At 43.1% G+C, this 60948-nt stretch overlaps 2 protein-coding genes and 1 long non-coding RNA gene across 5 annotated transcripts in view; all 3 read left to right on the top strand.

The window, feature by feature from the left end:
• The first annotated feature begins 452 nt into the window (after positions 1-452).
• Positions 453-22915, top strand: ube3b (ubiquitin protein ligase E3B). Of its 2 annotated transcripts, none has more exons than XM_060907807.1 (27): positions 453-645; positions 1145-1287; positions 1478-1645; positions 1813-1918; positions 2186-2245; positions 2342-2446; positions 2763-2859; positions 3028-3113; positions 3270-3352; positions 3523-3628; positions 4068-4188; positions 4487-4664; positions 5006-5172; positions 5356-5523; positions 5961-6132; positions 7596-7714; positions 7802-7916; positions 8362-8461; positions 10686-10805; positions 12506-12682; positions 13181-13429; positions 15806-15871; positions 15991-16049; positions 17729-17911; positions 18280-18391; positions 18982-19074; positions 21965-22915. In XM_060907807.1, the coding sequence occupies exons 3-27, from the start codon at positions 1485-1487 to the stop codon at positions 22154-22156; spliced, it is 3195 nt and encodes a 1064-aa protein (XP_060763790.1). In that variant the 5' UTR covers positions 453-645; positions 1145-1287; positions 1478-1484; the 3' UTR covers positions 22157-22915. The 2 variants fall into 2 exon arrangements, with proteins under 2 accessions (XP_060763790.1, XP_060763789.1); XM_060907806.1 differs by having other exon boundaries at positions 453-662.
• Positions 22916-43913: 20998 nt separating this feature from the next.
• Positions 43914-60948, top strand: part of LOC132872746 (BOLA class I histocompatibility antigen, alpha chain BL3-7-like) — a 223758-nt gene continuing 206723 nt past the window's right edge. For both annotated transcript variants that reach the window (XR_009651482.1, XM_060907796.1), the window contains exons 1-2: positions 43914-44066; positions 50574-50840. Coding sequence is in view for 1 of the 2 variants with exons in the window: in XM_060907796.1 (XP_060763779.1) it covers positions 44018-44066; positions 50574-50840 (316 nt within the window). In the remaining variant the exon portion in view is untranslated. The remainder of the gene's footprint in view (positions 44067-50573; positions 50841-60948) is intronic.
• Positions 58261-60948, top strand: part of LOC132872751 (uncharacterized) — a 5522-nt gene continuing 2834 nt past the window's right edge. Inside the window, exons 1-2 of the long non-coding RNA XR_009651483.1 lie at positions 58261-60596; positions 60691-60825. This is a non-coding gene — a long non-coding RNA (uncharacterized LOC132872751). The remainder of the gene's footprint in view (positions 60597-60690; positions 60826-60948) is intronic.

Genomic DNA, 60948 nt, shown 5'->3' with positions numbered 1-60948 from the left:
AACTCGGACCTTCTTGCTGTGAGGCGACAGCGCTAACCACTACACCACCGTGCCGCCTTCCTGAGAGTTCTTAAAGTTTATTCAAAGCCAAATATTTTTTTAAATAATAATAATACATTTAATTTACAATCATATTACTCTGTCCAATTACTTTTGGTCCTTATGAAAGGATGAGGAGTATATGAGAAGTGTTTGTGATCTTGAGTAATGTTTTGGTGACTGGCCCTCAGCTACTTTGAGGTGCTGTAATGGCTCCCACTGAAAAATGCTCGGACACCCAGGTGGTTTTTTAAAACTGTCGGTTTCTACCCGGAAGATTATGTCGGTTGCACCAGTGAACGATTGCAATTTTTTTCCCCCTAAACTTGCCGGCCTTTGCGCTATGATTGGTTAGCAGCCTCCCGCCTCCGGAATACGATTGGTTGATTGTCGATATTTGCCGGCGATCCAACAAGTTGACATTTTCAATGTCCAATCACCGCTCGCGTCCTGTTGCTGAGGCGGGATTTGTCGGAATACGGGTGGAGGGAAATAATGCTTGCTAGCAGCAGTTTTGTTGAGACTCTCTGTACTGTTTATATTTATTAAAACAAGACCCAGAGGCCCGAGCAGGACTTCTATCAGCTGTGTTGCGGCTCGGTTCAGGTTCGGCTGTTCAGTTGGTGCGTGTTTGATGCGTGACAACATGAAGTTTATCCGCTGTGTGTAGAACTGGAGTGCAGCAGCGAGGCTAATCAGGCTAGCAGCAGCGGCTAGCGGGTTTGTTGTTGTTTACAGTAAAAGTGGAGATGGTTTAGCGGTGTGGAGGAAAGTTTGCTGTTTATATCGATATTCACCAGAAGAATCCGTTGTTCAGCTGAAGCGTTCAGCCATGAAGCAGCCGTGCTGTTCTGAGACACAGTAAAGCTGCAGTTATTTAAAGGTCATTAAGTGCTGAAGTCTAAAGTGTTGCAGTGACCCTGCCAGATGTGTGACAGATGTTTCTTCACTCTTCTTGTGGGCTGCAGTGATGCTGAACCGCTGTTGTGACAGTGTCAGGGAATTCCTCAGCTCTGTGCTGCAGTGTGTTGATGAGTGGAGTGTGTGATGGTGTTTGGGAATGATTTGAAATGAGCAGTTTTGTCTTTATTTTGAACTCCCACAGGAATTCCAGCTGGACCTTCGGCGCAGGTGTGAGAAGCGGCTTGTGCGTGCGACATGCTGGGTTTGATAGAAGTGGACACGCGATAGCCTTCGTATGAGCTTTAAAAGAGAGACGAGACTGAAGACTGCGACAAGGAGGAAAAGGTAAGCGGCAGCTCATCCACCTCGTTTACACCGAACCGAAGCCCTGAGCCTCTGCTGATGGTCAGATCCATCCGAGAGCTCGTCTTCGAGAATGTTTAAAAATCATTTTTACACCACTTAAAAATGTCGCAGCGTTAACATCCTTCCACACTGTGGTGTCGTGTCTCTCGCTGACTTTGGCCCTGAGCAGGTGAAAGATGTTCAGCACGACGCAGACGTCCAAGTCTCAGTTCCTGGATAAAGCGCGTCTGGCGCGGGAGGAGAGGAAGGGGCAGAAGGAGAAAGAGCGAGCGGCTACGCAGATCCAGGCTCTGGTGCGCAGGTTTATCTGTCGCTGTAGACTGCAGAGAGAAATCAGGTGAGCTGCTCCACAGCACCAGCAAGCGTTCCCTGACGTTACTACACTGTGTGTGTGAAACGTCCTGCAGTGAACATGATGCTGTATGCACATACTGCCCTGTATATTCTTTACCTCGGCTGTAAAGTGTTGCATCATTTCCTGTTTTTAATCTGAATATTTCTCAGGAAAGAGGTGGATGAGTTCTTCACAGGAAGCACGAAGAGGAACGCACTGTCCGTCTTTAAAATCGCAAGAAAACTGTTATTCATATTCAACAAAGATGATAAAGTGGTACGTATCAGCGCAGGACTTTATAGATTAGAAACGTAAAGTCGGCGTCAGTTTAACGTTCCTGACTCCGCAGCACTGAAGGTTGAGCAGTTTGTTGTTGAGAACAGACACAGAAGCGTTGTTTGTTTATCTGGGAGAATCATTCCGTGCAGTTTAATTTTCCCACGTCACTGTGATGAGACTCGTCTCTGATCACGTCAGTCTCTGCACTTCTCCCTGCCGCTGTGTTGGTGATGAATGATGGTGAATCTTTTCTTCACTCCACAGAGGTTTGAGAAACTCTGTCGAATGATTCTGGGCAGCATGGACGCTGAAAACGAGCCGAAAGTAAGTAAAGGGAGAATAAAGAAGGCTCGGGGTTGTTCGACTCTTCCACACCTCAGGGTTGTGGTGGTGTTGTGACGGCGTCCTGTTGTTCTGTAGGTGTGGTACGTCTCTCTGGCGCTTTCTAAAGACCTGACCATCCCCTGGCTCAAACAGATCAAAGACGTGCTCTGGCTCTGCTGCGAGTTCCTCAAAAAGCTCAAGGTATTTATTCTGAAAGAACCGCCGCCGTGATCAGAGCGGCGTTTCACAGTGAAGCTTTATAAACGACGCTAATTATAACTCTAACGTATGATTCGTTGTGTGTGATATGGATGATGGTAAAGAATAAAGTATTAGTGGTCAATCGTCTATAGACTGGAGCGCACTTTAGATTAAAGCGGAAATATTCTGATCCTGTAGAAAGTTGACTGAAGTTCATAAAATGCAAATAAATTTGATGATCATTACAATACAAGAATGTTTATTTCACTCATTATAAAACGGTCAAAATTCTCTCACTCTCTCTTTCTCTCTGTAGCCGGACATCCTGCAGGATAATAAATTAGTGACTCTGTATCTGACGATGCTCATCACCTTCACCGACACGTCCACGTGGAAAATAGTGCGAGGGAAAGGTTAGTGCTGTGTGTGTGTTGTCGTGCACGTCACTAACTCGTGTAAACGTAGCTTGGTGCAGTGTGTGGGTTAAATGACTTCCTGAGCTTCAGTGTTATGAGTGTTGGATTAGGAAAGTAAAGTGTGTGTGTGTGTGTGTGTGTGTGTGTGTGTGTGTGTGTGTGAAGGTGAAACACTGAAGCCTGCATTAAACAGAATCTGTGAGAACATCATGGGTCACCTCAACCAGAAGGGCTTCTACTCCGTTCTGCAGGTGAAATCTGAGTCTAAATCTCTCTCTCTCTCTCTCACACACACACACACACACACACACACACACACACACACACACACACACACACACAGTGTCTTAATGTTTATCTTATCTAAGTTTTATTTCTTGTTGTCATTTTCTTGGACCCTGGTGTAGATTTTGTTGACCAATGGATTGGCGCGATCCAGACCCTCTCTCTCCAAAGGCACACTCACGGCCATCTTCACACTGTCACTCAGGTCGGTTACCATGGCGATCAGGTTTACTCCACCTCCAGTGATGTGCTGCCGTGATTTAACTTTTTGGAACAAAAAAGAAAAAAACCCTTGTGTTATGTTTGCTGCAGTCTCTCAGCTCTGTGTGTGTGTGTGTGTGTGTGTGTGTGTGTGTGTGTGTGTGTGTGTTACAGACCCGTCATAGCAGCACATTTCTCTGAGAACCTGCTGAGATCTTTCCTCCTCCACATCATGTCCGTCCCTGCCGTCATCTCCCACCTCAACACACTCACTCCAGATGTACGTGTACACACTCTCACTCCAGACGCGCACGCTCACTGCTTGGTGTAATCCTCATCACTGGCACGAACAACAGCAAGTTTAACTCGCACAGCACCTTTCACCAACCCAAGGACACTCTAGTAACGGCACGGCCAAAAGACAAAACAGAACGAGAAACGGATCAACCAAATGAAGACATAGATAAAAGAAACACAACAAAATCACATTAACATGAGCATAAAGACAGCAGACGAGTTCAAAACAAAGAAAAAGACAGAACAGTCAATGAGCAGGAGAGAGAGAGAGAGAGAGATAAGAAGAAACCTATTGATAAGGTTTAAAATAATCGTTATTGTTCTTAAGAATCATCTGACAGAGCTGCGTGTTTGTGTTAATAATGTTTCCAGTTTGAACATTTTCATAAACCTGGTGTGTGTGTGTGTGTGTGTGTGTGTAGTGCGTGGTTACTATACAGACCCATGATCTCATGAGGAAGTTTGTCCTGTTCCTGAGTCGAGAAGAGCAGTGTTTAGACATCTGTGTGTGTCTGGAGGGAAGTCATACACTCTGCTTACTGGGTAAGAAAAAAAAAACACTACAGGATCTAATCTGTTTTTCACTCCGCTGTCTGACCGACACGGTCTTTACACATCTCCCCCAAGCTTTAATGGAGAACTTCAGTCAAATTAGAATTATCAGCATGTGTATTAACATAGTGATGTTAACATTAACGATTTTACACATTCCGAATTCCAAAAAAGGGACCGCTGACGTCATTCCTGTTTTTAAGTTTGATTTTAATTGAGAGCGTTAGTGCCTGTATTAACCGTGTGTGTGTGTGTGTGTGTGTGTGTGTGTGTGTGTGTGTGTGTGTAGGTAACCTGATACAGCTGGGTTACCTGAACGTGAAGGTGTTGGAGCAGGAGGCCGCTCACTTCGTGAGAGATCTGACAGACATGTTGTCCTACTGCCAGAGATACGTCTCTCAGAAAAAGTCCAACCTCACACACTGGCACCCGGTGCTGGGCTGGTTCTCCCAAACTGTCGACTACGGGTATTACACACACCCACTCTCTCTCTCTCTCTCTCTCTCTCTCTCTCTCGCATTCCATTATTAACTGTCGTACTACAAAATCAAAACACTCCCCAGGACAGTCTGTCTGAACTCTAATAATACACTCTCAGCATGTTAAGATTAAGTCGTCACTTAATAGCCACTGTACTTCCGTTCCTTTAAACGTTTTTATACTAGTAACATTTACGCAATAATAACTGTGTGTACATTCATTGCCTAAAACGTGAGCACGTTAGGACGTTTATGCAACATTAAGGGAACAGCATTAGTACAGAGTTTTATTTGAAGCTATTTTTTGTTCTGTTGTTGAATAAACTCAGGCTGAACGAGTCGATGCCGCTGGTGACGAAGCAGCTGCAGTGTCTCTGGGGCGTTCCTGTGATCTGCACACTCTTCTGTGACGTCCTCAGCAAAAAACTGGAGGTGCAAGAGCCCACCCCTCCTCCTCCTCAACCAACCACGGCTCAGAACAACCTGCCCGTCAAAAGTGTGTACGAACTTCGGTTTTTATGCACAAATACCACTTCAAATATTGGGGTTTTACAGCCTGATGTTTGAGTTTCTACGTTACAGTGAACAGTTTCCCAGAGTTCAGACAGATAATGAACAGCTGATCTAATCAACTATCTCGATACATTTATATGAACGGTGAGTTTTCTCTTCTGTTCAGATCTGTTTAAGCGAGCTTTTCAGAAGTCAGCGTCAGTCCGGAACATTCTGAAGCCGGTCGGGGGGAAGAGAGTGGACTCAGCCGAGGTGCAGAAAGTGTGCAGCGTGTGTGTGCTGTATCAGACGGCCCTCACCACGCTCACACAGATCCGCCTGCAGATCCTCACAGGTCACCGCACACGTACACACGCGCGCGCACACACGCACACATATATTTAATTACTGTGGTCAGATCTCCTTCCTTATAAGCCAGAAAGAACATTTAACGCTTTACCCGCTGATTACTGAAAACCTTAAACTAGCTTCAAATGCAGACTTTATGCTTAGAGCCAGGAAATATGACCATACAACTCCTGTTTTATTTTCATTATACAGCGTTTATTCTAACGTATGCCTGTTAGCACATCGCACGTGTCGTGCGCACACACACACACACACACACACAGATTTATTTATCAATACAGAGTTTCAGACAGGAAATAATTTTCCAATGAAACTCTGATAGCTTTCACGTCATTTATATGTTTTTTTTTTGTTTTTTTTTTTCCCCAATTCCTTTTACATGTTTAATAGTGCTGTAGTATTATTATTGCGTGTGCTGTGCAGGCCTGACGTACCTGGACGAGCTGCTGCCGAAACTGTGGGCGTTTATCTGTGAGCTTGGACCTCAGGGAGGACTCAAACTCTTTCTCGAGTGTCTCAACAACGACACGGACGAGTCCAAACAGCTGCTCGCCATGCTCATGCTCTTCTGTGACTGCTCACGACACCTGATAACGTCAGTCTCTCTCTCTCTCTCTCACACACACACACACACACACACACACACACACACACACACACACACACACACACACAGTATTCCTCATCATTTGTTACTTTTCCAATGAGTTTTATTGTCTGCATTAGTAACACCAGGCCCGGCGCCAGGAACAGTTTACTAAGGGGGCAATTAGAAATCGCAAGGGGGCAAATATTTTTCATATAGTCTGTAGTAGTGATGGCGGTCTGACAACGTGTTTCAAACAATTAACTGCGCCAACCACAAAACCACGGCCCCGAAGGTTGCTTTAGTCCGGGAAAATCATGTGACATATTACCAGGGCAGTTGCGCTTTATCAGCCCCCGTGCCCACCTGTTAACCCTCCCCAACAATTTTCTCACAGACATGCGTTGCAACCGGAAAGATGCCAAACATAAAACAACGCACACAAACCTACAGGCAAGTCCTTTACATTTAAAATACATACAAATAGCTCCGCGGCATGAAAACAAAACGCCAATGCAAGTCTAAGGTACTTGGCTCGGTGGCCAAAATCATAATTTAAAAAAATCAACAGACCCCGCGGCTGCACCAGTAATAGCCTTCTTGACTCGCACCGAGTCAACGCTAACCACTTAATCCGCGATCCCAGTTTAGGCGTGTAGGGGACAAAACACTCTGAAGTGATGAATTTTCCCCCCCGCTGCATGGGGGGTGACGTCAACGACACATATTCTTATGCTATTTGCGCACAAAGCGGACCATATATGAACACATACACCAACATAAACGGAGATAAACTTAGCCTACAAAGAAAGAAAATGGATTCACAATATTGTGATTGAACTGGTTTAATTCGGAGGGGGAAAGACTACTCCCGTAAACTGACTGCATATTACAGGATATTGCAGAGACAGTGCACTTGTAAGTGTGCATGTAAAACCCCCGCCCGCCCGCACGACCCCTCCCCTTGTCCTTATCACAGGTCTGTGTGTGCGCGGCTGTGTCAGCATTTCACACATACACCCACAATAACTAGTCCCCAGTAGTTAGGATTGATACATGTGTCTAAAACAGGGTTAATATTAAATTCAGGCTATTTGAAATAATCCTACCTTAATACAGTTGAATTCTACGATTGCAACGTAAGAATCATAACAACCAATCAGATTTGTTCTACCGTGCCAGTTTTAGTAGTGATTTATGTGAAATGTATTTTTGTGCAATGCGCAACCACTTAATATTTCGTATTTGAAAATGCAAATTATTAATACGTCTATAATACATTATATTTTCATAAGAAAACAATTAAGTGATCTGAGTCTCCGTTGAGGGGGCGAGGCTGTAGCCACGAGGGGGCAACGCCCCCTTTCACCCCCCCATGGCGCCGGGCCTGAGTAACGTTAATGTATTTTTGCCAGTACACCCGTGTCTGGGCCTGATGTATGCGTGTGATTAATGTTGCGCCTGATGAACAGGATCCTGGATGATATTGAGGTTTATGAGGAGCAGATTTCCTTTAAGATGGAGGAGCTCATCACTATCTCTTCCTTCCTGAACACATTTGTGTATAAAATGATCTGGGATGGCATTCTGGGTGAGCTCCCATAATCCTCTTTGTTGTCCACAGTACAGGTGTGTGTGTGTGCGCAGGAGTGAATTTAGTGTATTGATGTGTTTGCAGAGAATGCGAAAGGAGAGAAGTTGGATCTGTTCCACAGTGTGCACGGCTGGCTGATGGTGCTGTATGAGCGAGACTGTCGCAGGAGATTCACGCCTGATGAACACTGGCTACGCAAGTGAGTCTCACTCGTGTGATCCAGCATCAGGTTTGAGAGACTCCGAATGGAAATTCTGGGAATGAAAGAAAAGTATCAAAACATCTCAAGATGTTATCATGCTTGGCAAAGAAAGAAATGAAGAAAACCAATTTTTGGTGTGTGTGTGTGCATGCGCTAAGATTTTTACGGCTCAGTCTCCAACATCAGACTACCATATTAGGTAATGCATCCAAACAGTGCTATATTTGTGGGATCTCTCCTTAATTCTGTACCCTCAGTTTGCAGGTTTGCACACAGCCCATGCGTGTTCAAGGCAGTTAAAGAAAATTTTCCTCACAACGATACTGTAATATTAAAGGAAGCAAAGGAAATTATATTCATTGTTGTTTGTAAGGGTTCTCCTTGTGTGTGTGTGTGTGTGTGTGTGTGTGTGTGTGTGTGTGTGTGTGTGTGCATGCATCAGGGACCTGAAGCCTAGTCTGCTGTTCCAGGAGCTGGACAAAGGCAAGAAGAGAACTCAGCTGCTGCTGCAGTACATCCCTCACGTCATTCCACACAAAAACGTCAGTCCCTCCTGAATCACACCTGCCAACTTCAGTACAGGAATTTACTTGTTCTTTATACAGCTGAAATAACGTGCTTCTGTCCTGTGCTTGTGCAGTACAGTGTTTGTTTATTAGTTTATTAGGGCCCGAGCCCTATAGGGCGAAGGCCCTATTGTTCTTGTAAGAGTTCACTATTATTATTCTTCCGTCTTCTTCTTCTTCTTTATTTTTCTCCGCTGTTGGGCCATTTTCGGGGCGCTTGCCATGGGCGAAAACGCACCAAATTTGGCACCAGTTCCGAGAATTGCCACCGCTACTCAGAACCAAAAGCCCAAACTTGGCCGGGGCTCAGGGCCTCTATAGCGCCCCCTAAGTCGTTGTGATTTTGGCCTCCCGCTTTAAGGTGCCTGGGTGCCGTGTAGTTTGTAGTAGTGGCATGCCATTTGGTACGCATATGTATCTCACTAAGCCGGACAAAAATGTAATGCCAATGCATTAGCCACGCCCAACAGGAAGTGAGGTAATTTCACTTTTGTGCGAAATGCATGGCCACGAAGACGGCGCAACTCCTCCTAGACCGTTCATAGGAATGTCACCAAAATTGATAGACATCATCTACAGACATGCCTGACAAAAGTTACTAAATACGTTTCACGTCGGGTAAACCGTTCAGAAGTTATACGTCAATCAATTTTCGATGCAAAATTTTACATGCTTAAAAATTCATAACAAATCTTCTGATTGCTCAAAACTGCTCATACTTCACACGCAAATCACTCATTGGGCTTCTGACATGTTACCCAATTTCTGTGATATTTCGCCACTGGGGGCGCTATTTTTGGGCAAAAAATCCAATCTTTCCTCAAATTTGGTCAAACTTCACGGCCACCCTCTTACTACCTCCCATGTCATGTATACCACATTTTGGGTATTTTCGTCCATGGGGGGCGCTGTTTTTGGCCGACGCAATTGCTCCAAAACGGGTTTTTGGTAAATAATTCCATAATGCTTTTCCTTCACCCCACTACCTTGTGATAGTACGTTGCTGTTGTAGACACTTATTTTTCCAACTCATAATCGCTCATGTACAGCATAGCGCCACCTACTGACATGGGAAAAACCAAAAAATTTATTCTTCAAAAATCTATATCTCATCTTCTATTTACTCAATTGTCATCAAACTTCATACGCTAACTCTTCATAGCTCACCTGACATATACGCCAAATTTTGTGCACTTTCGCCACTGGGGGCGCTATTTTTGGGCAAAAAATCCAATCTTTCCTCAAATTTGGTCAAACTTCACGGCCACCCTCTTTCTACCTCCCCTGTCATGTATACCACATTTTGGGAATTTTCGTCCATGGGGGGCGCTGTTTTTGGCCAACGCAATTGCTCCAAAACGGGTTTTTGGTAAATAATTCCATTATGCTTTTCCTTCACACCACTACCTTGTGATAGTACGTTGCTGTTGTAGACACTTACTTTTCCACCTCATAATCGCTCATGTACAGCATATCGCCACCTACTGACATGGGAAAAACCAAAAAATTTATTCTTCAAAAATCTATATCTCATCTTCTATTTACTCAATTGTCATCAAACTTCATGCGCAAACTCTTCATAGCTCACCTGACATATACGCCAAATTTTGTGCACTTTCGCCCCTGGGGGTGCTGGTTATGGCAAAAATGATATTGCAGCTTCTGATTTGTCAAACTTGGCAAGCAAACTCTTTACAAGGCCCTTGTTGGGGCGCTTGCCATGGTCGACAACGCACGAAATTTGGCTCCTTTTTCTTAGACTGCCACCGCTACTGAGAACCAGAAGCCCAGATCCAGGCGGGCCTCAGGGCCTCTATAGCGCCCCCTAACGTGTTGTGATTTTTGCCTCTCGCATTACGGTGCCTGCTTGGCATATAGTTTCTAGTTATTTTTATTATTATTAGGGCACGAGCACCGTTCAGTGCGGGACCCTATTGTTTTTGAAGGACTATTATTATTATTATTATTATTATTATTATTATTGGGCCCCGAGCACCGTCCAGTGCGCGACCCTATTGTTGCCATGTGTCCAATTCTGTGCTTTGTCGCCATTGTGGGAGTCATGTCTCTTGCCGAGGAAGCTGTGGAAGGTATTTCGCGGGGACGCATGCCCCCGCCCCCCTTGGCCGCTGGCGCGAGGGCCCGTCGAGGCCGCTTGCGGCTTTAATTTTAATTACACTGTCTCATTTTATCCAATCAGAGGGTTCTACTGTTCCGGAACATTGTGACGAAGGAAAAGGAGACACTGGGATTGGTCGAGACAAGCTCCGCCTCCCCACATGTGACACACATAACTATTCGACGCTCTCGCATGCTCGAGGTGCGTGTGTCCAATCCCAAGTCCGGTTACTTCGATAAAACATTTTTTGGTATTCAGGGCTCGACATTAACTTTTAGACCTCCTTGCTCTGGGGGTGAATTTCCACTTGTCCCCCAATATTATCACTTTCCCCCGATTTTGCGAGTACTACTTTTTTTTGGGGGGGGGGGGGTTTAGGAAAACCATAGAATAGTTGTGAATTGCAACATAAAATGAAGATCAGACATAGAGTTGAAGTTTGGTTATTGATAAAGTTTATTATTAAGTTTGGTGACTGGTTACTTTTTACTTCTAAAGGACAATAACAATTTTATCCAAAATAGTTTTTCCTGCCGTAGTAGATTTATTTCCATTTCACATGCATGCAGCTGTTGTAAAGTTCATTGTGTTTGTGTAGAACTCTCTCGGACTGTAGGTTCATTGCTCCATAATGTAGAAATCATAAAATAGAAATCTGTAACAAAGTGTGTATGAAGAAAGCAGTAGGGTGCCAGGACATTTGAACAGTATTGTGTTTTTGAAAATATTTATGTCGGATTTTTTTTTTTTTAGATCATCCATCTCTAGGTTTAAAAAAAAAAAGGTGTTGGTTGTGGTTGTTTTATGCAGACCTGGCAACCTGTAACTGAATCAGTGCAGCCAGTCTGTCATGATGCATCGCGGTTTTGTTTTGTTTTTTCTTTTTAAATAAATCTAGAGGTGGATGATCACTAAATACGCCACTATATAAATATTTTGCCCAGGACTGTGTTCCTCTGATAACAGAAACAAAGCTCCAGCTCTCTCTGCCCTTAATCTGTTCTGTTCTTTCAGGATTTATCGCGCATGTCGCTCCTTGTTGAGTTTTTATACCCGAGTTGTTTGAAACCAATCTGGGTTTTCTGGGTCGAATAAGGAAGTGGCTTCACCTGTCAGAAAATCAAACACCTTCATGAAGGAGTGAACTCGAATGCAAGCAGAAAAAAAATAAAATTAGATTCTTAAGCAAGCTAATACATTTTAAATACAATCGTGAATTTCTCTGGAGTTTTCAGGCTGAGCTCCTCTCCTCGTATTCTTTAACCGCTCATTTCCTCGTTGTTCTTGAAACATTTGCTTCTATTTGTTAACATTTTTCTTGATAGCGGGGAGACGGTAATGCCTTTTATCTGCTTTTCTGTTTGAACAAGCAAAAACAGCGCAAAAATGAACCATATTGAAGACAGATTAAGCTGCTTGCATGAAAGACGGTGTCTGTTTGACCCCAGCTGTAATTATCACGTGACGCGTGACGTCATGCACAAGGGGTCTATAAACAGTACGCATACCATACTACACCAGCGGGGGGGGATATAAAATAACCTGCAAAGCAGTAAATGAAACCAAGACTAAGAAAGGGACACTTTTTTAGGAACTGAAATAAAAGATCAAAAAGCCTCAATTTTGTGGTGCTAGTTGATGATATATGCTCATTCCATCTTGCCCAGTCGGACATGTCGGGGACCTATCCCACTTGCCCAAATGCATGTTTCACTTGCCCCGGGCAATCGGGCAGTGCTTAATGTCGAGCCCTGGTATTTGATAAATATTTAAGTGACTTTTTTTCAAGACAGGTTTTCTTTGTCCCACTGATTTACAGTGTTCAATATTACAGCTTCATATATTTCAATTTTGCTCCATCTGTATTACTCTCCCCCCACCCCCCCTCTCTCTCTCTGCAGGACGGTTATGACCAGTTGCGTAGGTTGCCTGTGAACTCCATTAAAGGAGTGATCCGTGTGAAGTTTGTGAACGATCTGGGGGTAGACGAGGCTGGGATTGATCAGGACGGAGTGTTTAAGGAGTTTCTGGAGGAGATCATTAAGAAGGTCTTCAACCCTGCGCTCAACCTGTTCAAGGTGTTTAACAATATTTCTGTCTTCATCTAACACGGCTCAGTAAAATCTTCAGCATTAGGACAACAACAGTTTAAGACTTAATTAGATATTTATGGTAAAAAAACAAACATGCGTTTCAGTGGACAGTAAAATCCAGCTACCTTCAGCTCACTGAAACACATCTTTTACACCAAAAAATTATTTCTTTTTAAATGAATGACCAAGCTGTTTTAGAGAATCTTCTTCTGGAATTATAGACTTCCTTTGGTTATATCCTGGTTCCACACCAAACCATTCATTTGTTTCTCCACAATAAAATACTTGGACAGTAAGTACATCTAGAGTTTGGACATGCATTCTTCTTCTACAATCTTTCTCAAATGTATCCCTTTATTTTTGGGTATAATTAGTTTCCCGTTGAAATACCTGGGCATCAAATGTGTGTGGGTTTTTTTTTTAAATGTTTTTAAATGATCAGCCAGGTCTGTAATCAGCTCTTTTTCCCTTTCTCCCACGCAGACGACCAGTGGGAATGAGCGGCTGTACCCCTCCCCCACGTCCAGCCTCCATGAGAACCACCTGCAGCTGTTTGAGTTTGTGGGTAAGATGCTGGGTAAGGCGCTGTACGAGGGCATCGTGGTGGACGTCCCCTTCGCCTCGTTCTTCCTGAGTCATGTGCTTGGACATCACCACAGCTCCTTCTACAGCTCCATCGACGAGCTGCCCTCCCTCGACTCGGAGTTCTACAAGAACCTCACCTCCATTAAGGTGCTCTGTACAGCTCCGTTTGTGTTCGGATTCTGTTCAGGCGGTCGGATAAAAATACTCAAAGGCAGTGATGATTTAGATACGATTAGGCCTGTCACGATATTTGATATACCGACTTATCGTACGATAAATGAAAATGAACTCAGTAATTTTTTTTTTTTTTTAAACTGCGATTTTGGCATTTACGCGCTGTACATCTACATAGGGAAGTCGCCAGAGTATTAGCTTGACCCATTGAATAAAACACTGCGCTGTTTTCTGTCATCTCACGCGGCTGTCTGTCAGAGGCGGGGCTTCCCAGCATGCAACAGTTACCCAACCAGGGGATCCACTGAATGGGGAAAAGACAACAACACGGTGCTCCGTTGTACAGACCATAAGCGTCGAATTGGGTATGGACAGTATGGGCGTGTCCCTACCAATATTTCTGATTGAAGGAAAAAAAAATCACGCTCCGTCTGCGGTACACAAATAGTTCCTGTAGGTTTCCACTGGGTGAAACCACACAAAATTCGCTCATGAATATTCGCTCTGGGGGCGTGGTCACAAAAACAGCAAGCAAGTTTGGCTACTATGTCAATTAGCAAGTGCGGCTGCTAGCTAGCAAACTGTCCTTGAGGAATGTAGCGCTAGATTAGCTCATAAAATGAATCAGTTAACAACAGTTCGTATTCAGTGTGTAAAAACGACAACATACGAATATGACTTTTCTAAGTTTGTGTGGCGTGTAAATAACAATCCCACTTGATACCGACAACAACCGGTGTTCATTAAGGTCACAAAGACATTATTAAATCATATCAGATTGTGCTAATATTGCACCGAGTCTTGCTTGTGAAGTGCCTGCAAACTTTAGCAGCGCACTAACCCTGAATCTGAAGCGCTTCAGTTCAGACCTGCAGAGCCCTGACCGAGTTCGGGTAACAGGACACATGTAAACAACAACCCGATGGTGATGTGGACATTGTTCGAGGCCCAGACACCTTTTAATCAAATCAAACATTTTCACGTAATAAGCAGAACAGCCACCGCTGCCTTGATCAGAAATGTTTGGTGACTCCGCCTCTCTTTTGAAAACGTCACATACCGAGTCACACATCCGCTGAACTGATTGGTTTTCAAGGCGGTTCATTTGAAAGCGGGAGACTAAAAACTTCTCTGTTGAACCCTGTCACTCCCTCCTCCCCCCGCTCTGGGCTCAAGAAGACAACAGAAGGGCAATAATATAACAGCCAATCAGAATTCAGATACGTTGTGTTGCCAAGTAAAATTGTAACCTTTCAACATGTCAAAGTTCTCGAGCCCTCGTGCTGTTTTACCGTTAGATCAATCACACATCAGCTTAAACTGGCATTCTAAACCAGTTAGAGATCCCACAGAAGAGAGCGACTCCCCCTGCAGCCTCATGGAACGCAGTGTTTAAGGCTCCGGATGGGTTTTACTTCCATTTATGAGGGAAAGGAACATACACCCTCCCGACAGTCAGTGCGGTATTCGCTTGTAAAACACATTTGCAAATTGGTAGAATGAGTTAATCATCACATGCAAGACTTGCAATTAATCAAATGGATTTCATATTATTATTATTATTATTATTATTATTATTATTATTATTATTATTCATGAATTACTACAGTTCTGAACTTCAAATGTTAAAAGTCTGGCCTTTGGAGAGATGATGGAGACTCTTTTGGTGGAACACAACGGAGCAAAATATTGTGACCCTCTAATGTTGACCTGAAGTTGGCGCCACTGGGGGTTGGCATTGGGTTTATGCCCCCACCAGTGTTAATACCAAACCTACGCCCTCGCCTACATGTTCTCATTCTAACTGTTGTTACTTTTATCCAAATGACAGCTGGCAATACGTTGTTACTTTGCACGTTTTGTTGATCTGGGTACTGATCTTTGAGAAACCGGATTGGCAGAATGTTGCCTGTGAAGAAAAGAATGTCTTTATTATCCTGTGCCAAGTTAATATTTACTTAAGTGCAATTTTTAAGAGCCATAGATTGGATTTTATTTATTGTTTTTGTTGAGTGGTTTTGTTTGTTTGTTTTATTTCTTTAGCTTATTTATATTTTTGACGTTCCGCTGTTGAATTGAATAAGTTGACTTAATTAAAAAGTTTACTGTTCTTTGAAAGGGTATATTTGCATGACCATTATTTTACTAGTGGCATAAAATTGTCTTGAAAAGACGTCAACAATAATATCGTTTATCGCAATAATTTCTGAGACAATATATCTTCCAACAAAATTTGTTATCGTGACAGATCTAGATACAATTGTAGAGTGAAAGTTTTCATTTAGATCATATGACCGATGTATAAATCTTATAAAGGCTTATTGTGTGTGTGGTTGATTTGATTTCCAGCGCTATGATGGTGATGTCAGTGATTTGGGTCTGACTTTATCATATGATGAGGATGTGATGGGGCAGGTAATCAAAAACAACATTTTTCTTTCTTCCACTCTCTTGGTTCTCTCTGTCTATCTCTCACTTTTTTCTGTTTCTTTCTGTTCATCTTTGTACACGGTTTTATCTTTCTCTCCCAACAGTTAGTGTGTCACGAGTTGATTCCGGGTGGAAAGACCATTCCTGTTACTAATGAAAACAAGTGAGTAGCGAGTCCTTCACACATTCATATGGTTTAAACAGCATTAAAGCCGATACGCAGAACCTTTTATTTTTAAATAAATTTCTGAGTGAGTAGTGAGTCCTTCACACATAGTATCTCCATCCTTGACTCTTGTATGCTGCATAAATGGGAATAAAAAAATATATATTTTTGAGAGTTAAAATCGCCCGTAAAGTTGTGATTGGCGCTGCCCCGCTGAGCCAGCCAGCCCTGAGTGCGGGACGTCACAGCGGGAACCGGTTTTAAGGCCGAGGCCTTTTACAGCTTTAGACCAAAGTCATATCAATAAAAATTTATGGTGAAAGTAAGAAATAGCGTTACCGACTCGCTCAACTAAGACTGATTTGACTTCATTGATTGTGGGTTGACTCTCATTAAAACAGGATGGGTGTTATAACTTATGCAATATACATGCATGCATTTTCACTGATAAAACGTAAAAGGCTCATTAAATAATCAGATGAACTGAGACAATCACATTCTGAAGCAAATTAAATAATCTTAAACTGCTAACTTAAACACACAATACAAGGTACATGGATTAATCTAAATGCAGGGAAACAACGTGTTGTTTTTGTTGTTTTGTATCCGAATGAGAGTTGGAGCTTACCCGTCTGTGTTCTCGCTTCTCGAAGGCCGAGCTTGTGGTCAATTTGTTTTGAAACAATCTGACTTTCAGTTGTTTGTTCAGTTCTCCGTTCATTCACTTCTTCCACGTAAGGGCGAGATATTGCTGCTGAGGCGAGCGAAATCAGACGGCTGCTCCACTCATTCTCCATTTTCTCCATACGGAGTACTCCGCCATTACTGCTCGGCTCAGGCTATTACTAAAACCCAGGATGGGACGTCACCAGTTTTAGCAACAACCACTGGGAGGTCACTGCCCAAGCGATTTGTTACGTCCCGTTCCATCCCAGGTTTTTCCAACAACCCTCGGCTCACACTCCAGGAGAACTGGTGCAACTGAACTTGCTTTCCTTTTTTAAAATAATAAATAATAATAATAATAATAATAAATACTTTCCTTTTCTTGTAGTTTTCTTTAATTGTTGGTACTGCACCCTCTTTAAATCCGGGCTTATAGCCAACACTCCTCAACAGATCAGAGGTTTCGTACGAGTCTTCAGTAAAATGTGCAGAGCAGAGGAGAGCCCACTTCATAGGCGCCCAATGTGCCTGTGAACTTCTCATAAAACGCGTCCAGATCTCTGCAGTTTGAACATTCTTGGGCCATGAATGCAACGTAAATCCACCTTCTGTTGTGGATCGGAGTTGCAGTCAGCTGTGTTTTAGTATAGCGGAAATGGCGATGAGACCGATAGACTTCCTGCTGTGACGTCACATATGTCAAGGTCATTCACTCAGACCACTACCTATATAAATCACTTTAATCATAAAAATTACTATATTAGGTTTATTGTTAACGCTTAAAACTATTCCTGTGCCATTCTTGTGGTCTCAAGGCATTTATAAACGAAATATTACCTTATAAATATTACCTTATAAAGGCATTAACGTTAAATGTTGTTGTGTGAGATAAGAAAAGGGACATTAAAATAATTTCTTGCAGGTAAGTAAAAATGTCTTTGCACTTTCGCTTACAGTTTGTTAGCATCTACTGATTGGTCCTTCATCTCTCTCTCTCTCTCTCACTCTAGGATTAGCTACATCCACCTGATGGCACATTTCCGGATGCACACCCAGATAAAGGAACAGACCGGGGCGTTTATCCGCGGTTTCCGCAGCATCATCAACCCTGAGTGGCTGCACATGTTCTCCACCCCTGAGGTGCAGCGACTCATCTCCGGAGACAACGCAGAGATCGATCTGGACGACCTCAAGTGCGTCTGTCCTCTCACTCTGTCTTTCAGTCTGCTGTACTGTGTATTAGGTGTATTATATGTGAATGTACTCGAGTATCTGTCTGTGTAACAGTGTTACGGTGCTTCACACATCAAGAATTGAATATAAAGCTGTTTCTTGGGCAGTTATGTAAATGAGGGCGGGGTTACGCTTTTCACAGGACAGTTGTTCAAACAAAAAGTTTTCATAGTAGAAGTGTCCACTTTAAGTCAGAGAAATGGTTTAAATTTTTGTTATCTGCTCCCTTTATTCTCTACTCGTGCAGAAAGATCTACAGGAAACTATGAAGTAAAGCTACTCTTTGTGTTAACACAGGGGACAGTAATTGTTTCTCTTTGTCCTTTAGAAAGCACACTGTGTACTACGGCGGCTTCCACAGCAGCCACAGGGTGATAATCTGGCTGTGGGACATCCTGTCCAGCGACTTCACTCCTGAAGAGAGAGCCATGTTCCTCAAGGTTCCTCACCACAGCATGCTTTTACACGACACCTTGTTTAGATTAGTGACCGTAATGGAGTGTGAAGTGGGATTTTAAGTCATGAGTTTTATTTGATTGATGTGTATTCAGACCCTTTCGAAAGTATCGGAGCAGCAAGGTTCATTCTGTTTGCTTTCGCTATACACTGAAGACATTTGGGTTTGATATCAAAATATTCTCCCAGTGCTTATGCAGTGGCTTTTATGGATTTTCCCTCTCTTTTTCTAAGCTTTCGTGATTTTCTCCCATAGACAGCTCTCTGGTCTTCATGTTGGTTTATCCTTTTTATCAACAAGTGCAGTCTTCGTTGGTGAAATCCGCAGCTCAAACTAAGAGTCGAAATCCAGAGCTAGTAATTGTTTAAACAATCAATCTAACAGGACAGACCTGGGCAACAAGAAACACCTGTCAGTCACACGTTCCAATATTTTTATCACTTGAAAAATGGGTGGGTTCAAACAAAAGGTGCCCTGTTCTGAAGGTAACACCTGGATGTAAATATCTCCTTGTGATAAGACACGAAATGAAAAGTCCTGTTTTTCCTGAATTTGTCCCAATATGTTTTTTAGTTTGTCACCAGCTGTTCCAGACCTCCTCTGTTGGGTTTCGCCTATCTCAAACCCCCTTTCTCCATCCGCTGTGTGGAAGTGTCCGACGACCAGGTCAGATCAACACCACACATACAGACTCGTTCATAATGACTGCACACTGTATGTTTTAATGTGTTTAATTAATAATGTAAAGAGACATAACGACCACGAATGGTTGAAAAATACTGTACATGAAAATGTTTTTGATGCAAAATACTCCCAAACACATTTTACCGAAATAAAATGTAGCATCTTGTAAGGAAGGGCATGAGGCTAGTCGCTGCGTTAGCATTCTAGTGGATAATAACCATCACTAATGTTAGGTATCCTTTACATAACCCACTATGGGTATGTTGTTATTTCATGTATCGATGATTGATTGATTGATTGATTGATTGATTGATTGATTTTTCATCTGGTTTTTCAACATTGCTGATTTCAGTAACTTATTTGTGTATATATGTGTTTATTCGCTCCACATTCACTGGATATGAGCAATCGCCTGCTCTGATTGGCTACTCTACTAGTAGGATATCAGCTCATATACAGTGAGTAGAGAAAAACAAAATGGTGGTGCGTGTTGCTGAATCAACCGCAGATTAAATAAAAACTCTACTCTGAAACAAAACCCCAAAAATTACAAAAAAGCAACATAATATGGAATAAAATTATTTCATGGTAAGAACATGTCTGTTGTTGTTTTCAAGAATTATCGCATTTTTCACAAATTACTCCTGTCATTTCGCCGGTTTGTTTACAGTCTAAGCAGAAATGATTTTGTCGGACGTTTTGTATAAAGTTTTTATTTACTGAATTAGCTAAAAGTAAAAAATGCTCGGTTTCTTAAAATCCAGTGAATGTGGATAGAATAAAACAGTTATTCCACTCAATCTCGTCGTACATGGATTATAGACACCTCGGTGCTACGCGCCTCGTCATGTACGACTCGATTTCGTGGAATAACTGTTAAATACACAGCACTCCTCGTAAACAGTAGCTATTAAAAAAAAAAAGGGGGGGTTAAAAAATCCATCTTTTGGTGAAGTCGCTTCATCTCACACTGAGAAAAAAATTACGAAAAATCCAACCTTTTAATTGAAATACATTTATTCAGAGAAAAGCAAATCCCTCATTAAGAAATAATTTTCAATAAAAACACGACATTATTATTGGCACCCTGGAAATGACAGTGAACACAATGTAACTGAAGCATGTGTCCACTTAAATCAGGGGTCACCAAACTTTTTTTCTCTGGGGGCCACATTGTCGTTCCTGACTGTGATGGGGGCCGGGGTCGGGTCAGCTATATCACATAGAATTGTATGACCCAGACAAATATGACCACCAGCAGGCCTCATTGTGTAGTAGAGATTACTAGCCTGGCACAGCCATCCCCACTATATCCCCACTACTATATCCCCACTACTATATCCCCACTACTATATCAACACTTGATTCCTGGCACATATTTGTTTATCTTTACTAGTGGTTTGCAAAAGTAGTAATCGAGTCTTCACACTTTGTTTTAATTTGAAATACCACAGATATTCCATTTATTTGTTTTCTAATAAAAATAACATCAAAGCTGTCAAGGTAAGAAACATCTGCCTAGTTGAGGTGATTGACACTGGCAAAGGTGAGTGGAAAATTATAAACTGTAGGTAGGCCTGTTGATATTATTAATAATATAAATAATAATTGTATGCAGCACTTAATAAAGGTCAAATAAATAGGCCTATAAAATAAATACATTTTAAAAAACAGTGAAATTCTAATAATATGATCAATAGATCACAGCAGTTGTGCTGTGTCCTGCACGTCATTGCTCTCATCCATGGCCAAAGCAAAAAACTCAAATTCTGACGCTTTCTCATTCAGCTGGTCATACACGTTGCCCCCCAAATCTTCGGTTCGCCTGGTCATAGTAGGTGTGGAGAGACTCACCGCATTGAGCACATCCTTCTTGTCGGGACACACCTCCTCGGCCACAGCAAGCATGCATACTTTAACAAAGTCCCCATCAGTAAACGGCTTTCCATGGGTAGCTAGTAGGTGAGCTACCTTATAGCCAGCTCGGACAGCAGCCTGGTTGATCTGGGTTTGGCGAAGGAATACATTCTGTTGTGCAGCCAGTCCGCATTTCATCCTCCGAATCCTGTCTTCTCTTGTTTGCCCTCGCAAACTAGCATACTCTTTGTGGCAGGTTTCGTAGTGACGACGCAGATTATATTCTTTGAAAACCAACACACTTTCTTTACATACAAGACAAACTGCACGGTCCTTACACTGAACGAAAAAATAATCGGTGGTCCACTGTTCTTTAAAAACTCTGCACTCTCTGTCAGCTTTTCGCTGACCGCTCGCCATTTTGCTGTCCTGAGCACTGACAGTTCTCTGCGCGTGCGCTGCCTGTCACTGCTTGATTGCGAGCATATGACAAAAATTCGGAAAATATGAATAGTTCATTTTATAACTAAATATCAATTTTAATTGATAAAATCAACAAAATACAAGATGCAGACATGTTATTATTTGCCAAAAAGCAATTTAAAAAAGTAGGCCATGACCACTTTTGGGGATTGCCTCATAGGGCCGGTTCAAGTGATGGGGGGCAGAGGGGCTGGGGGGCCGGTCAAAGGGGGGTGGCGGGCCGGATCTGGCCCGCGGGCCGTAGTTTGGTGACCCCTGACTTAAATTGTACTTTTTTTTTTTTTTTTTTTTTTTTTATTGAATGGAGTGTGTAGGAACTTTTAAGCTTTCAGTTAAAGGTTGGATTTCTCTCATTTTTTCAGTGTGAGATGAAGTGACTGCACCAAAAATTGCATTTATTTATTTATTAAGCCCTTTTCACTCATTTTTACAAAGGGTGCTAGTAATTTGTGAAGGGCACTGTATGTGTGCATCTATCTACCTATACGTTTGTGTGTGTGTGTGTGTGTGTGTGTGTGTGTGTGTGTTTTAGGACACGGGGGACACTCTGGGCAGCGTGCTCCGTGGTTTCTTCACCATACGTAAGAAAGAGCCAGGCGGCCGTCTGCCCACCTCGTCCACCTGCTTCAACCTGCTCAAACTGCCCAACTACAGCAAGAAGAGCATCCTCCGAGACAAACTACGCTACGCCATCAGCATGAACACGGGCTTCGAGCTCTCTTAACACACACCTAAACATGGCCAGACTCTCGTTCAGAAATCAGCAGACAGAAAGTATGATGGAGCTTTCTGAGTTTCTGGGCATGTTCAGAGATGAGAAACATTTACCTGCAGCAGCACAGGGGTTAGTCAGAACATGTTCATTACACACACACACACACACACACACACACAGAGAGAAAGGAAAGATGAGACCCCTATTCTCCTCAGCATCTGAAACCAAAGGATCTCTGCAGGCTTTCTTCACCTCAGCCTGGACAGTTGATAAAACTCCCTCAGCAGATCTTCTTCCTGCTTTCATCTTCAGCTTGACCTCTTGTCTCTTTACATGTAAACCCTCTCACTACTGTATTTGGAAAACATTTAGAACTCATCACCACTGATGGATGTCGGTGTAGCACCAGGGTTTGGATCGGGTTCTGGTGTGTCTGTCTTTCTCCTTACTCGCACTCCTGAACCTTTCCTTCTCATGAGGATTGGGACCGAACCCATGGCAGTCGTCAGAGTGGAACACAGCCGAGGGTGTTTCTCAGGCTTACGCACAGAGATGTGGACTCGTCTCTTTCTCCCTCTCGCTCTCTCTCTCTGCAATGGAAAGCAATATGGATCAACACAAAGCCATGAAACACTACATGAAGGAGGAACCTTCAGGAGAAGCAACAGATCACGTGTTGGCTGAAGAGTTCCTGAGGCCTTTGTGTTGTTGCTGTTGGTTCAGATTGTGGCACCATGTGAGAGATCGAGAATAAAATAATTCCATGTTTATTGTGTTTCCTAATACACACTACAGGAGGAGAGAGAGAGAGAGAGAGAGTGTATTAACGTGACTTTTTGCACATTATTTAAGAGCGCAGGCTGTCTATAGTCATGAAGTTTGTTGAACAGATTTTATTGTTCTGTAATTGAGACAGGTTAGTAAACAAAGAAATGAACCCTTATACAGTGAGCTGAGATCAAGTAAATAAATTCTTATTAATGTCCTGTCATGACAACCTGACGAAGGCTGCACCGAGTGTGTGTCGGGCCGTGCTGCACAAAACAAAACTAAAGGACATCTGTTAAACAAGCAGGCATAGCTCGAGATGTACAGTTGTGTTCAAAATAATAGCAGCGTGTTTAAAAACGTGAGTAAAACTCAAAATCCTTATAATAGTTTTTATTTCCATGCATTGGGAACACTGCACATTATATTCTACATCAAAACATGAAGAAAAATGTATGAATATTTTAATTACTTTACAGAAAATGAAGAAAAATGAACATTGGGCTGTTCAAAAAAATAGCAATGTCTGCATTTTTCATTACAAACTCAAATATTTACTGTATAAACTGAAAAAATCTTAAGGATTTAGTATTCCTGTGAATCACTAAACTAATATTTAGTTGTATAACCACGGTTTCTGAGAACTTCTGGCACCTGTGAACAGGTATTCCAGCCCAGGATGATTTGACAACATTCCACAATTCCTCTGCATTTCTTGGTTTTGCCTCAGAAACAGCATTTTTGATGTCACCCCACAAGTTTTCTATCGGATTAAGGTCCGGGGATTGGACTGGCCACTCCATAACTTGTCATTTTGTTGGTCTTGAACCCTGATGCTGCTCGCTTACTGGTGTGTTTGGGGTCGTTGTCTTGTTGAAACACCCATTTCAAGGGCATTTCCTCTTCAGCATAAGGCAACATGACCTCTTCAAGTATTTTGATATATGCAAACTGATCCATGATCCCTGGTATGCGATAAATGGGCCCAACACCACAGTAAGAGAAACATCCCCATATCATGATGCTTGCACCACCATGCTTCACTGTCTTCAGAGTGTACTGTGGCTTGAATTCAGTGTTTGGGGGTCGTCTGAAAAACTGTCTGTGGCTCTTGGACCCAAAAAGAACAATTTTACTTTCATCAGTCCACAAAACATTTTTCCATTTCTCTTTAGGCCAGTCGATGTGTTCTTTGGCAAATTGTATCCTCTTCAGCACGTCTTTTTTTTTAACAGTGGAACTTTGCGGGAGCTTCTTGCCGATAGATTAGCTTCACACAGGCATCTTCTAATCGTCACAGTACTCACAGGTAACTTCAGACCGTCTTTGATCACCCTGGAGCTGATCATTGGCTGAGTCTTTGCCATTCTGGCTATTCTTCGATCCATTCGAATGGTAGTCTTCTGTTTTCTTCCACGTCTCTCTGGTTTTGCTGCCCATTTTAAAGCACTGGAGATCATTTTAGCTGAGCAGCCCATCATTTTCTGCACTTCTTTACAGTATACGTTTTACCTCTCCAATCAACGTTTTAATCAAAGCACGCTGTTCTTCTGAACAATGTCTGGAACGACCCATGTTTCTCAGGTTTTCAGAGAGAAATGGATGTACAACATGTGCTGGCTTCATCCTTAAATTAGGGCCACCTGACTGACATCTGTTTTTTCACAGAATGAATGATCTCACTAACTGAACTCCACACTGCTATTATTTTGAACACATCCCTTTCACTTAATGATTCGATTACACAGACTCAGGAGCATGCGTATCATGAATGTTGGGTCTGTTGGTTTTCTATGACTCTACTACACCTATTGGTAAATTATTTGCCATGTAGTAATATAATTTCCACCAAAAACAGTGATTGATCTGGTTAGTTGTGTTGGACTGCTATTATTTTGAACACAAGTGTATGTAGTGACCTGTCAGGGGTAAAATGACCTTGATGAAATGACTATTTTGTATTTTACCTCATTTATTCCTTTGTTTTGTCTAATTTCTGTCAGGTGCTAATACTTTAGCCTGTAGCTGAGTGGAGATACTGTAATCAGATCTGAAGGCACTTCTGCTTTAATTTTTCCTTTGAAAACAATAACTAACACACACACACACACACACACTGCTCTGGCCACTGTTTAAGAGTGTTACACTGGAAACAAGCCATATGAAGGAGATGAGCGAGTCTCAGCCCGGCTCCCGGATTATGCAGAGTCTGGACTCTGAAGGACTCTGAAGTTCTCCTCTCGCATGATGTCACTGAATGCTTCAAAACTGTGGTCCTGTTACTACATTTAAAAATGAGTGTTCTCTCTTTTTTTTTTTGTTCATAACTTTTAGGATTTTAAAAAGCAACTCAGTTATTAATTAGACATTTTGAACACGGTCCCAGTAAGTGTGTACTGGTGCATGAGTTTGCTAAAGAGCTGATGAGATATTTTATAGAAGGCTGAAGATGAAAAGCAATAGTTTATTTGCAGAAATGTAATGTTTTGTATGCAGTGCTTTCCCCAGTCGTGTGTGTGTGTGATACTAAATTATCATCAGTGCTTTTTCATCTACACCGTATAACTGATATTCTACCCTTTTAATCCCTGGTATTAGTGTCTTGTTCAGGTAACGGTGGTGAAATGAGTGATCTGGAGCAGACCTTTTCATATCTCACACACTGCATGAAGGGTTTAATGTGGTGTGGAGTGAAAGTGTCCAGGTTTGGGAATCACTGCTGCTTGTCTTACTTGCGTATTCATTCTGACGGACTTTGAGAAGCAGATGTCAGGTCTGTGTTCTGCACCCATCTGTCTGAATGCTTCCTGTTTCTTGCTTCTGTATGTGGTATGTGTAAATATCAAAACTTTTTTTTTTCCCTCTTGTATAACCAAGCTGAACGATGCTGCTGATCCTTATGAGTTGAACACAAGGGCTTTGGACTGCATTTTTATCCAGATGGACTGGTGTGTGGCTGGTGTTCATATAGCCATCGTGTGTGTGTGTGTGCGCATGCGTGCACTCTTCAGGTTGTAGGACTGAATATTAATGCAAAACAAACTTTAAAGGACGATTGTAAAAACTGAAGATTACACACCGAGCTCGGCTGATGATCTTCAGACTTTAATGATGTCATAAAATCTTTTTTTCCCCTCCTCCCTTAAAAGATTTAAATCATCTTCATCCCTGTTTCTGTGCTTGAGGATGTTTTTGAACTTGTTTGCACTACAGAAACAGCAGGTCCCTGTCGGACTGGGAAAAACAGTGTCATTGTAAAGTTCTGTATTATCACACGTAGAGTAATATTTCCTCTGTAAAATGTAAACTTAATCAGTTCAATCTGTACACATTTAAACATTCTAAAATCTTTACTAAACAACCTGTGTGTGTGCAGTTTATTCACCAGTTTATTTTATATCACAGAGCTGTTCTAGATTGGTCAGAAGGTGTTGATTAGTTTTCTCTAACAGCAGCTCTCACAGTAGTGCAGCTGCAAATCCCAGGTTTATATTAATGCACTCGTTCTAATAAGTTATTTTTATTATTAAACTTTATTACAGGCTCGAGGCCCACAAAGAATACATTACAATATATACATCAATAAAACAATACACCACACATTCATATACATAAAAAAGCTAATAAAGGCACTCATACCAGTGTTCCCAAATCACAGACATGTACCTAACAGAACTATGACTTGGATCTACTAATTGTGCAATAAGTTGATTTGTAGAGCGGTCCAGCCTGCTCATAAACTTAAAGGTGAGATTTCTCACCAGTGCCATGAATGTAGTTAGACCTAGTTTGCAGAACAACCCACTTGCTCTAGTACTTCTTGGCTTCTTCAAAAGAATCCTAAGACAGTCAGTCATTGTAAGCTACTTTCAGCTTAAGCAAGCTCTCCTTCTTGTATCTAACCCAGAGTGGAGCTGTGTAAAGAGGGGAGCAGTACGTTCAAAACAAGTTGACTTTAACATCTGTAGTGCAGTGATGGAATTTTCTGTTAGCTTGGACATATAACACTCTCCTCTGTCTGCTAATGTCGGCATCATCCTCCAGCGTATCAGTTAGGATATGCCCCAGATATTTTGTTACATTAGCTACTCCCAGCTCTTCTCCAGATAGATAAAAAGGAGGGAACTTGATTTTGAAATCATCCTTGGTCCTACAAAACATTACCACACTCTTCTTAGCATTATATTTAATGTCAAACTCTACCCCATAATCAGAACAGATATTGAGGAGCTCTTGGAACCCACTGCTACTTGGGGATAGAATGGTAAGGTCATCTGCATATAAGAAGTGATTAATCAACGCGTCACCAACCATACAACCTGTTTGGCATACCCCCAACTGCCTAGACAGGTCATCCATATAAGCATTGAATAAGGCTGGAGATAAAATTCCCCCCTGCCGTACCCCGTTACTGACATAAAAAAGGTGTAGATAGGATGTTCCCCCATTTAACCCGCACACTTTGGTGAGAATACCAATAAGCTAAAATTCGTACCAGACTACTGGGGACTCCCGTTTGCTTGAGTTTATTAAACAATTTAAAATGATTGACACGATCAAAAGCTCTCGAAGCATCAATAAAACCTACAAGGACAGTAGAACCCTGCCTCCTATATGCCTCTACAACCTCTTTCAGTGCATAGATACATTGGTCAGTGCTATGCTTAGGCTTGAAGCCAAACTGATTGTCAGTGGTAGTTATGTAGTTACTTACTCTTTCAAGAATTAGACTTTCAAGAACTTTAGAGATAATGCTGGCAAGGGCTATGGGTCTGTAGTTATCAGTACTACCAATCTTACCAGCCTTGTCTTTAATAACTGGAACAAGAATTACTGACATCATGGAATCAGGCAGTATGCCATGACACACCAAACCAGAAAAACAAATAGACAGCAGTACTGCCAATCTGGGGCCAGCTAGCTTTAAGTGCTCAGCTGTGATGTTATCCATGCCACAAGCTTTTCTGTCTGCAAGTTGCCCTATGGCCTTAACGACTTCATTTGTGTGAAAATAGACATTTTTATCCTCCATCATACCAAACTCATAAGGCTCACTCTTTATACAATTGAACAGAGATGCATAGTGCTGCCTCCAGAGGTCGACAATGTCCTCTGATGCAGTTACCCCCTCTATATTACATGGGAGAGCAATTTTGGCTCTATTAAGGGTTTTCACCTCATTCCAGAAATAAGTGATTTTATTTTTAAGCAAATGATCAGCCATAGAGGAAGCACTCAGAGCCTGTTCTTGCTTAGTTATATATCGTAAAGCATATTTATATTTGGCATTCATTTTCTTTTTATGCTCAAGCTCAGGTCCCTGTCTAGGCCGTCCAGCCAACATCCAGGCTTTATGAGCTATGTTGGCTTCAGTATGATGGCCAGCAACAAACTTATTCCACCCAGGCTTAATATTCCTGGTCTTCCTGGTCTGAGTGAATAAAGACCCACTAGCCTCAATTAAGGCTTTTACAATATCATTATACATATCACATAACCCATTCCTATGAGACGTGTCCACACAATTGATATTGGTGCACCAAATGGCATTCATAGGCAGCTGCACTTTACTCAGGACAGAATCAGAATTAAAACAGTATTTAATAACATCACCCTCAGATAGTTTTCCCCAATTTATTTTGGCCTCAGTGTCCTCTTCATTTTTAACTACCTTAGGTACATTTTCCACATTTAACACCATAGCAATAGGAATGTGGTCAGAAGTAGCCAGCCCATAACAAATCTCAATGTTCTGTAAAGAGGCATGAGCATCAGCAGTAGATAAAATGTGGTCAAGCCATGACGTGGTATTCCAAGCTTCACTAATACATGTATAACTATTGTCAGGCAAGAGGGCTTTACTTGAGATGACAAGGTTACTGTCATTAGAAAACCTCAACATATTTATAAGACAGAGATTTGCTATCTGTCAAGTCTGCATTAAAATCACCCAAAACATAAATGCATGTTGAGCTGTTATCTTCGATGAAAGACTGAATACAAGCAAGCCTATTTACATACTCATCAACATGATCATATGATTCGTATGGTGTATATATCTTAAGAATAATAAAAATCTTTCCATTGCAGTTAAATTCTAGTCCAATAGCCCAGTCCACGCTAAGGCGCAAAACTTTCACCATAGAGTCATACTTTACATTCCATAATATCGCCACTCCTCCAGCAATCCTACCTCTGACGATCTTTGTGCTGAGGTCAGTGGTTGATTCACCCGCACCATGGAAATCCGGGTGCAGGTAATTTAATTTGTCCAAGTCTTGTTTGGCCAATCAGCTCTCCTGAATACACAGTACATCACAGTCATCCAACAACGCATCAACAACCAGACGCCTGTCCTTGTCAGCCGCCGTGTGGCCAACTCGAAGGCCACGAGAGTTGTAGGACACCACACGCATTATGCGCTCTTGTCGCTCCCAGTAGGGCCCTTGATCTCCACAATCAGTGATGGAGCAGACGGACCCTCGCACGCAGCAGGGCAGAACACCTGCTCTCCGGTTGACTCGGGTAAATTCGCCACGCCTGCTCCTTTGGCACGGCGTGGCTCAAAGTAACGTCGGATGACTGACCCAGCCGGCCAGAACACAGGATTGTACATTTCCTTCCAATCGTTCCATTCTGCTGTAACACAGAAGGAGCTGAATCTGCTGTGGGGAATCTCTATTTTCCTACACTTAACCTCGGCGGTTCATCTGTTCTTGTAAAAAAAGACGGAGAGTGTCCGCTTCGAGGTTCACGTTAAATTTAGTGGCAAAAACACTGACCATCTTCTTGCCCACAGTAGACAGTTCATCATTGGAAATCACCGCTGTCCCAGTACTGCCAGGCATTTTTCGAGTATTCCGAGGTTTCCCTTCATGAGTTTTCACAGAACGTTTACGGCCATTTCTCACCACAGTGCTCCAACTATTTTTCTTAGCCTTTTCCTGGGCTGTTTCACTCCCGCATGCAGAGGCCAAGGCTGGTGATGCTCCTTTAGCCGGCCTCTCCTTACCCCGCTGAGGGGTTTCGTCCATAGGGGGGATATCCTCTGACATAGCAGTCTCCGCCGAAGCCATGCCCGGTCGTGGAAGAGCCCCATCACCCCGCGGGCCCTCACCATCAGGCCGGCAAGGAGCAGGCACTGCCGGCTGACCTACAATGGAAGTCGGCATTCCCGCTGCTCGTGCACTGACTTTGGCGTTTTCCACCACCAACAGACGTTGGTTGAGGGAGTCAGATATCTCCACCAGTTTTTCACAAGCAGTCACCTGTGAGGTAAGGGACATCTTCAAAAATTCAATGTCGCCATTAAGCTGCATTATTCATTCCAGTAGCGCAGAAACATCCACATGCTTGAACGAGACAGGAGGCAATTCATCAATGTAGTGCGACACAAATCTTGGTAAATCCACATTTTCTTTGAAGACAGCCAGACACATTTTGATGTATATTTCGTCTCTCTTCTCTCCCTTATGGGAGGACCAGCGTTTGCTGTCAGGAAACAGCTCTGCCATTACAGCTTTTGAATCCTCAATGCGTTGTTGACTGAAACTAGATTTAACCCACTTAATGATGTTATCTTGGTCAAGAGTTCTCGACTTAATCAGGAGAAAGTTTAGCAGTTCATCTTCCACAGTTATTATACCATCCGAAGTGTGATAAATCACAGGTTTAGTGCGCACAAACGCACCTGAATCACACCGACGCTGCCGACTGGCGGCCATGTTAATTCCACGTCATGTGACCAGCAAATTAGTATACTACACTAGTTAACCCAGTTATCTTATAACAGGCTGTAAGATTTGTGCCATGAGAAAGACTTCAGGACAGAGGAGCTTGCACTTTCCGGAGAGGCTGGTGAGGGAAAGACTGTTTATAGCTGCTATAATGGACGTGAGAACAGGAACTAACTTTTTTTTAATTGACATTCCACAACGTTAACTGTAACTATCAGTAGATAAAATGCCATTTATTAATAAATCAGCATCAAGTCGATTTATTTATATCACATGTAAATATGAAGTGATTAATGTGAAAACCATCATTTATCATCTTACAGAGTAAAAATGTAATTATGTAATTGTACTAAGGGTAATTGTAAATAATTCCAGGCAGGTACGAGGTTTATCAGTGACTGATGGTGGTGAGGCCTGTAGAAGGAGCTGTTTACTGCTTTAACATATCAAAAGTGTTTCAGGCTTTCAGGCACACACAGCTTTGGAAGGACTTTCCCTCAGTGGGAATTCCAACCAGAGATCAGACTTTTATACTGTAGATGAGATAAAAGATAAATTTACACTGATATTTAGTTCACCTGCAGCGCAATGATTTTATCAGGTTTATAAAGAGTCAAGGGTAAAGCGCACACACACATCATACGAGGACAGCTTCTTTATTGTGTGTTAGTGTGAGGGAATATTCTCCTACTGAATCAAACATAAACAGGAGTCCGTTTAAAGCGTCTCTATTCAGCCCAGTCCCCTCCTGACCTCATCTGAACCCACACACGCTAGTTTCACTTTCTCTCACTAGTAAAGCTTAAACAACTCACAAATGTGTTCCCGGTTTTTAGTTTCCTGCTGCACTACATTTGTGTCTTGTATTCAACAAAACTGGACAGTTGAAGACTGGAAAAAGACCAGGTGGTGATTTTTTTTCTTCTTCTAAAACTTCAACAGTCCATTATGTGAGTCTGTGCCCATGATACTGTCCGATTCCTGTTCTTGGCTGACAGGAGATTAACTGTTGTAGCTCATCCGCCTCAAGGTTTGAGATTCTGTGCATTTCTGAGATGCTTTTCTGCTCACCATGGTTGTAAAGTGTGATTATATGAGTTACTATAACCTTCCTGGCAGCTTGAACCAGTCAGGGGTGGGTTTCGCAATAATGTTGCACTTTAGGGCTAAAGAGCGAGTGTAAAGACACTCTTAAAGGAGATACGCAGAACTTTTTATTTTTAAACAAATTTCTGAATGGATAGTATCTCCATCCTTGACTCTTGTATGCTGCATAAATGGGAATAAAAATATATCTATTTTTGAGAGTTAAAATCGACCGTAAAGTTGTGATTGGAGCTGCCCCACTGAGCCAGCCAGCCCTGAGTGCGGGACGTCACAGCGGGAACCAGTTTTAAGGCCGAGGCCTTTTACAGCTATAGACCAAAGTCATATCAATAAAAATTTATGGTGAAAGTAAGAAATAGCGTTACCGACTCGCTCAACTAAGAGTGATTTGACTTCATTGATTGTGGGTTGACTCTCATTAAAACAGGATGGGTGTTATAACTTATGCAACATAGCGTACATGTACATGCATGCATTTTCACTGATAAAACGTAAAAGGCTCATTAAATAATCAGATGAACTGAGACAATCACATTCTGAAGCAAATTAAATAATCTTATACCGCTAACTTAAACACACAATACAAGTTACATGGATTAATCTAAATGCAGGGAAACAACGTGCTGGTGGTTTTTTTTTTATCCAAATGAGAGTCGGCGCTTACCCATCTGTGTTCTCGCTTCTTGGAGGCCGATTGTTTTTGAAACAATCTGACTTTCGGTTGTTCATTCGCTTTTTCCACGTAAGGGTGAGATGGCAGCAATCAGACGGCTGGTCCACTCATTCTCTCCATACTGTGTATTCCGCCATTACTGCTCAGCTCAGGCAATTACTAAAACCCAGGACGGAATGAGACATCACCAGTTTTAGCAACAACTGCAGGGAGGTCACTGCCCGAGCGATATGGCCCATCCCAGGTTTTAGCAACAACCTTTAGCTCACGCTCTGGGAGGACTGGTGCAACTGAACTCGCTTTAAAAAAATAAAATAAATACTTTTTCTTGTTTTCTTTAATTGTTGGTACTGCACCCTCTTTCAATACAGGCTTATAGCCAACGCTCCTCAACAGATCAGAGGTCTTGTACGAGTCTTCAGTAAAATGTGCAGAGCAGAGGAGAGACCAGTTCATAAGCGCTCAGTCCATGAACTTCTCACAAAACGTGTGCAAATCTTTACGGTTTGAACATTCTTGGGCCGTGAATGCAACGTAAATCCACCTTCTGTTGTGTTGCTGGCGGCTGCAGCAACACATCTACATGGCATGGCGATTAAATTAGCTCAAAATGGAGGATCGGAGCTGCAGTCAGCTCTGTTTTAGTATAGTGGAAATGGCGATGAGACCGATAGACTTCCTGCTGTGACGTTACGGACGTAAAGGTCATTCACTCAGACAGCTACCTATATAAATCACTTTAATTGTAAAAATTACTATATTAGATTTATTGTTAATGCTTAAAACTGTAGGTGCATTTGGGTAATTGAGTGATCAATCTCATTATATCTGAAGGTTAATAATTAAATTTGAATCAGTCTCATTTGAATCGTTTAAATTGAATCAGTCTCATATTATCATTACATCACTCATGGAATCAGTCTCATATCATTAAATCACTCATGGAATCAGTCTCATTAATTAATACCATTAATTTTGGTGCTTAATAATAAATTACCAAACAGCTAAATTATGGTATATTCCAAATTATGATCACTTATCATATTACATAAATTATATGCACCTTTTTGAATTCTTTGGGAGATTGTGTGACTTCATAAACATTGGAACACAAATAAAACACACAGTTTCAATAATAAATGAATTTATTATAACAAAGATAAAAATGGATAATAGCAGATTGGAATATATACAAACAGTGAGGTGTGTGTGTGGGTGTGTGTGTATGAGAGGCCTTGTGTGGGTGTGGCCTATACAAAAGAATTAGCTTTGGTTGCTAAGACAAAAGAATTAGCTTTGTGTAGCTAACTAAGATATGTTTGTGTGTGAGAGAGAGAGGCCTTGGGTGTGGCCTACAAGAGGGTTAGCTCTTGTAGCTAACTCCACGTGTGTTTGTGAGAGGCCACATGTTTGTGTAGGCCTAGATTAGCCTTGTGTTTAACTAAGGCAAAGGAAAGCTAGCTAAAGAGGGTGTGTCACCACGTGGGGTTTGAGAACAAAGGATTTAGCTCTGGTTGCTAGCTAAAGGTGTGTTTGTGTGTGTGGGGGAGGAGTGCCACGTGTTAGAGACAAAAGATTAGCTCTATGTAGCTAACTCCACGTGGTGGAGGCCTTGTAATCCCTTGAGACAATACAATTAGCCCTGGAGGCTAATGGAACAAAAGAATTAGCTGTGTGTTTAGCTAAGGTGTTTGTGAGGCCTGGTGAGCTAGCTTTGGTTGCTAATTAGACAAAGAATTAGCCGTATGTGGCTAGCTAAGGCTCAAGGATCCTACCTCGTGGAGTTAAGACAAAAGGGGTTAATAGGGAATTAAGAGAAGCATGCAAAGCCTATCTATTAAAACAATTGAGAGATTAAAACAAATAAATCAATTAAACACGCTGCGTGTCTATAGTGTAACAATTAAACATGAGTTTAAATTCACACTACTTCAATAAAAGCTAATTCCTAAGACTAGGTTTTTATGCCCCAAATTTGCCAGTCTTACTTAGTATCTTACCTCTAGCAAGATTATGAAGAGATGTTCCGAGACTTTGGAGTTTCACCGTTGGGGAGGTCTCCGTGAATCGATTCCGTGGAGCAGAGGATCCCTTGATCCAACACGTGGTCGCTCGTGATGAGAAGAGAGTCTCTGATCAGAATAATGTGCACAGCTTTTGAGTTAAAAAGGATTCAATCGCTTCTTAACTTTAAAATAACTGCCTGGTTGCAGTGTTGTACGTACTTATCAGGAACAAATGAAAAACCGGTTGTAAACTCAAGCTGAGTTTGAAATCGCGCGATCTTAGAGTCTACCGTGGCCAAAGGTAAACAAAGAAAAGTGTGAAACTCTGATTCTTGCAAGAAAGAAAAGAAAAGACGTCTTTTTGGGTTTGCTCGCGGAGCGAGCGGTTCCTCCTTGTGTCCGTGTTGAATCACGGCGCCAAAAGAGGCGGAGCAAGGAGTTCCCGGGTTTCTTATGCCTTCATGTAGGATGTGACATTGGTGATCCCGCCCACGTATGACGTAGGTCAACGCGGAAGTTGGCTGATGGGAAATGTAGTTTCTAAAAGGGACTGTGTTGTAGTTTTTAGATGGACTGTCTCTCATCTCATCTCATTATCTCTAGCCGCTTTATCCTGTTCTACAGGGTCGCAGGCAAGCTGGAGCCTATCCCAGCTGACTACGGGCGAAAGGCGGGGCACACCCTGAACAAGTCGCCAGGTCATCACAGGGCTAGCACATAGACACAGACAACCATTCACACTCACATTCACACCTACGGCCAATTTAGAGTCACCAGTTAAAGGAACAGTCCACCGTACTTCCAAAATGAAATATGCTCTTATCTGAATTGAGACGAGCTGCTCCGTACCTCTCCGAGCTTTGCGCGATCTCCCAGTCAGTCAGACGCAGTCAGACGCGCTGTCACTCCTGTTAGCAATGTAGCTAGGCTCAGCATGGCCAATGGTATTTTTTTGGGCTGTAGTTAGATGCGACCAAACTCTTCCGCGTTTTTCCTGTTTACATAGGTTTATATGACCAGTGATATGAAACAAGTTCAGTTACACAAATTGAAAGGTAGCGATTTTCTATGCTATGGAAAGTCCGCACTATAATGACAGGCGTACTAACACCTTCTGCGTGCTTCGGCAGCGCATTGATACAGAGCTCAGATATCAATGCGCTGCCGAAGCGCGCAGAAGGTGTTAGTACGCCTGTCATTATAGTGCGGACTTTCCATAGCATAGAAAATCGCCACGTTTCAATTTGTGTAACTGAACTTGTTTCTGAATAGTTTTGTGTTACCTACAAAACTATTCTTGTGCCATTCTTGAGATCTCAAGGCATTTATAAACGAAAGTGAGGTCATGGCTCTGCGTATATGCTTTAAGCAACGAACGTTGTCTCTGTATGTGGTTTTCCTGAACTCACTTGTAAGAAGGATTCTTAAGTTCAACTTTACTAAGGGTGTCTGGAATGGTGTTCCCGATATAGGCATTAGTAGCTGCTAAATGCATTCGTACTGCAGTTGCTGAAGGCATTAGTCGATGTAAATCCAGTTGATGAGGTCACAGGGCGTTCGTTTTTTGCCAAAAAAACAATGAAATATTGAGTGTAAAAATATGTTAATATGTTGTATTATCATTAAAAAGTCCTTCCCGCACCATGTGGCGGCACCGATCTCTGTTTCCATAGCCCTCGGCCTCTAGGATTACAGTGGGGGGCAGGTCCTCTGGTAACCGCGAGAGTTTGACTCCTCACTCGCATCTGTATTGCAGCGTGCCCTGCCAGACGGCAGTAGGTACCATTTATGATGGTCTTTGGTATGACCTGACCGTGAGTAGAACTCACGATCTCCTGACTGAGAGGCGGACACACTAACCACTAGGCCACTCACCGGTGGCCTATCATCATTAAACATCAATTATTAATTACCATGTTACAACCCCAATTCCAAAAAAGTTGGGACAAAGTACAAATTGTAAATAAAAACGGAATGCAATAATTTACAAATCTCAAAAACTGATATTGTATTCACAATAGAACATAGACAACATATCAAATGTCGAAAGTGAGACATTTTGAAATTTCATGCCAAATATTGGCTCATTTGAAATTTCATGACAGCAACACATCTCAAAAAAGTTGGGACAGGGGCAATAAGAGGCTGGAAAAGTTAAAGGTACAAAAAAGGAACAGCTGGAGGACCAAATTGCAACTCATTAGGTCAATTGGCAATAGGTCATTAACATGACTGGGGCAGCATCGCGGGGGAGGGGGCGGCACGAGCGCGGGCGCGAAAAAAAAAAACAAAAACAGTCCCCCCCCCCCAAAAAAAAAGGTCCCCCCCAAAAAAAACCCCGAAAAAAAAAAAACAAGACGGGTGTGTGTGTGTGTGTGTGTGTGAACATTTTGGATGGGGAAGCCCAATAGACCCTTTTCACTGACGTCACCGGAAACCGGAAGTAAACAAACCCTGCGCCATATTGGAAGACCAACAAACTCGTGATTAGGGGGAAATAACGGCAGCGCGCGGAATTTAAACCCACGAGGCACTTGATTCATCATCGAGTTTTCAGAAAAGGAAAGAAAATAAACGGAGGGTCGAAAATACAAAAAAGGAGGCAGAAAAAGCAAAACGAGTTAAGGTAGGACAAATGGTTACTTTTCTGAGGCAGCCCGCCGTGGCTGCCTGCAGGCTGATTTATTATAGCCCATTTAGTTAAAATAGTTGATATAAAATGTTTATAGTTATGTGATGGTTGTCCTGATTTAGACTGGGGTTTTTTGGGGGGGTTTGCGTGATGTTGCACCCGGGTCCAGATTAGGGCAGAACCGGCCCTGACTACATTTCAGGTGTAGTTTATGTATGTATGTATGTATGTATGTATGTATGTACTTGCATAGATGTGTACTTGGTCTTCCAATATGGCGCTTAACAAAATCTTGCGGCGCGGTGACGTCATGCGGTAGCCCTCTACCAGTGGTTCTCAACCAGGGGGGCGCGCCCCCCCTGGTGGGGCGCGGAGGTACTCCAGGGGGGTCGCGAGTAGGCTTCATGTATGGAGGAAAAAAAAAATCTGGGGCTAACAGGCTATAGTAGCTAAGCAGATGCAACACATTTACCCATGTCAAAATGCAGGACATTGGACTATTACATACAAATCAATACTATTATAAAATCTATCATCAATCTATCATAAAATCTTGTGTGTGTGGCCGCATCAGTCGGGGGAACTGTGATATGTTCCCAAGCCTTGCAGACTTTATCAGTAATGCAGGCACTTCCCACGATTTCTCATCTGTCTTTCAAGCAGCGTCAGAGCACCTGTCGGTAATGAGAAAACAGTTTGCGGCATACTTCACAGAGGATTATCGCTCTTTTGCGTGGGTTCGAGATCCATTTGTGTGTACTGCTGACGAACTTCCAGTTGACATGCAGGAACAGCTTATTGAGCTGAAGAGTGACAGTAGACTTAAGGCAGTCTTCACCTCATGCCCTCTTTCGACATTCTGGGCAGCACTGATGCAGGAGTACCCGCAGCTGTGTGACGTAGCCTTGAAACTGCTCATCCCATTCGCATCGACCTACTTGTGTGAGGCAGGATTTTCAAAAATGACTGCGCTCAAAACGAAATATCGCAATCGTGCGCAAATTGAGGATGACTTGAGACTGTGCTTGTCAAACATTTCGCCAAGAATCGAGGATCTTTGTAAGGCAAAGCAGGCTCAGGTCTCGCATTAACGCAAATGCAGATCACAAAGGCACAGTAAAAAGTAAAACCTAAATTCACGCCTGGTCCCAATTCCCAATGATATCAATAGCCAGCTAATGATAAGCCTAATAAAATACCTAATAAAAACACTAATAATAATAATAATAATAATAATAATAATGCCTATTAATAATAATAATAGCATAATAATAATAATAATATCAACAACCAACAACAGCAATAATAATAATAATAATAATGCCTGAAAGAACATAAGTCTTGTACTACTGCCAACAGCTTAGTAATGATAATAGGCCATAATAATAATAATAATAATAATAATAATTATAATAATTATAATTACAATAATGCCCGAAAGCAGATTAGAAATGTGGTGCTACTGCCAATTATAACAATAGCCTAATAATGATAATAGGCCTATGTATTTCTATGGAATGGATAATGCTACTACTGCTGCTACTGCTACTACTACTACTACTACTACTAATAATAATAATAATGATAATAATAATAATAATCTAGCCCGGGGCTGGCTATCTATCTATCTATCTATCTATCGGTCGATATAAGGTGCTGTAGGTCGGGTGGCGTCACTGCGGGTGAGTGTGTTTTGGGGGGGGGGGGATGGGGGCGGGGCGAGAAGAGGGGCCCCCAACTGCAATGAACCAGCTTTGGTGGGGCCCAGGTTGCAAAAGGTTGAGAACCCCTGCTCTATACCAAAGTTGCGCAGGTGACGTCATCAGTGTGTGTGTGTGTGTGTGTGTGTCTAACTTGTCGTAGCCCCATAATATGCACAATCCCGCCAGCGGAACGTTGTACTAGTCATCAAAAAGACTTTACTACCATAGTACTACACTACTATGACATTACACAGAGTCTTAAGTAATACATTACGACTTGATCACTGCCATTCTGGTAACAGCAAATTTATAACGGGCCGTGTCCGCGACGTACAACACACGACGAGAAATGTTTAAACGACCATGTAAAGCTGTTAACATTCTGTTGGCTAATACAGAGCCCAACGCGGGGGGCGGTGCGGGCGCGAAAAAAAAAAAAAAACGGTCCCCCCAAAAAAAACCCCGAAAAAAAAAAAGACGGGCTGGGGGGGGCGCCAGCAGGGGGTTTCGCCCGGGGAGTAAATCACTCTAGGATCGCCACTGTGCGTAAGGGTCAAGGCCTGAAAACCATGGGTGCCCGTGATCTTCGGGCCCTTAGACGGTACTGCATCACATACAGGCATGCTTCTGTATTGGAAATCACAAAATGGGCTCAGGAATATTTCCAGAGAACATTATCTGTGAACACAATTCACCGTGCCGTCCGCCGTTGCCAGCTAAAACTCTATAGTTCAAAGAAGAAGCCGTATCTAAACACGATCCAGAAGCACAGACGTCTTCTCTGGGCCAAGGCTCATTTAAAATGGACTGTGGCAAAGTGGAAAACTGTTCTGTGGTCAGACGAATCAAAATTTGAAGTTCTTTATGGAAATCAGGGACGCCGTGTCATTCGGACTAAAGAGGAGAAGGACGCCCCGAGTTGTTATCAGCGCTCAGTTCAGAAGCCTGCATCTCTGATGGTATGGGGTTGCATTAGTGTGTGTGGCATGGGCAGCTTACACATCTGGAAAGACTCCATCAATGCTGAAAGGTATATCCAGGTTCTAGAGCAACATATGCTCCCATCCAGACGACGTCTCTTTCAGGGAAGACCTTGCATTTTCCAACATGACAATGCCAAACCACATACTGCGTCAATTACAGCATCATGGCTGCGTAGAAGAAGGGTCCGGGTACTGAACTGGCCAGCCTGCAGTCCAGATCTTTCACCCATAGAAAACATTTGGCGCATCATAAAACAGAAGATACGACAAAAAAGACCTGAGACAGTTGAGCAACTAGAATCCTATGTTAGACAAGAATGGGTTAACATTCCTATCCCTAAACTTGAGCAACTTGTCTCCTCAGTCCCCAGACGTTTACAGACTGTTGTAAAGAGAAAAGGGGATGTCTCACAGTGGTAAACATGGCCTTGTCCCAACTTTTTTGAGATGTGTTGTTGTCATGAAATTTAAAATCACCTAATTTTTCTCTTTAAATGATACATTTTCTCAGTTTAAACATTTGATATGTCATCTATGTTCTATTCTGAATAAAATATGGAATTTTGAAACTTCCACATCATTGCATTCCGTTTTTATTTACAATTTGTACTTTGTCCCAACTTTTTTGGAATTGGGGTTGTATATATTTAAAGTTATTTTACATTTTGGACAATAACAATTTTTATTCCAAGTGTGTTTTTTATTAAATGAACAAATGTTCACACAAAAGAATGAGCAAATAATAAACTAAATAATTAAGTAAATGTTTTCCCCATGCTTGCTTATTTCACTGTTACTCAATCATGCAGTCAGGATTATTTCAACTGTTATCCACAATGCCAAGTGGACAATCTTCTCCCTTTACATGTACATATAAAATATGAGAGAGAGAGATGTTTGGCATGTGTCAGTGACTGTTTAAGGCAGAATCTCTTAGGTGGCAGAGCTTGACATTCATCGCGCCTGTGGAGGACGGCCCCATGTGGACTGCTGAAAGTCACACCTGGAAGACGCTCTGGACTCTTACAGTAATGCTTTTATGGCTGAGGACTACAGTTGACTTGCTAACTTTAGGACTGCAGTTGTCATGAACAGTTTTGCACTCAAGTTTCCATCAATGAAGAGTTTATAACATCAACGAAACTGACTTCATGTTAAAACTGTTAATGTTATAGTCAGGCTGTCTGTTGTTGCCCAAATGAGGATGGGTTCCCTTTTGAGTCTGGTTCCTCTCGAGGTTTCTTCCTCATGTCGTCTGAGGGAGTTTTTCCTTGCCACCGTCGCCACAGGCTTCATCATTGGGGATAGATTAGGGACAAAATTAGCTCATGTTTTAAGTCATTCAAATTTTGTAAAGCTGCTTTGTGACAATGTTTATTGTTAAAAGCGCTATACAAATAAACTTGACTTGACTAGATCGTACTTTATCAATTCAACCTCCTTCGGTACAGACAGATCAAAACCTACTTCTCTCTCTCTCTCTCTCTCTCTCACACACACACACACACACACACACACACACACACACACACACACAGTGTTAGAGGTGCAGAAATTTGTCTCATTTATGACACCAAATGAGATAATCAGTTGCCTAATGGCATTAAATTTGATTAAAATGTGGCGATATCAGTATGACATTACAATATTCATACGTAATTCCATAACATATTGAAATATATTCATAATGTTTTTCATATATTTATTTAATAATTAACTCAATGTACTTGCAGTGTACAAGAAAAATAATTTAACATGGAATCCCTCGGAGGCGCAGCGCATGCTGTGTATTCAGCTGTGAGCGAGATGTTCTTTGTTGTGAAAGAGTGATCCCGGTCCATCGTAAGTTAAGAGCAAATTAAAGGATTACTTGGGCTGCGATGCGGTTTGGGAAAACCACATTAGCTTGACGATGGATCATAAGAGGTAATTAAAGACGGTCTTAGTCTTAAGAGGCTTTCAGAAAGTCCACCCATAGCTGTTTTCCTTTGACTTCTCTTATCAACAAGGCGTTTCCGCCCACAGAACTGTCGCTCACTCAGTGTTTTTTTTTTTTTTGCCCCATTCTGTGTGAATTCGAGAGACTGTTTGTGTGTCAATCCCAGGAGATCAGCAGTTTTTGAAATATTCAGACCAGCCCTTCTAGAACCAAAAATCATGCCGTGGTCAATAGCACTGAGATCACACTATTTCCTCATTCTGATGGTTGATATGAACATCACCCAGAGCTGCCGGTCTGTATGATTTTATGGACTGCACTGCTGCCACACGATTGGCTGATTAAATAACTGCATGAACCAGTAGGTGTACAGGTTCCTCATAAAGTGTTCAGTGAGTGTCTGCATATACTTGCAGTCAGAAGTTAAAATACTCAGGCATGAATGTCCTCATGGACATGAAGATCATGGTACTATTGGGCTTTCAATGATTTTTTTGAAATTTTCTTTTTCTGACAGAAAAATAATGATTGTACAACATACACCTTTACTAGAAAAAATTGGTGCACAAGTTTCAATTTATTTTGGGTTTTCTGAAATCAACACAGGGTCAAAATTATACATACAGAGTCAAAAATATACACACACCTACTTGGATTATTAATTCAGTGGTGCTAAAAGTTCCAAAATGTCTTTTAACTTGCCAAGACCTCTTAGCTTCTTGTTACTGATGAGTGACCACAGCTGGAAGCTTCTCTGTGCACAATATAAACAGGGTTTGTTTGACACCTATTGGATTGGCCAACACACAGTACAATGGAAAAGTCCAAGGAGCTCAGTGCAGATCTGAGAAAGAGGATCATAGATTTATATACTCAGGCATGCCTCTTAGAGACATTTTTAAAAAACTAAAGATCATCAATTCAATCAATTGTATGTAAGCATAAGTTATTGGGAGGTGGGAATGTAGCCACTTTGTCAAGCTACTTTTCTGGAAGAAGACCCAAAATGTCACTGTCAGTTGAGAGGAAACTGGTTCAGAAGGTCAGAAGCAACCCAGGAACCACCAAGGCACAGGCCTGCCATGAACTGGAAGCTTCTGGAACAGCTATAGTTTTACATTGCCATGGACTGAGAGGCTGCTGTACACAAAATAAGCCCCTGCTCCAAAATTGACACCTTCAAGCTTGACTAAAGTTTACAGCTGACCACATGGACACAGAAAAAGCCTTCTGGAGGAAAGTTTTATGGTCAGATGAAACAAAGGTTGAGTTGTTTGGTCCCAATGACCAGAGGTACGGAGGAACACTGTATCAGCTTTTCAGCATGGTGGTGGTAGCATATGCTGTTTTTCTGCCAGTGGAACTGGTGCGTTGTGCAAAATGGATGGAATAATGAAGAATCTGTGAATTCTTCAGCATAACCTCAAACCATCAGTTAGACAGTTGAAACTTGGGTGTTCCAACAGGACAATGATCCCAAACACACATCAAAGCTGGTAGGGGAGGATAAAGCGCGATAAACAAGTCCTGACCTCAACACACAACTTTAACTGAACTCTACTATTTCTGCCATGAAGGGTGGATGAATATCCAACTGGAATTCTTGTTGATGGCTACCAAAAGCGTCTGGTGAAGGTGAAACTCGCTAAGGGACATTTAACCAAATATTAGGTGGTAGTTTGTATATTTCTGACCCTGTGGATGTCAGAAAGTCCACAATTACTTACAGCTTGTGCACCAAATTCTGTTTTTTTCTATTACAAATGTATGTTGTAGAATCATTCAGCAAAAGACAAATAACAGATTACAGAAATCACTAAAAGCCCAGTAGTGCCATGAGATTCATGTCCATGTGTAAAAGTCTGACAGCAACTGAATAAATGTGCAGTAAAATGAGAAGGAAAGTCAGAATAAAGCACATATTAAGAGTAATATTATGCTGCTTAAAAATACAGATGTGCAACAAATCTATTTTATTTCCTGGAGCCAAAAAATTCGATAAATCTGTCCAAAATACTGAGTTAAAATATTTACTCGCTAGGCAAAAATATTTTTGGCCGCTAGGCGGGTGGGTCTAGTTTACTAGGCTAGAGTTAAACATCCAGTGAGGAGCAACATGGCGCTGAATGACTCCATGAAACTGAGGGCAAACCTGCACTGTTCACCGTCACACAGCGACAGGTGACGTCTTGAGAATCCTGAATTCTGATTGGACTGAATTTTCTGTTTTCTGTAAACTCGGCTGGAAAACAGGTAACTGTGCGCAAACAGTGCAGAGAGAAAATGTGAGAGAAGATAAAGTTGGGCTCTGAAGCCTGCAGTGATGAAGGTGCTGCTGTTCCTGGTGTTCGGTGTCCATCTGGCAGCAGCAGGTCAGTTTACTGGGTTTATTCATCACTCTATTATTTTCTTCTGTAAAGGTTCATCATCAGCTCACACCAATTCACTGCCTTCTCTTTCTGAAACCTGTAAATAAAGCATTAAAACCCCAACATTAACAGCGTTGAATCCGCAGGATATTAGTGAACACCTTATAAAGTAATATTCTGTAGATTAATTATAAAAACTCACAGCAGGACTTTATTTTACTGCTAAAATCTCCAGATCCCCAGTGACCCGCTGCTACTAATGAACTGTTCAGAGAAAAGAGTGTTATTTATTACTGAGCCAAAAGCTTTGATTAAACTCCATTACAGGGAGAACAGATTAATAAAAATCATTTCTCATTTCCTTCACTAAATAAATGAATGAATGAATCCGAGTTGGGCCTCAGTAATCTGTGCACTTTGTCTCTTCGAGCTCCGAACTCGAGTGGAATAATAACATGTGATCACAGGGTCTCTGGATTTGTTCCCTTGTGATCTGTTCCGGTGGAGACACGAACTGCTTTATTTTATTCACTGAACCTCAATAACAATCAGGGTTTATCAGGGTTTTTTCTAGAAAAATTTAGTATGAGGGCGCTCACCATGGCGAGGGAGCGAAGCGGGGGGGGGGGGGGGAGGATGGTGCCGGTTGTCCCCCCCCCCGCCGTGCAAAGCCTTTGAAAAATGGTCCAATGGGACATTCTGAGGCTATCTGAGAGGGAAATTGTAACAAATTGTCTGTCAACATTGAAAAAGAAAGAAGTAAGGCCAAAAAAAAGTGTGTTTCCGGTAACATGAAATACTAAAATAAGGTCGGTAGGTAGGAAAGTTTTTTTTTTCTTAATTTTTTTTTTATTTTGTTCGAAAAAATTAACACAAGTAAACATCTTACAAAATAGTATTTTGGCACAGAATCCTTTATACCACACATCATAATAAAATAAGTGTTTTAAATCTTTAAACGAATAAAAAAAATATCGCGAGAGTTCGAGTTATGATCTACGGAAGCAATATTTCATGATATTTTCATGTAATAACGTGAAAACACCTTATCAAGAAATTACGTGAAAATAACGTGCTAGGCTACTTCCATTAAAAGCAGACGGCCTAGCCTACTGTAGAACTTGGGTCGAGCAAAAACATGGCTGAATCCTGAATGACTCCTATTTGTATAAATAGGGGACTACATAGGCGGCAAAATGTAGTGTTTTTCCCCCGCCATGGAAGTGCACTTGTATACTGAAAAGGAAGCAATTTGCATTACAGCCTTGAATGAGGATTCAAAATGGCGGCTCGGCTCAGTTTATGGAGGAGGGCTGATAGAAGTGGCGAAACATTTTACTTTTTATCGTTTCTTTCACAACTTGAATGCGTTGAAACAAAAAATTATGACAAACTAACGCTGCTTACACTAAAATATCGAGGGAAATTTGTAATAAAAACTTTACGGTCGGCAATTTCGACGCAGAAATTCTCGATCGGTCGGGTTACCGGAAACACTTTTTTTTTTTTTCATTTGGCCTAATCTTCTTCCGCTTCGTGCCGCGGGATGACATCTTTAAATGCCCAAGTGTCAACAAAAACAACTCGCGAACTACTTCTGTCAAAAGCTCCCGCGCCGGTGGGTGAAAGGTCATTCAGTCTCGAGAAATCTCGCGCTACAAGTCAGCTGACCTTGTATGTAACCCATGTCAAATCTCGTGAGAGCAGCCGCAACAACTAAACAACATGGCGCCTCAGTCTGGAAAACGCCAATTCGGATTGTTTTTGCACCGTCTGGCGGTGTATCTACTATGATTGGAATATTTTTGGAGCAATTATAACGTATTTGATGATCAGACACATTGTCACGTAGTGTTGCTGGGATATCTTCACGGAGTCGGTAAGAGGGCGCAGCGCCCCTGTTCCCCCGTTTAGACGAAAGCCTGTTTATTCTGAAACACAGTAAACTGCAGGAGTCGCTTACTTCCGGTTCCAACCTGAAGCAGTGGGAATCTCCCTGGTTACTGATGACGTTGCTGCGTTAGGGGCGGGGCATAGTAACTCTGTTATTGTGTTGATGTGAAAAAGACAAGTTGGATGGAAATTATGGACTTGATTTTCTTCCTGTAGAACAGGATAAAGCGGCTGGAGATGATGAGATGAGGTGAGATTTTCTTCCTGTTCGCTCTGTGAGTTATTTGGATGTCAGAATCATTCCCACCTCAAACCAAGAGAACAGTCAGCGTTCAGAGATAATAAAACTCTGACTGTGTGTTTTCATTTTAAAGAGGGAGTTAAAGGGGAAGAAATCACAAGGACCAGGACCTGCTACAGTTATAATAAAATGAATATTAAATCTCATCTCATTATCTGTAGCCGCTTTATCCTGTTCTACAGGGTCGCAGGCAAGCTGGATCCTATCCCAGCTGACTACGGGTGAAAGGCGGGGTACACCCTGGACAAGTCGCCAGGTCATCACAGGGCTGACACATAGACACAGACAACCATTCACACCTACGCTCAATTTAGAGCCACCAGTTAACCTAACCTGCATGTCTTTGGACTGTGGGGGAAACCGGAGCACCCGGAGGAAACCCACGCGGACACAGGGAGAACATGCAAACTCCACACAGAAAGGCCCTCGCCGGCCACGGGGCTCGAACCTGGACCTTCTTGCTGTGAGGCGACAGCGCTAACCACTACACCACCGTGCCGCCCGAATATTAAATCTATATTTCATATTTTTTATTGCATCTATAAAACTGCAGATCCACAGAGTGACAGATGGGGTCATGTTTAAATAATAAACCAGACCACTGAACTGGACAATGTTTATACTCCTCCCTGTCATGTTACTGGAGTGGAAATCATGTTGGAATTCCCAACAAAGTGTAAATAAATAATTGCCTGGAAAAGTAAAAACACTTTCAACAAAACTTGCACTTGGCTGTGGAGTGATGTGCGTCTGTGTGCCCACCACACCACCTTCTCTCAGCTCACATCTCTCTCTCTCTCTCTCTCTCTCTCTCACCCTCACGTCAAAGAGAGGACAGAAGTCTAATGAAAACGAGAAAAGCAAAAAGAGAAATGTAGCACAAAATTAAAGAGGCAACTCGAGAGGAAACGTAATGCAAAATACTAAGATTACATTTAAGTAGTAGCAAAAAGCGAGTTTTTTTTTTTTTTTCTAAATTCTTTATATTTGGGGTTTTCTTTGTATTCTTACAAGCTGCTAAAGCATCATATTTCTCACACTTACCTTTTTTAATCACTATTAAAGTCTATGGGCGGCACGGTGGTGTAGTGGTTAGCGCTGTCGCCTCACAGCAAGAAGGTCCGGGTTCGAGCCCCGTGGCCGGCGAGGGCCTTTCTGTGCGGAGTTTGCATGTTCTCCCCGTGTTCGCGTGGGTTTCCTCCGGGTGCTCCGGTTTCCCCCACAGTCCAAAGACATGCAGGTTAGGTTAACTGGTGACTCTAAATTGAGCGTAGGTGTGAATGTGAGTGTGAATGGTTGTCTGTGTCTATGTGTCAGCCCTGTGATGACCTGGTGACTTATCCAGGGTGAACCCCGCCTTTCGCCCGTAGTCAGCTGGGATAGGCTCCAGCTTGCCTGCGACCCTGTAGAACAGGATAAAGCGGCTAGAGATAATGAGATGAGATTAAAGTCTATCATTTGATTCTGTGAAATCAGACCAGAGGGTGTGTCCTGTTTCAGTTACACTAACTTAAAGTGCATATCCTGGACCAATTTCATTTTTTTTTTTATATGAAAGTATGTCCCTTTACACACTCATCCAGAAGGGTAATTTTGCACAAGGCCATCTGTCTACAGCAGAAAAAAATAAAATAAAACACGTCTGGAAAAATCCCAAGGGAGTCTGGAGCCAGATTCGTGACGTCACCTGCGGAAGCGCCAGCAGGCTGCGAGAGCTTTGCACGGTTTCAGTGCACAGCCTGTGTAGACCAAGCGCTTCCATTTCTCTCTCATTGTCCGGTCTTTTGGGAAACGATGAGTACTAATCCCATCATGATTGGTGTTGCTACACCGTCCTACGATACATCTGTTAACCATTTTTATAATTACGCGATAACGTTGAAGAAATTTGCAGAAAACCACCAGGTCATTTTCTCATAAACAAACCAGCGCTGACGTAGGATTCAGAGAGAGGCGCCCCGCACGCGATGTCACGAAAATCAATGTTTGCCGGGAAATCCAAATGCTGAGTTTTTTTCAGAGGCGGACCAATTCGCCTCAAATTGCTTGATTTCAACTGAATTTTTCTGGTATTGCGCAAGGTAAAAAAAAAATGCGCAAAATGTGACAGATATTTGACCAAAGTTTAATATAAAATAGGAGAATTACATTGATCGTGCCCCTGAATTTACCCGTGATATGCACTTTAAGTCTGTGTGATATGAAATTATCCTCAGTTCAGTGGTAGAATCCTGTTTTAGCGATTCACACCTCAGTACTGAAGTGTTCTCAGCTCTTTTAGTTCCTCTCACTGGCTAGATGATTCCTGTCTGACTCGTCAGGGCTGTTTCATTTCAGCTGTCACCACTTTAGTGGCGGTGTCTTATTTCTGTTCTCCTCACTTCAGCAGGATTTCTTTCAGCTCGGTCTTTGTAATGCTTTAAGAAGCAGTTTTGCTTCCACATCCCAGTCCGGCCTGTTATCTAGGTGCAGTTGTACCTGCTGTAAATCATTTATAGTGACGTCATTAATTACAGGAGGCGTGTGAGTGCAGTGACACAGTGGACCAACAGAGGGCGCTGCTTCTCCATCAAATACTGAAAGAGTTCTGTGTGAGTGGAATATCAGGGGTTTCCACAGCAACACACACACAGAGAGTTTACACACTTTATATTCAACTGTTGAAAGGAAAGAAATTATTTCCTAAAGCTGATAAACAGTAAAGATTAAAGCACAAAACACACAGATATCACTGTGAGTGTGTGTGTGTGTCCAAGACTCCCATGAACTCCTCCTCAGTCAGGTACTGATGTCTGGTATTCAGGAGTTTTGGAACTTGTATGTAAATAATGTTTATTAATTTAATTGCCACAGATATAAATCACTGATATTAATTAATGAGTTGTAATTTTGGACTCGATTAATTTGGGGTAGTTCTTTTTTAATTCCATGAATTTTCATTAAGACGATGAATTTGTTTTCAGCTGCAGAAACTCATATTAAATCTCTGATTTTATAAACGAGTGGAATTAAAAACCTATTCAAGTTTATTTTTATAGCGCTTTTAACAACATTGTTGCAAAGCAGCTTTACAGAATTTTACTGACTTTAAACCTGAGCTAATGAGTTATTTATATTTAAACATGAGCTATTCATACTAGCTTCTGCAAAAAAAAACAACCCCATAATAATAAATAATTAGATAAGAATAAGTAATTAAATACAAGAATGTGTGTGTCCATATGTAAATTAGTTTGATTTTTAAAAAGTAAACCTGCTGGAATCAGAGACTCCGTTAATCATCGTTGATGTGATAAAATAATTCACTGTCACCGCAGGTCCTGCACGAGAGGATCCGAGAACACTGATCTCGATTTCTGTTCATAAAGAATTTTAAAATCACGCTCCCTTTCATACGTTTAAATGGAGCCGGTGGCAGCTGATGGTTAAATGTGGAGAGTAAAATCTGTTCTATCAGTAAATCAACAGCGAGACTGTTAGTGTTGAGCTCGGCTCAGGGTCTCAGTGATGGCATCATCATCATACTGGGGTAAATCTCACACACACACACACACACACACACACACACACACACACACACACACACACACATCTGTAATACCTGACTGGCTTCATGTTGTGTTTTCTCTGAATAGCACACAGACAGAAAAAAAAATGTAACTTTTTTAAATTCAAACCAAATAAACAGTAAACGCACAATCCTGTCTTTCCTTTTGTAATTTGTATTTGGATTGGAATCTGTGTGCTCCATCTGTCAACTTTTACTTTCTCCCTCAAACACATTTTGGGGAAAACAATGTAAAAATGATTTATTTTTACATCATTAACGTGGGCTGAAAGTATCGGCCCCATTGCCATGAAATGTCAGGAGCCTGTTGCTGTCGTCACGTGACCCGCCTGTCCCTGATGCGCCGGATCTCCTGCGTGTCACTTCATACCGTTCTGTGTGTTTCTCTTACGCGTGCTGCTGCTGCGCTCGGTTCCACAAAAGACTCGAATAATCTGCTGCAGTTCAGTGTCGCTCAGATGTGATAAAAAAAAACAAGATGCAAAGAACAGTGATAGTGAAGTGAATAATAAAAGTAAACAGTAAATACACAGTGGTAAAATCCTGATGGAATAATAAGTGTGATTACAGACAGAAGGCTGCGTCTGCACGTCTCCCGGGTTCAACCTGAGTGATGTGGCTGAATCACGACTCATTAATGATCAGAAACAGAATCCTATACTACTGTATAATAACATTATTGTTTTTTGCCTTTTGTATCTGATCGCTTACTAAAACAATGTAAATGTGTGTTTTTACTCTCTTACAGTCACACACACTCTCCAGATCTTCTACACTGCAGTCACACCAGGAATAAATTTCCCACAATTCACTGCTGTTGCTCTGGTGGATGGAGTGCAGTCTGAGTACTATGACAGCAAGGAAAGACGTTTCCTCCCAAAGACAGAGTGGATGAAGAAGATTGATGCTGATATTCCAGATTACTGGGACAGATTCACAGAGGTGCTGCAGGGTACTGAGGACGACTTCAGAGTCGGTGTGGCTACATTAATGCAACGCTTTAATCACACTGGAGGTAAAACACTCACAGCCTTAGTCTCACACACACACACACACACACACACACACACACACACACACACACACACTGTATACATACATTCACAGAAACACAAACTGAACTCTGTACACAGTGGAGTGTGCTGCTGCTGCAGGAATGGAGAGAAAGTGTGTGTGTGTGTGTGTGTGAGAGAGAGAGAGAGAGAGAGAGAGAGAGAGAGCAGACACACACACAGAGTAAAACCAGTCACCAGGTTGACGAGAATTTGAGCTAACACATTTTTCTGTGTGATTAAAGATATCAGCCAAAGTTCACTCGTGAGCTATGAATCTAATTATTATATTTAATAGGTAATTAGTAGCTAAGTGTGTTATCAAGAGAGTTTATTGATGACTGTTGTAGAGCTACACATAACTAATTTATAAATCATTAAAAATTGATAGTAAAAATAGAAGGCAATAATTTTCATTCTCAGTCAGTGAGACTGTGTTATTGTGTTATTCTCCTTCACTTTCACTAAAAACACATTTAACTGAAACGGTGGAGCAGGTTACCACAAAGACCATATGTGTTCTGTAAAGTTATCCTACGTCTTGGATTTGTCCTACCAAGCCTACTGCGCATGCGCAGAACACATGACATCATATCTTGGAATTGGGACAGAGTTTTGTCCTACCGATCAGCTGCGCTGATAGAAAATCAGTGAGTATTTCACGCATTTGCCGATTTTTATGTTTTGTGCGTATTGGTCGAGTCTTTGGCCGAGTCAAATAATTTGTAATGACTTGTTTTGCTGGAAGCTTGAGGTAGGGTTTTCCACGGCTCGGCAGACGAGTCTGTTGAATTTTCCTACCCTCCTGGATTTCGCGCATGCGCAGTAGGCTTGGTAGGACAAATCCAAGAGGTAGGATAACTTTACAGAACACCGTGCTTCTGTGCACCACCCTCATCAGGGATTACTACACAAACATTTACAGATTAATCAGCGTTAAAACTGACAGAATCTGACTGGATGCACGACACGTTTTATCCTCTGCGTTTGGCAGCATTTTTCTCCCCAGCAGTCTGTGACCCAGTGATAAAGGGCCCGTGACGACCCACCAGTGCAGAAACACTGATGTAAAGAGTTCCCAGACTGGAGAGCAAAGTGTTCTGTAAAGTTATCCTACCTCGTGGATTTGTCCTACCAAGCCTACTGCGCATGCGCAAAATCCAGGAGGGTAGGAAAATTCAACAGACTCGTCTGCCGAGCCGTGGAAAACCCTACCTCAAGCTTCCAGCAAAACAAGTCATTACAAATTATTTCGTGTTTACACACACGCACTTTATTGAGCTTTTCAGCTTTCTTTCTTTTACGCACGCACTCCCTCACTCCCTCACTCACTCACTCACTCACTCACTCACTCACTCACTCACTCACTCAAGTGCTGTGGTCGGGGAGACATTCTTCTCTCCTCTCCCCCTCCCTTTATACTCCCATCCCTGCAACACACACACACACAAATTGACATCAGGTGTAATGACCTAGCCACTTACCTTCCCCGACCCCGCCCTTCATTCACAGACTGCTGTTTGGCCATGCCCCCGCTGCCACATACCCCCACCGCCTGACTCAGGCCGGGGAGCCGTCCGGCCTGAAGCTGACTCCCCCCCTGACGGGACAGGAAGTCCGCCACCACCATCTGTGCCCCCAGCCTGTGGATCACCTTGAACTTAAATGGCTGGAGAGCGAGATACCAACGGGTGATCCGCGCATTGGCATCCTTCATGCGGTGGATCCACTGGAGGGGCGCATGGTCCGAACAGAGAGTGAAAGGGCGCCCCAGCAGGTAGTATCGGAGGGCGAGGACCGCCCACTTGATGGCGAGACACTCCTTTTCAATTGTGCTGTACTTGCTTTCGCGCATCGACAGCTTTCGGCTGATGTACAGCACCGGGCGCTCCTCACCCTCCACCTCCTGGGACAAAACGGCCCCCAGCCCCCTGTCCGATGCATCAGTCTGCAAAATAAAGGGGAGAGAGAAGTCAGGGGAGTGTAAAAGTGGCTCCCCACACAGTGCAGCTTTTACCTCCGAGAAGGCCTGTTGGCATTGCTCCGTCCACTGGACTGGATCTGGAGCCCCCTTTTTAATGAGGTCGGTTTGCGGGCTGGTGACGTCCGAATAGTTAGGTATCAACCTACGATAATAGCCAGCCAGCCCCAAGAACCGCCTCACCTCCTTTTTGGTCTTGGGCCTCGGGCAGGCCACAATCGCTGCAGTCTTGTTAATTTGGGGACGCACCTGCCCATGACCCAAGTGGAACCCCAGATACCGTACTTCCACCCGCCCAATCGCACACTTTTTCGGGTTAGCTGTGAGGCCCGCTCGCCTCAGCGACTTTAGAACAGCCCTCAGGTGTTCCAAGTGCTGCGGCCAATCATGACTGTTGATTATTATGTCATCTAGATAGGCGGCTGCGTAGGCAGCATGAGGGCGGAGGACCCTGTCCATAAGCCGCTGGAACGTAGCGGGCGCCCCAAATAACCCAAAGGGGAGCGTGACAAATTGGTGTAAACCAAACGGTGTGGAAAAGGCCGTTTTCTCTCGGGATAGAGGAGTCAAGGGGATCTGCCAATATCCCTTGGTTAGATCCAGTGTCAAATAAAAGCGAGCAGCGCCTAACCGATCAAGCAACTCATCAATGTGAGGCATTGGGTACGCGTCAAATTTAGACACCGCGTTGACCTTTCTATAGTCCACACAGAACCGGACCGACCCATCAGTCTTGGAAACCAGGACCACTGGGCTGCTCCAGTCACTGTGGGACTCCTCGATTATGCCCATTTCGAGCATGGCCTTGAGTTCATCCCAAACCACCTTTTTCTTGTGTTTGGGCAAGCAGTAAGGGCGGCTACATACTACCACCCCCAGGGGCGTTTCGATGTGGTGTTCTATGAGGTGGGTATGACCCGGAAGGGGCGAGAACACGTCGGAAAATTCCTTCTGCAACTTGGCTATCTCCGTGAGTTGGGTCGGCGAGATGCGGTCTCCACAAGGGACCGGAGTGGTCTGCGATGTTATCCTTTTTATCTCCGGCTCCAGCTCTGCCTTCTCTGGGACTACCGATGCCAACACCACGGGGACCCCCTCATTCCAGCGTTTTAAAAGGTTGAGGTGGTAGACTTGCAGTGCCCCGCCCCTATCCATTCACTTTACCTCATAGTCGACGTCCCTGACTCGCCATGTGACCTCCAAGGGCCCTTGCCACTTGGCGATTAATTTAGAACTTGATGTGGGCAATAATATATGTACTTTTTCTCCCGGCGTGAATTCCCTAAGGCGTGTGCCCCAGTCATACAGCTGGCTTTGATGTTCTTGTGCCTGCCGTAAATTTTCCTGGGTTAATTGCGTGAGGGTGTGGAGTTTTGCACGCAGGTCAAGAACGTACTGGATTTTATTTTTACTCGGTGAAGGTCCTTCCTCCCAATTTTCTCGCAGCACATCCAGAATGCCACGCGGCTTACGCCCATATAATAATTAGAAGGGAGAAAACCCTGTGGAGGCTTGCGGGACCTCTCGTACTGCGAACAACAGGGGTTCGAGCCACTTATCCCAATTACGCGCATCTTCACTAACGAATTTCCGGATTATGTTTTTGAGTGTCTGGTTGAATCGCTCTACTAATCCATCCGTTTGTGGGTGATATACACTGGTGCGGATGGAGTTAATCCCCAGTAACCCATACAGCTCGCGCAGTGTGCGTGACATAAACGAGGTGCCTTGGTCTGTAAGGATTTCTTTTGGAATCCTGACCCGGGAGATAACGCGGAAGAGCACTTCCGCAATACTGCGTGCTGAGATATTGCAGAGAGGCACTGCCTCCAGATATCGCGTTGCATAGTCCACTAGAACTAAAATAAAGTGATTATCCCCATGCTGACCGATATAATGGCCCGACGAGATCCATCCCAATTCGCTCAAACGGGGTCTCGATTAGAGGAAGAGGGTGCAACGGCGCTTTTGGAGTGGCCGCGGGATTTACTAATTGGCATTCACGGCACGCCGCACACCACCGACGGACATCCCCGCGAATCCCAGGCCAATAGAACTGGGCCATTATTTGGGCTAGTGTTTTGTCTTGCCCCAAGTGTCCAGCCATGGGATTATAGTGAGCCGCATGGAATACGAGTTCCCTACGGCTCTTTGGGATTAACAACTGGGTTACTCGTTCCTTGGTTTGAGTGTCCTGCGTCACTCGGTACAATCTATCTTTAATAATCGCAAAATAGGGGAAGGTTGGTGCCACGCTTGGCTGAAGAGTTTGACCATCGATTACTCTCACTTGGTCAAACGCATGCCGCAGAGTCTCGGCTCGCGACTGCTCTAACGGGAAATCCCCAAGAGAATCCCCGAGAGAGGGAGGAGGAGCGGGGTGCTCCTCACTCTGACGCGGTGTTGACACAGACAGCTCTGTGACAGCTTCTCCAGCCAATGCCACACCAGGATCTTCCTGTGACCTACTAGGGCAGGACCCACTGTATGTTAAATACTCCATTAATTCTTTAAATCCCAGCCAATCAGTACCCAAGATCAACGAGTGGGTAAGAGGAGGATTAACCACCGCCTTCATTTTATGCGTTTGGCCCCGGAATAGAATATGGACAGACACTAGAGGGTAATGGTGAACATCCCCGTGCGCACACAACACTTTCACCGCTTGTGCTCCCCCCAGTGCCTCACCTTGCACCAAATGTTGGTGAATTGAGGTCTGATTGCAACCGGAATCCACCAAAGTGTGATATGTATCCCCTTGAATACTCACCAGTACGCAATATATTCGGCCCGATCGGGGGCGGTTTCTGGCGTGTCGCGGATCCAGATGACAGCCCCCACCTCCCTTGCGGGGCTCTGATTCTGGAGACGCTCCGATTCCCCGTCGCACCAGCACACCGGCCCAGGCTTTCCCTCTGCACTGGTGTTATGGGTGTCACTCACCTGAGGGGGAGACAACACAGACACAGAAGAGGGAGATGGGAGGACACCACGGGTGCGACAGGCCGGCTGGGGAGGAGCCAGCCGCCGCCTTCGTGGCAGGGGAACGGGGTGGGGAGGGGGACCAGAAACAGGAGAGAAAGGGGGGAAGAGAAGCGAGGCGAGGCGCCTCGTCTGCCTGCCATCAGAGCCGCCTCCAGATGGTCCTCCGCCAGTTCGATGGCTCGTTCCAGCCACGCCGGGCGGTGACACTGGACCCATTCCGCCGTTCTTTCCGGAAGTTGAGAGATAAACTGCTCCAGTGCCACCAGATCAATGATCTCCTTGGCATCGCGATCTTCCGCCCTCAGCCACCGCTGGCAGGCGTCCCGGAGTTGCTAGCCGAATGCAAACGGCCGGCTGACCTCCTCCAGTGTCAGTGTCCGGAAGCGCTGACGGTGTTGCTCCGAGGAGCGGCCGAGCCGCTGCAGGATGGCTTTCCTCAGGTCCGCATAGACAAGCTGGCTGTCAGCAGGGAGCTGCTGCGCTGCGAGCTGCGCCTCGCCAGTTAGGAGCGGGAGGAGGCGCGCCGCGCGCTGCTCCAGCGGCCACCCCCACGCCTCGGCTGTTTGCTCAGAGAGAGTGAGGAACGCTTCCGGATCGTCCTGCGGTCCCATCTTTGTGAGGGCGGCGGCCGGCAGCCCTGCTGACGTGAGCTGGTGCCGGAATGCCTGGCGATCTTCCTGCTGGGCCAGCATCAAGGCTTCAAAGCACTGCTGCTGCTCCTTCCGGAGGGTGAGCAGCTCTTGATGTTGGTTCTGCTGGGCAGTAGCGAGGGCAAGGATGAGCTCTTTGAACGGGGAGGACTCCATGGGGCGGTTCCCTTCTGTGCGTCCCGGGTTTCGGCACCACTGTAGTAATGGAGCACAGAAGCACGTCAGGCGAGAGTTTGTGTTTACACACACGCACTTTATTGAGCTTTTCAGCTTTCTTTCTTTCATTCTTTTACGCACTCACTCACTCACTCACTCACAGAAGTGCTGTGGTCGGGGAGACATTCTTCTCTCCTCTCCCCCTCCCTTTATACTCCATCCCTGCAACACACACACACACACACACACACACACGCACGCGCACACAAATTGACATCAGGTGTAATGACCTAGCCACTTACCTTCCCTGCCCCCGCCCTCCATTCACAGACTGCTGCTTGGCCACGCCCCCGCTGCCACAGTTTGTTATCATCAGAGTGAGAGCTCTCTTCCTATAGAAGGCTGAATAAACAGTGCAGGTAACTGAGACTATCACAGCTACGGTATGTTCAGCTGACAGCGTGTTGTGTTTGGCGTGTTATTGGCTGCTGAAAGCATGAAACCATCTGAATTCATAAAGCAGGTTATTCAGAGACATAAAGACAAAGACAAAGCAGTTGATTGTTATTTTTTGAAAAGGAAGCTACGGGATCTGGAGCTCAAAACATGATCATAAATGTGTGCAGTGTTCAGGAACAATCCCGTCTCACATCGTACAAACTCACTCAGCACGTTCCCAAGAGCAGACAGCCACTCGCGGTTACAGAGGAGCTCGCTTCACCTGCTGATGGTGACGTGAGCAGAGAGAAACGACTCGGCGCAGATCTGACACAAACCAGCTGAAAAAACCTCAACGCAGACGTTTTTGTTGAAAATAGTGATTCCTTGATGAGGGATTTGTTTTTCTCTGAATAAGTTGATTTCAGTTAAAGGTTGGATTTTTCTCATTTTTTCAGCGAGATATGAAGCGACTTCACCTGATATTTAATTCTGACGAGTTAAGAGCTCGTCATTTTATAGCAGCGTTAGCAGATTAAAATGTTCTACAGTTCTGTAATTAATATATGTTAAAAATAATCCAACTAATCAGTTAACTGAAACAAATAATTGATCGAATGATTGAATGGAATGAGAATAATAACTGCAGCCCTGTGTGTAAAACCACATTAGCCAGATTTGTTAGCCTTGCGAGTTAACGCTTCTAACGATCGCGTTCTGTCAGTAAATCCAGCAGTTGGGTTTGTTAGTAAGCTAATGTCAGATTTATGAAAATGATGTTTACGGTTGTCTGATGAAATGTAAGTGAAGCTCCGCCTCCTCACTTGTCGTGTGTAGATCGCGCCCCACTGATGCGCTGTAGTTTTCGAGTGTTTCCCCTCGGCGTTTGGCAGATGCCCTCATTCAGAGTGACTTACAGAGTCACAGGACATTAACGTTTACATTTCTACAGCTGATCAGTTGAGGGTCTCACTGCAGGGGCCGCCTGGTGGTGCTGAGATTTAAACCCATGAACTTTTGATTGGTCATCGAATTCCTTAAGCCCTGAACTACTGTAGAGCACTTTGTGTTGATGCACTGATTTTGTTAATATGATTGTGTGTGTGTGTGTGTGTGTGTGTGTGTGTGTGTGTTAGGCAGAGCTTCTGGAGCTGAATGAGCTTTAACTGAGTTATTCACATTCACTCACATGTCAAACACTGAAATCTGTTCCAGAGTCAGAGACACACACACAAACGTGATTTCAGGATAATTTTGATAAAAAAGCTTAAAGTAATGAAAGATTATTTCTGATTTGAACGTGAACATTAGTGTGAGTACTGCGTCAGTTATGTTGGGTTCAGTGTGTAGTGACGAGTTCATAAAGAAAAGACACACATCAGTGTTCAGGACTCGGAGTGAAGTTCACACTTCCCAGGGTTTATATATTTAATAAAAACTAAAACTATTAGTGAATAAATAATTTTGCTAACTAAAGTAAAAATAAAAACAGTTTTTTAAAATTAAAAATAACAATTCCAGTGAACAATGCAACACAAACTAAAATGAAATAGAAGTGCAGGTAAAATCAGGTTCGGTTTTGTTTGGGTTCCCCTCGACTCAGCCATGCACGCATTCCAGAAGGTGGCAGTAATGTGATACCGGCTGCCGTAAAACAACAAGGAAGAAGAAGCTGCTCAGTGTGTAAATATAAAGCCTATAATACACTAGAATCATAGATCTTTGAGAGAATATACCACAATAGAGCGACATAATTCCTCTCTGTGGGTGCAAAAGTGGAACAGTTCCAGTCTCATAAGTGGGCGTGTCACTGTGCGTCACAGACGGACCTCCTCATTGCCATGAATGGAGCGCGGGATCGTTCTGGTCTGCGTAAATGACAGGGTTCTCATTACAGTGATTTATATCTGGAATGATGGGAGTAGAAGAGATTTATTTAAAGGATTAGACGACGCTGACGTTCAACACGTTCAGAGTCACAAACCCTGTTTGTCGCGTATTTCTGTTCTTGTTAAACCTGATTTCAGTGTTAAAACACAACACCGTGTATAAAATGGGATATCTGTGATAAGGATCAGCGAACCGATAAGATGTTTAATAGTGTCCCAGTGAACAGATTGTGTCCTTGTGCTGTGGTTATTATGGGATTTCTGTGGCTGTGCAACACCAACACTACGACTAAACTAAAACTAGTCGGTCCCTCAAATTAAAATGACCCCACTTCTGCACTTGTAAACTAACTAAAATTAAACTGTAATTTGAATAGAAATGGAATGAATCGGGTCGACACCAGGTGCGCGGCGCTGTGATCTACAGAGCTCCAGGAAGATGCAGGTAAAGACGGAGCTCTGTAAAAATCGCAGTATAGAGCTCGATCTCTGATTAAAATGACGCCTCGGTGCTGCTTTGGACCTCATTGGGTCATTCCATATCAATTCACACACCCTCCCCAGGTGACCCTCTTCGATTTGCCTGATATTCGACACACAGGTACCTTTTGATGCCAATGGAAAGAATCCCAAGTTTTAGCATCCTACGTCTAACGGTTTTGGAGATGAGGCCCTCCAAAGTGTGGGTGCCATGCCCACTTTTCAAGTCTGTGAATTGCATACAGAATTTACAAGCATATTTGGACACCTCTAGTTTTAGATTGAAAGAAGATACAGGCCTAAAAATCGCCATGTCCCCTCAGCATGACCTTGTCTAACAGATGGTGTACTTAAGAATAGCATAGCTTGACTGTTTCTGCATATATTAAGCCTTGAAAACTGTAAGTGTGAAAAGGGTGATGAAGAGTCTTGACATTTTGGGGTTCCAGATCTTGGAAACTATGAATGCTGTGGGAGGTATCATTGATTTTCCATCATATTTGGTAACTGTACTGTGTATTCAAAAAAGTGTGCGGACACTCAGACCTTAAATGACAGAATAGGAGGTACACAAAAATGGCTTTGGGAGAAAATGACCCTACGGTACCCCCTACTTCATGCTCCAATTTAACCATGTGGGCACTTGATGAGTGGAATGCCCTTTTAACCCCATGCACAGTAACACTGTATCAAACATTCAAGCTTTGAAGAACTTTGTTTTTCAGAGTTCTTCATACTAATTTAGGCCTTCGAAATATGGGGAAATTTGTCCCTTTTTCATCACAGTAGCTGGGTTTCTGCTGCCATCTGCTGGCCAAAAAAGTAACAACAGCATAAATTATGAAAACACCCAGGAGGAAGTCACAAGAAAAACACATTTTTTATTCACCCATAAACCATTTTCACACGCAGAAAGTATGTTAACTGTTTAACCACATACTCATGACAAAATTGAGGTTATTGAAAGATGGGTGTGAGTGTGGAGTGGAAGTGTCTGGTAGAGATGTAGTGCAGGGCTGAGGCCGTCTTGGGACTGTCACCATCTTCTCAATGTGTGACCATCATTGAGCACCTCAGTCCTCTGATGTGTTTGGCTGAGCTGGATGGCAGGCTGGCTGCAGTCAGGGGAGAGAGGACAAAGTAAGTTATGCAGAATTGAATAGGCATAGGTATGGTTTGGGAGGTGTATATGGATGTAAGAAAGAATGGTGTGCTGTTACCTTTCTTGTTCCAGCGATCAGGTGTGGGTCCAGAGCCAGAAGAGTGGAGTGATGGGGCAGGGCCTCCAGTGCTGGTTTCAGCAGGAAGAGGCATCCAGGGCCGGGGGTGGAGTGGAGTATTGAGGAGTGAATATGTGCCGTATAAGTCTGTGAGTCTATGGTCTCAAAAACACCATATCAAACTGAAAATATCAGTGGATTACATTTTAACTCAAGTTTAAACTTTATGGGTGAAATTGGGAAGGAGCATCTGAATTCTTTCCACATCAGCT

This window comes from Neoarius graeffei, chromosome 24 (genome assembly GCF_027579695.1).
Source record: "Neoarius graeffei isolate fNeoGra1 chromosome 24, fNeoGra1.pri, whole genome shotgun sequence".
NCBI lineage: Eukaryota > Metazoa > Chordata > Actinopteri > Siluriformes > Ariidae > Neoarius > Neoarius graeffei.
This window is presented reverse-complemented; position numbering and strand designations above follow the sequence as displayed.

Excerpts from the sequence above, each read along its gene's own strand:
- ube3b (XM_060907807.1), top strand. The coding sequence starts at position 1,485 with ATGTTCAGCACGACGCAGACGTCCAAGTCTCAGTTCCTGGATAAAGCG. Across the intron at positions 4,665-5,005 it reads TCCCAAACTGTCGACTACGG|GCTGAACGAGTCGATGCCGC; the intron begins GTATTACACACA and ends GAATAAACTCAG. Across the intron at positions 18,392-18,981 it reads AGAGAGCCATGTTCCTCAAG|TTTGTCACCAGCTGTTCCAG; the intron begins GTTCCTCACCAC and ends TATGTTTTTTAG.